Below are 70,115 nucleotides of genomic sequence, written 5' to 3'. Positions count from 1 at the left end.
TCCATCAGCAGCCTCTGCCCCGGGCGATACTTGATGTTATTGAGTCAGAGCATGGCGCACACGGTCGCCTCTGTTCTGCTCTCCAAAAAGCAGCACTTTGTGAGCTGTGTCACTCAGATGTTACAACACAGCCCACGAGCTGTAATGGCCTCGAGATTCCTCTGTACGTGAATCTTTTATTGGTTTACGTTTTTCTTCCATCAACCCGACTGAAAATATATAAACTGTTATGTTCTGACACAGGTTGGTGCGTGGCGCGTGAGAGGCCGTAGAAGCTAAATGGCAAAGATGTGGCATAATTGGAAGTGACTTTAATCTTTCTGCTCAAACAGCAAATTGAATTACTTTCACACGTGAAGTGGACACGAGCTCCACCGAGGCTCAATCGTTCATTTTCAAACCCAATTATTCAGCTCTTAAGCACCTTTACTCAGCACTGAGCTGGGGTCATTTCAGCGTCCCGGCGAACAGATCTGTGAAAAAGCCAAAGAATAAGTGTGATAACAAACACATCCTGTCAGTGTGGAGCATAAAACTGCAATGACTGCAGTGTGTCTCCAGAACAATGACATACTGGGTAAACTGGAATGACTCCTCAGAAGTTCTAGTCGATCTTCCAAATGCATGCTAACAGGCCTGCTCCATCACCATGCTAGCCTGACTCATGTTTGCATTTTCCCAGCTTATTATCAAAAAAGTCTTCCTGGGACCACAGACTGTATACAGAAGATGGTAACTCACTGGTTAGGAGCTTTGACTGTTGCCAGTTTGCTGGGGTTAGGGTTAGGGTTAGCACATAGTGGACCTGACTGAGAAACCAAGGAACAGCGCACGCTCGTACGGCAGCGACCTGTCAATCACAAAATACCCTTTTTAAAGCATCTCCTGTCATTTTTCTTCGTCTAATAGTCCTCATCGTTTACAAAGTGAACATGGTGTTAAACTCAGTCCGGCCTGGAAGCGGAGGTTCTAAATGTCATAAGAAAACTGTTTCCTGAGGTCAAACACTATGTGAGCTGAGGGTCATTTTATACCAGAGCAGTAAAGCTCTGTGTAGCTCATTAAAACGACTGCTGACTGCAACTCAGGCTCAAACACCCCAAATACTGGAATAACTAACTCATTAATATCAAAAGGTCAAAGGTCAAGCTAATTTAAAGAGGCTGGTGTAAATCAAATGGTTCATAGATATTTGGCATGATTTTCTTTGCCGGTCGCGGTGACTCAAAAACAGCAGTCGGTGTAACTCATGTGTTCCTCGATACACGAGGACGCTGCCTTTGGGCTCCTTTCATGATGCTCAGATCTGTCCACGTAACGCTGCTGTAAGCTGCCCTCAAAGCGCTGCCATCGTTCCCCTTTAACGTGGCGTGTGAGGGAAATACAAAGAGATGGAGGCAGGCAGAGTGTCTGTGTCCTGTTTACTGCACCTCGAGTGACAGCCAATACATACAAATACAGAAAGTGATGTTTTCTCAGATTCAGAGACAACACTGTTTGCAAATGTGCATCCACGGGGAGCTTTGTTTTGGATGGCACATGGTAATTAGGCTGCTGGCTAATTTAGGGCCAGAGATAATTATCATCCTTCACTGGAGATTAGAAACAGAGGAAAAAATATTTAGCATTTAGAGAACATTTGCTGAAGACTGCTGATATGATGACGGTGGTATAAAAACTTCCACCGTGCTGGATGAATGATTATTTATCAGTTACAAAGTGCCTCACACACAGCTCTGTCTTCATGAAATGAGATGAGCAGGATGCTACTGTGTAAAGACTCGTGTCAGAATCCTGCAGAAGCTTCGCTGACGTGACTGTCTGAGGAAAAGCAGCAAGTGTGAATGTCTGACCTCTGCATCACAGGAGTACTTCCCCTCTGTTCCACCAGCTTCCTCTCACAGACGATCTGTGCACACTCGTTTTGAACAGCAAATGTCACTAAAAGTCGATCCAAGGATCCATCAGCACTGTAAATGTTGAAATAAATAAATGAATGGATGGGATGTAGCATTAATATCATAAAATATGCACAGGATTAACTGGAAGCACTGCAGCCGTCCCAGCAGCTTCAGGTTAAGAGATGGGGCGTTGTTGTCCCGCTGCGATCGGGAACTTTACTTCTACGAGGAGAAACAAGAGCATCGTAATACGGAAACACTGATCTGTTGCCGAGGGCTGTGGAGCTCCATCGCCTCAGAGTCACTTCAGCATGTTCCACTTCTCTGTTTTAAATTTTTGATGGTAGGCAGGGATGACCTTTGGTTTACATTTGGATCAAAGATTCGGCTTTTAAATTATTCACGTCTTAACCTGTACGTAGCATTTTAATGTTGCTGGGTGGTGCTAAGGTCAAAAAGCCTCATATAGTGTGGAAGCAAAATGGTGATGTCTTTCATAACACATGTAAAAACAAAGTAATTAGTGTAAAATGCACAAACCCTCCAGCTATGGTGTAGTAAAATATTAGCATTAAATTAAATGGAAATTACAACGATATTTAATTTGAGGAGCTGGATTCAGACACGAGCTCAGCATCAAATGTTCTGTTCAGAAACATCATTTCAGTGCCAAACAGGATGAACCACACTCCACCAGAGCAGGACTGTTTCATATTCACTAATAAATCTGTCCTGAATGCCGACTTTATCATTTAATTACATGTAATTTGGTTACATAAGTGTAAAATGTTGCATTTGATTGAATCCGGTCAAATAATTAATGATTTCTGTTACATTTCACTCACATTAGTTTATTGAGGGTGAAGAATCAATTCTGAGTGTTGACTGAACCGGACACGTTTTTCCTGTTAATCCAGCTGTCACGTCTCATATGGAGTTGTTAAAGACTGGCTCACTGCTCGGGGATCATGATTTACGTGATGAATTGCAAACTAGCAGCACTCACAGCCGAAACACTGAAAATCCTGCCGGCTTAGCTCCTCACCTTGTTCCAGGAAGTGCATTTGTATTCTGCGCATGATTAGAGATGCAGCAGACCTGAGTCCTGGCAGCAGTGCATCACTCCGAAGGCTACATGCAAATTTCCTACACTGCAAATTTATGAACCTCATTCACGGAGCGAGCCCGTTTGGTGCAGGAACATGAGTCGTACGCGGCTTCCTGTTTAACAGACGCTGCAAACACACCCTGAAAATCACACAGGAGGCAGAACCTCAGGACGCACGTTCATATTTTGATAATTGCTGTCCAACACCCACCGACAGTCCTCGGTGCCCCCGTCACCGCTGACACCCACCAATCTGTGGAGTTACTTTAGCTCAATTAATACCTGCTGGGCACATTTGATAAAAGTGCACAGAAGCAGAGTTTAAAGGCAAAGTGAAACACAAAAAGTTGTTTTTAATCAATTTCCAATTAAGAAGTCATCCCTATCTGTATGACCACTGGTAATAGAGTCAGAGTGGAGGAAGTGGGGGCTTGGGAGGTGGGACTGATCCTGCAGGGATTATTCATTTCCATATAAATGAGCTGGTAAAAGCATGGCTGTTTCTCAGGATTCATTACTGACCACGAGATGAACACGAGGAGAGGCCACGTTCACTTTTTTTTATTTGCTTTCTTTACAGCTGATTGTGATGCTGATAAAACTGTTTGATTCTTCTCTCAGAGAGGGCATGCAGAGTGCAGATGCTGCTTTCTTGTAACAAGCTGGAGTCGAGCAGTTATTCATTACCCCCAAGCAAACACAAACCTTTAGTGGCAGAGATAACGAGAGTCACCGCGAGTCCAAGGACCCAGTGGCATTTTCTTGTGCTAGCTATCCACTTACATGAGTGTCAAGATACTCTCTCGTTCTGTGTCTCATTCCACAAACAAACAGGACGCTGGTGGTTATTTCCTGAACCAGAAATAGCAAGATTATTATTTCAAATCTCCATCTATTTAATATTTAATAATCAAACACCCATAAAGTGTCATGCAGGACGCTGATATTTTTACTTTGTTTGCTCAGACTGATAAAGCACGGCTGTTTCAAAGACCCCAACACGGCTGCTAAACTAACACAACACAGAGAAACAGCAACAGGCACTTGTCTTAATTATGAAACAGCTCATACTTTATGTAAGCAAAACACCTGCTTTATTCAAAATGGTCAATCAGTGCATCAGAACAGGGTTTGTACAGTTTTAATGAGCTTCAAAGTGAATATTTAGTATGACCGCCTTCATGGTTCAGCACGGTCTGAAGTCTCTGAGCAGCTCTGCGTCAGATCTGTGAGGATCTTCAGGAATAGTTCTCAAAGCTGTTCTCTGGATGTTTCTGCCTTTGGTTGTGTTCTCTGTCAGGATGATCCCACACTGCTTCAGTGATACTGGGCTCTGGGGAGGCCCATCCATGACTCACAGTAGTGCTGGGCGATATGACGATATATATCGTGTGGACGATAGAAAAGTGTATATCGTGCCATTTGTCTTCTATCGTTTCTAACCCAAATTTTATAAATTATTACATAAAATATATAAATAACCCTTTACAACCGGTCGGAGCAGGCACACTCCGTTTTACCTAACTATTTTTAAATCCCTGTAGAACTGGAACCACGTAAGGTAGCGCAATAATTTTTTTTGCATATGAAACCGGAGGAGTTGTACTTACATCTAATGCCATTAGCTTGTCCAAGGTCACGGTTTCCTTCCACATATAGCTTTGCAAAAATTGCATAAGAAGCACTTGCAGCAACAAAAAGGTAATATTTCAGACTTGCAGCAACAAAAACATAATATTCCAGAAACACGCTTTGCCGATGGTCATAACACTTCCTACGTTGGCATATACGTCAGCGCGAACTATCGCATGTCCGCCATTACCTGCCCGAAACCGGAAGTGACGTCATTTTCGCGAAAGGGCCTTATAAGCCTATGTTGGTGTTTTTAAAAGACATGTTTGACTTTATGCTTTTCTGTATCGTTTCTGGGATGCTTAGAACTCAAATTACACTGTTGGAAATAGTTTATTTTGATGCACTATAATATTTATTTTCATTTTTCCTGTAGTATATAAAAATTAGTGTATCTCAAAAATAAAACTATGAAGACACTCAAAATAAATTTCTTGTGGTTGGAAATTATTTTGTGCAACTTTTTTGTATTTAGAGTTTTGAGGGATAAGCCTCTTAAATTTTTCTAACTAGAAATATATGTAAAAAAAAACAAAAACGATTTTCAATTTTTTTGTAGTTTATTGCACTACAATATTTTGCAATTTATGTAGTTACTATGGACTTAATGCATACATATTATTAAAATTTGGGCTATAACGGTTGTATTGATGTATGGAAACTTGAAATGCTCCCACAAATGGCACTACAGCATGTAAAAACATAAAGATAAGCTCTGGCGGACTTGGTTCTATGGTAGGTCTTAAAAGGTTAAATAGCCTGTGGCAAATATATTAGTGTTGTCTTCTCACTATACATGCTCTTAACTTTATGCAAGAGAAAATAAAGTATAAAAAAATGATATTTTTTGCAAAGAAACTCCATCTTGTGGTTTGCGACCTGGTGCTGCTATACGTGCACCCGGATTTGCGACATACTTTACGGTAACTCAAAACAAAGACTGCACCCTCTCCACTTGCTGTTTACAGACTGCGTACTTTCTAGATGACCACAGGTCAGGTGGTATATCGTGATATATATCGTTATCATATCGTGATAAATATTTTTTCCATATCGCCCAGCACTAACTCACAGTGTTCCACCAGTGATGGGAATCGAGAACTGCTAGCCTGCCTGCCTTCCGCTCTTTGCAAGCATTTGCACAAACCAGCATGCTAACGCTAAGCTAGCCAGAGAGCATGCTAACGCTATGCTAGCCAAGGACCCAGAGTGATGTTAAAGCTGAATGAATGCTGACCCCAGACCAGCAGCCAGAGCCTGAACTTCAGCAGGTAACAGCCTGATGAGCAGTCAGGCTGCAGCCTCCGTTTCTACCCGTTCATGTAGAATCACCATGGCGACAACTTTAAAGTCCATCTTTGCTTTGTCTTCATACTTAAATACTAAGAAAGATCACGTGTGTCCTCATCAGGACGGGGATCTGTGTGTAGAGCTGTAGCCTCAGGGTTATATTGTTGAATGGTGATAATGAGACGGTGTGTTTCAGTAACATAACGAGTAGAGTAATGAATGTCTTTATCCTGGAGTAACTAAGTAACGTACTGCATTATTTTAAAGACAAGTGTTTTGTGTAATATGAGTAATAAGTTTTTTACGTTACTGTTCTTGAGTAATGACCCAACAATGATCACAACAAAGAGGAAACACCTCCAACATGCACAGACGTGTGACCCACAGCATGCACGTCTTTTTACATTTGAACTGAAAAGCTCCCCTGTGATGTCACTGTTAAAGGGCAGCCAATGAGAATCGAGAATCGATAATGGAATCCGAATCACTAAATCCTTATTCATTCCCATCCTTATGTTCCACTATGTGTTTTTCCAAGTAGGCTTTCTCTGCTCTGGCCATGTTACCGCATCATGGATCAAACTTCAGAAAGCTGGAGAACTACTGCCCAAGAAACTTAAAACAAGTGTGACTGCTGGAGAGACAAGAAAGGGAAAACATAAGGACACACCCGACCAGAGGTAAGGGTGTGTCAGAGGTAAGTGATGGACAGGGTAAGCGACTCATGTTGTAACTGACGTCAGACGCCGGAGATTTTGGCGGAAAATTAAAGCGAATGGTAGTTTAGAATTGAACAAATTCCTTTAAGCTTCAGTTTTACCAAATACACTTATCAATTGTCTTATAACTAACAACATTTGTCTAAATCATCTCCAACACCCTGGAGAACAACGGGGAGAGTTTAAAGGCTCTCAAAGATTACATCGATCAGTGCTTCGAGGATCTTGTGATGAAGAAGGCTCAGAGTGCAGCTTCCCCGGCCAAATCTGAGACGCCGTCGTCGAAAAGATGTCGCCCGGCAGATTCCCCCGGCACAACATCGCCAGCCGGCAAAGATATTGCAGACATACTGGAGTCAATTGACAAACGATTGTCCAGTTTCGATGCAAGGCTGTCCTTGGTGGAGATTCTTCACCGGGAATTTAAATCCTTGCGAGAATCCATGGAGTTCAGCCAGCAGCAGGTGGAAACGCTCGCTGCTGAAAATGCCACGCTAAGGGAGTCGGTGAAATGTCTCACAGAAAATGTTACTCAGCTAAATAGAGAAAAAAAAAAATAGAAGCAGTCAGTTATTGATCGACAAGCTCGTGGCATGCGTGATAATCTGGTATTTTCTGGTATTCCAGAAGCCGCTGGAGAGGACGCGGAGACTACGGTGAAAAGCTTCATCAAAACCCACCTGAAGCTGCCGGAGGACACGGTGAAGAACATCGTCTTCGATGGGGTGCATCGCCTCGGCTCCATGCGGGCTGCGACCGGGAGACCACGTCCTATCGTGGCCAAATTCGGCCACTTCAAACAAAAGGAACATGTGAAAAGTCGAGGCAGGGAATTAAAAGGAACGGACTTCAGCGTAAACGACCAGTTCCCCAAAGAGATCCTGGAACGACGCAGGGTCCTCTTCCCAATCCGATGGGGCTTCATCCAGAAGGGCTCCCGCGTTGTCATCGCTGTGGACCGGCTCTACGTGGATGGACAGCTTTACCGCGACCCCGACATCACTCCGTGGCTGTATTAACTTCACACCAGATACGAATCCGCTACACTCTTTCCCCATCCACTCACACTAACTTGCATTAACATCTGTTTAACTTACCAACATCAAATCGCATCTTAAGTGTGATATCATAGCAGAATGAACACCATCACTCTCCTTCAATGGTTTGATTGGAATGTTTCCGGGGTTTTTTCTTCTCGTTTTTTTTTCCTCTTTTCCCCCTCTTGTTTTTATGCTGCTCACCCTTGTCCTTGGTTTCTTTCTTTTTTATTTTCTTTCACTGCTTCGATCACCTGCTTCCAGACTCATCCACAAACAACAACCTTTATCACCCACACATGCAGGGCCTTGGGGTGCGGGTGTGTCACCAGGGTGCAGGGGAGGCATCCCCCCCTCTGTCCCCTTCTGGCTGCCGGTGCCTCAATTTTATCCCACAACTTAGACATTCACATTACTCACACTCTCATAACACATACATATAGGACCTTGGGGGTGGGCTCACAACACGGACTCCAAAAGACCATCAGGGTGTACACCTCACCCCTGGCGCCGTTGCCCACCTCTCAATTTTAAATACATGTAGACATTGAGGGCTAGCAGGAGGGGCTATGCGCTTACCTGCTGCTCTGGCAGGTAGCTCCATGCCCTCCTGGGTTTTAAATGCACCTTAGAACACACATGCATCAACACTACACATCAGCGGGCGGAGGGAGGTTTGGAGTCTTCACACACCCCCATTCTCTGCTGCCTGCGGGGGGGGGGGGGGGGGGGGGCTGGGAGGAGGAGTTGGCCGTCCGATTGGGGTCTGGAATGTGGGGCCTCCCTGCTGCTGCGGAGTCGGGGCGGTCGGCTTCTCTCCACTGCAGGGAAAAGGGTAACACTACCTGGGTCTGGGTGCAGTTTCCCCCTCCAGGGGCAAGGGTACCTAGACCCGGGGCTTAGAGTACGCTTGGGGAGTATGATTGTGTGTACAGTCTCTCTCTATGTCTGTCTCCACGTTGGTTGAGTGTGGAGTAATTGCCTATGAGAGCATGAGGGTGGGAATGGATGTTTGTATCTGTGTGTGCCTGTTTGTCTGTGTCTATATGTCAGGTTGGGTATCAGACGCCACCTCTCTGAGGACATCTCAGGCCCTCCAAGGTATGGAGGCCTATCTCCCCCCACCACTCCCCCTGCCAGTGGCGGACGCCCTCAGACATCGATGCGTTGGTGGTTCTTTGTGTCCGGGGATGGGCGTCCAGGTACCCACCGGCTCACTCCTTGGTGGCTGCTTGTCGGGGCCTGGAGCCTGGGGCTCGCTCGGGCCCCTTCGGGGGTGGGGTGCCCTCGGCCTCTCGGCCTGGGGCTCGGTCACTCAGGCACAGCTGGCTGCCGGCGGAGCTCACGGGCACATCACTGCAACCCCCCCTGGCTTCTGCTTCACAGCTGCTGAGTGACCCCTCATCTGGGGCTCTCCTCAGCTCTTTCTGGGATAGTGGCGCAGCTGCCCCTCTGTTGGTCTTCCTTGGTCTTTAGTGCTCTGAGTGCCTCTGGATGTCTGGAGCCTGGATCTCCTCCATACCTGCTTCATGCCCTGGAGGACGGGGCTGTGGCCCCCCACACCCTCTAGCAGATCATTACATGAAGGAACCTTTTAAATACAAGCGCGTTCATGCTCACAGGTGTACACACGGGTGATCACACACACAAACTACACCCTTTTTGGCTCCTACCTCAAAGCACACTGTGCGCTGTCGATCTTACGTGCTGCACAATAATATTCAATATTTAGTATTTACTGTTATATTCACATAGATCATCGTGGTGTTGTTTATTATGTTGCTCTTGTTTTTTCTTCTACTTGTTTTCTCTTTTCTCTTTCTCAACAGGTGATCCAGGTGATTGATAGATGTATTTTTTGTCTGCTTATTTTGTTGGTTTTTGTTTTTTGCCCTTTATCCCCGTCCCTCTTCTCCACTGTTTTTCTTTCCCTCTTTCTTTCTCCCCTTTCTTTTCCCCAGTCAAGTCTGTCCCGTATTTAACAAGTGAAAATAAAATAAAATAAACAATTAAAGGTGAATCAAATAGACCATTACGGCAAGGCTGGGACGGTCCATTTGGTAAAGTAAATCTGTTGGGCATCTTTCTTCGCCTTTAGACAATAATTCTGATGGCAAAAGAGCCAAACGGGACAGGCAAAAAAAATAAAAATAAAAAGGAAAAAGGGCTCAAGACTATTGCACAGTGCACTAATTCTGAGTTATGTTGTCTTTGGTAGATTTGTCAAAAAGAGAAAGTTGGTTTCTCAGTATTTTGTTTAAGTGCTTAAAGACTTAAAGAAAACCTGAACTCGTCTTTGTATATTTGGATCCACAGAGCCGGGAAACAATCGCTGTGAGGGCAGGAGAAGGCGCTCTAAAATACCTCAGGCTTTATTTTCTCTATTTCAGTTGTAAATACAGAAGTAAGACAAATCTGATCTTTGCACTGACACAAACAGGCTGAGGTGAAGTGCCAGCTCTGGACGCCTATGTGCCACACATATACTAACAACTACATCACCTGATGTTTTAAAAATGCTGAAATCCAACAATATATCATTTTCCTTTAATAACACACAGAAATCATTGTCACAGTAAATACCTTTCATTCTAACCTTACCTTAGGGAAAGATGGGCAGCCGCTGCACTCTGGCTCCAGCTGAAATTACAGCGCTGTTTTTAGGAAAGTCACAGACAAACTATGGAAACTACATGTGAAAGGGAAGGAATGCTATGAAGTGGGAATGATGCCTTGAACAGATGCTGAGAGAAAGCAATAAAACTTTCCAAGAGAAGACGCTGCTGTTCCCATAAAAGGACAGTAAATCCTTTATAAGAAGGACGGATCAAACAAATACGGAGCACAACACTGTAATCATTTAGAAAAGTTAGAGACACAGCTGTTTGCTCACTGATACGTGACTTTAGCTCTCTGATATGTGTTTAACAGACGGTGAGGTTTGAATCTGTGCACAAACAGCCCAAACGCAGAAAAGAGGTGGATGTTCAGCACGCGCAGATTTAAAATATATTTAATAATTGAGGAAGACTACAGAGGGGCCATTGTCTCACGGTGTGTCACTAACTCCACACAAATAAGCTTTGTATGATAAATCTGCTGTTAGTGTCATGTACACCACTCATACTACTATCAACAGCAACACTGCTGCATGCACTAACCACAGACATGGACGAACTGCACTGATGTGACTCCAGCTCTAACACACAAACACGGACAAACAACTCTGAACGAGACATCGCTGATCAGAGAGAAACCGAGGTACAGAAAAACTCACTTGTCCTACTTTTATGTTTTATCAACGTCCTTCTGTCTGTGTGTGTGTGTGTGTGTGTGTGTGTGTGTGTGTGTGTGTGTGCGCGCGTGTGTGTGTGTGCGGTCCTGCCTGTTGCATGATGATGGCTGTGTCATCGTTGTCTGCAGCAGTGAGGTAAGGCGTGCTCGGGGGTCTGCTGTGCAGCCATATGGCAGATCAGCCTCTCCGGCACGACTCCAGCCTAACAAAGAGACGCCCCTGTGGTTTCTACAAGGTCCATTCATGGTCCGAGGGTTTGATCACAACTCTCGTTTGTCTGTATGTAACTCAGATTTATTAATGCAGCACTCTAGTTTTCTCTAGTTATATAAGAGCACGTAGGACTGCTTTTATGATGTCATCCTGTGAATTAACAAAACATAATCTGGGAAAAAGTCACGATGCCTCTATCCAACTAATCACAAACGACCACTCCTCTGGCAAACACACCCAACTATGTAAAGGTTCCACAGGTTTGGAGAAAATCATGTCTGTAAGAACGCCACGACCGGGTCAGCCTGACCGGGTGGTGGCGTTGGAATGCTCCAGTGAGCCTAATCCTGATCTCAACCCCACGGAGAGTCGTTTGAGTGACAGAGTGTGACAGCTTAGTCCCACAGGATGACATCCAGAGGTTCTGCCAGTCCATGAGGAGGCATGACTGCCATAACCCCCACATAGCAAAACTGGTATGGCCCACACAATGTGCTTACAGATGGCCCACATACCGCATAGAATGACGGCCCTTTGGTGGCCCAGATCTGGTTTGCCAGAGGTGGGCCACACATGGGCCGGCACAAGGCCAGTTGCAGACACACTGCTGGTCTTGTGCTGGCCCATATGTCAGCCTAATGTGTACATTAATCAAGCCATGTAATAACAACATGTGCCGCAACACAATAGTGCAAAAGTAACATGACAAAACTCTGTTCAGACAGTGAATGATTCTTTTATAGCACTTTTCTATTCTTCCAGATTACTCAAAGTGCTCCATACAACATTCACACACTTTCCTCTAAACTGACTGGTTCCTAACTACATTCAGACTCTTGACATGCAGACTGGATGAGTAAACCTTCACTAGGTTTTGGATAAAGTGTACACTCACAAACCTGTCAAACCTGCATTTGAAAGATTAGCTACCATAGCAATACAGTATTGCAACATGGCATTTGGGTCTTCTAACTAAAATAAGAAAATAGGAACATAAACAGTGGCGTCATTGCCAGACCTGGTCCACATCTGGTTGACATACACCCTGCCATGACACCAGTCAGTCAGAAGTGCCAGCTTGATACCAGATCCGGGCCAGACCTGTTTTCTATGAGCCTGGGCCACATAAACCAAACCACAATCAGGCCAGATATGGCATGCCATCACATAGACAGTACCATCTATGCCAGGCCTGGCCCATATCTGGATGACATACGTCTTATCATGCCAGAAGCCAGCAAGCAGTGCCGGCTTGATGCCAGATCCGGGCCAGACCTGCTTGCTATGTGGGCCCCTGCAGATGAGGAGCACACTAACTACTGGTTGTGTCTTTGTGTAAGCTGCTGTTATGTCACATCAACAACGTGTGCTGCGTATGATTCTCAGCATGGTCAGTCAGTCAACACAGATATTCATTAAAAGGTAAAGAGAAGCATTATGACCGCTGAGTGGATGTTTTAGGTAACAGTAACTTTATTCTTAGAATCTTTCCAAAACACGGAGTTACAAAGTGTTTCCCAGTTTGAATAAAGCCACACACTGATGATAAGTGCACTTGTTCCAACATACGGTTGCACATTCATCCCAACACACAATAAAAGCAGAGCGTTGTATGTTAGTGAGCGCCGGCTAGCTTTGATCTGCACCAATGGGAGACGAGCTATGGACGACTGAGAGACGTATGTGAAAGTGAGTGAGAATTAAAGTTTGATCTAAATAATGACTAACTAGCCTGACTTAATATGAATTTACTGTGATTAACACTGTTATTACTACTGTTATACCTGCTGAACCATTAATCACTGAAATAGTGATTGACTGAGTGAAGCAGGCTGACATAAATAAGCATCCTAAATAATTGAAATCATCATTTAAAAACTGTATTTTGTATTTACTCAAGTTAATTTTCCCTTCTTTTTTTTTCCTGTCCCATTTGGTTTTTTAGCCGTCTTTAGCCGTCAGAATTGTTGTCTGAAGGCCAACAAGGACACTCAATGAATTTATTTTGCCAAATGGATCATCATGGCATTGCCGTATTGGTCCATTTGATCAACCTTTGTTGTTATTATTTATTTTATTTTCTATCCAGTTGTTACAGACGGGACAGACATGATTGGGGGATAGGAAAGGGAGAAAGAAAGATGAAGGAAAAGAAAAACAGAAGGGAAGAGGGACAGTGAGAGAGGGCACTAAAAAGAGAAAAAAAATCTCCTGGATCACCTGTTGAGAGAAAAAGAATAGAAAACAAGCAAAAAAAACAAAGCAACATACTAAACACAACACCATCACGTTAATCTAGCTAAGTGTGAACAGCAGTAAATACTAAATATTGAATGTTGTTGTGCAGCACGCAGGACAGACAGCGCACAATGTGCTTTGAAGTAGCAGCTAAGAAAGGTGTAGTTTATGTCTACGAACAGTGAACACCCGTGTGCACACCTGTGTGGATCAGCGCGCTTGTATACAAAAGGTTTCCCCATGTAATGGTCTGCTAGAGGGTGTGGAGGGCCATAGCCCCGTCCCCCAGGGCATGAAGCAGGCATGGAGGAGATCCAGGCTCCAGACATCCAGAGGCCCCAGAGTGCGAGAGCCCAAGGAGGACCACCGGAGGGGCATCCGTGCCACCCTCCTGGAAAGGGCTGAGGAGATCCCCAGACGAGGGGTCACCCAGTAGCCACGGAGCAGAAGCCAGAGGGGGCTGCACCGGCGTGCCCGCCGGCTCTGCCGGCAGCCAGCTGTGCCAGAGTGAACCGAGCCGCAGGCCCCGAGGCCGGAGGCCCGAGGGCACCCAGCGCCCCGGAAGAGGCCTGACCGAGTGACAGGCACCAGGCCCCGCCAAGTAGCCACCGGGAGTGAGCTGGTGCATACCTGAGCGCCCAGCCCCGGACACCAAGAACCACCAATGCACCAACCCCTGAGGGCATCAGTTACCGGCAGGGAGTGTGGTGAGGGGAGATAGGCCTCCACACTTTGGAGGGCCTGGGTGTTCCCAGAGAGGTGGAGTCTAAGACCTGACCTGACATATAGACACAGACAAACAGGCACACACAGACACAAACATGCTTTCCCACCCTCATGCACACATATACAAACACTCAGCACTCATCCAACGTAAGGATAGACATAAATGGACATGTACACACAATCATACTCCCCAAACATACTCTATACCCCGGGTCCAGGTACCCTCACCCCCAGAGGGGGAAACGGCACCTAGACCCAAGAGATGTTACCCTTCCCCCCGGGGTGGAGGCAAGCAGACCGCCCCAGGCTCCGCAGCAGCAGGGAGGCCAATCGGACGGCCAACACCTCCTCCCAGCCCCCTGCCCCGATGGCTAGTAGAGAACGGTGGTGTGTGAAGACCCCATACCTCCCTCCTCCCGCTCATGTGTAGTGTTGCTGCGTGTTGTTCTAAAGTGCATTTAAAACAAGGGAGGGCATGGTGCTGCTGCCAGAGAGCAGCAGGTGTTAGCACGGCCCCTCCCGAGAACCCTCAATGTCTACATGGATTTAAAATTGAGAGGTGGGCACCGGTGCCAGAGGTAGGGTTGAATACACAGACCGTCCACTGGACGCCGTTAACGTGGTCACCCTCAAGGCCCTATATATATGTGTGTGTTATGAGAGTGTGAGTAATGTGGATGTCTAAGTTGTGGAATAAAATTGAGGCACAGGTGGCCAGAAAGGGACGGGGGGGGGGGGGGGAATGCCTCCCCTGCACCCTGGTGACACACCCGCACCCCAAGGCCCTACCTGTGTGGGTGGGTGTGTTGGAGCGGGAAGAGGGAGGCAGCCGGGGATGGGGAGGAAAAGAAGGGAGTTTGATGCCCCTCCCTAGGGCCAGCTCCCCCGCTGACCCCAGTAGGCACCCCCGTCCTCTGGCACCCTCAAGTTAATTTTGACTAATATTAAAATGTATTTGTCAAAAAAAGAAACAAAGAAATCAGGTAAATGTTTTACACACGTAAAGTCAAACTTTCCAGATTAGATCTGAAATCATTTGATTGAGTTTATTTCTCATTTCCACTTATTAGAAAACCCGTTAATGACTTTGGCACAGACGTCCCAGGTGACTCAGTCATCGGTCAGTCACAAAGCTAACAGACCGACGTCCACTCACAATCCACACCTGTGGCTGATCCAGAATCAGTAGTTACCCTTACAGCCAGGAGTCTGGAGAGTGGGAGGACACAGCAGCCCACAGAGGAGCAGGAAGGACGTGAGCTCAGAAAAACTTCACAGGAAGTGAAAACTGTGGCTGTGAGTCATCATCATCATTCTTTCATCGATTCTGATAATTTCATCATAAACGTGGGGTCAGGTTACCTGGAGAGTCTGAGTGGTGTGACTGCGAGTGTGCATGCTCGTCTGTGACAGATGGGCGACCTGTGGCAGTGGACCCGAAACATGATGATGGAATCACGTATGGAGATGACGATGGCACGACTGACCGAAGGGCCGCGATTTATATATAAAACAGTGTGATGACAGAAACGGCCCGAGTCCGAGAACAGCAGGAAACAGATATTTAATCTCTCATTTTTACACGTGTGATTCATCTCCCGAGCACAGACTTTATGCTTTGACTTGATTTGTGAAGGAAATTACCGATCACACCTTTTCTAACAGGCTGAAACAAATAGAATAGATCTCTGGGTTCATGTGCGCACACACAGAGATGCCTGAGTCACACATTAATGAATAATTGTTTCCTGAGAGGCTTTAAAGTTGAATTTTGCCAGGAGACACAAACGAGGCTTTTGTTTGGTGGCATAGAAACAAGTCCCAGTGTTAGCCAACTGTTGACTCAGTATAGAGATGTACACTCTGGGACTTCTCCCACTGGGCTGAGAGGTGGGAGGGAAAAAGTGTGACGCCGGAGCGGCACCATGAAGAGAAACAACGACACACAGAGAATATTCCTGGAAAGACGCAACTTTTTCTGACTTTCCAGGAACAATTCAGGTCCTTTCACTGTTTCACCCTCTGAGGTTTTCACCATCTATTCTCAGAGGTATACTTTATCTTTTCTTTTTAACCCTGTGACACTAAATATAAGATAAGATAAGATAAGATGACCTTTATTAGTCCCACACGTGGGAAATTTGTTTTGTCACAGCAGGAAGTGGACAGTGCAAAAGTTATGAAGGACAATTAGAATAAAATAAAATAAGAATAAATACAGTACACAACTGTACAGAATAGAATAAAAATAGAATACTATATACAGTAGAATAAAATAGAATAAAATATACAATAGGATAAAAATAGAATACAAATGCTATATACTTAAATATAGCATATATACTATATACTTAAATATTTAACACTTATACGTGTTAAATATATTTAACACATGAGCTTTTCAGACCACTTTTTTTTTTTTGTCTGAAGGTTCAATAAGTACTGGAAATCTTTTAAAAACGGGCAAATTTCCTGGCAATTATTTCATGGTTGAGGTTGAACGGGGAGCTGAACTTAGTTCTTCTGCTCACAGATGATGTTTCAGCTGGAAACAGCTGATGTCTTCAAAGTAGCTGATCACATTTTGCAGCACAGACATGTCCGAGTATCAGAGGTTAGAAAGATGGTGAGTATTTAGCTCCGGTAAAGATGACTGTCTTTGTCAACAGTGTACACGAACCACTGTGCACAGTGTTAGAAAAGCTACATGCCATGAGACACACAAGGATGAACAATGATGAGTATGTGGACCTGCAGGAATGTCACAGTTTGGCTTTTTTCAAGTGCAGTAACAACAGAGGTGCCAGAACAGCTAAAGGTGAACAAAGGCAGAGCGGCTGAATGTAAGAGCGGGTGATCGAGCCGGGCACACAGGATGGTTGGGAGGCAGCGACGGGCAGGCTATGGCTCCAGCAATAATGTTTCAAACAGATACTCAAACCTGTACTTAATATTCTGCATACTGGAAGGTTGATAAGGCCGAGGCAGGTGATGGATCACGTGGAGAAGAACCTCAGTGTGGACAGCTCGTGGAGGATGGCGTGGTCTGCAAAGTTCTACTGGTATTACGCTGCAGCCCTGCTGAGGCTGAGCAAAGGTGTGTCACATGTCACCAAAACATGAGTGCAGAGTTTATTGTAACATGTCTGAAGGTGCAGTTACAACGAGGCCGCTGAAGGCCTTTTAATGAACGCCAAATCAATGGAGTAGTGAAAATCACTCTAAAGCTTATTAGTCAAGAGAGAGGCTGAGTGAATCTCCCAGTTCTTGGAGGAGAAAAGCACGATCAAAGGTCAATAATCCACTTAAAGCAGCTCTCAGGAGCCCTTTGACTCTCAGCACAGGAACAGCGATCCATTGTGACAAACCGAAGCGTGATTCATTACCAACACGCACAGACGAGGCAAGCGCATCGAGGACATCATGAGAAATGTTTGTTGAGCATTACAGGTGAAATCACAATAATCAGTTCAGCCCAGGCTGGAGTCTGCGTAGTGTTAAAGTCGTGTGCAGCGCGGCCTTTCTTCACTGTAAACACGTACACTCTGACCTCATTCATTTAAAAAGCAGATATGTGCTGAGAAAACTCAAAGAAAACTACAATGCAATGCTTCCTGGGAAAAGGCTGAATTCCAACCCTGTTGCTCTACAAGTTTACGCCTCGCATGGTCGTGCGGTCGGCCTGAGTGGAACATTCGGCGGCCTTCAGACCGTACGTTTTATATCCTTGCTATAAGGTCGGCCCACATGTTCACAAACAAATTCATCCTTCAGTTTGAACTGAAGTGTAAGACGGGTGAAATAATATTTCACGATGTTAGAAAGGTGTAGAAAGGCTCATGCTGAGTGTCAGGCCAAGGTGAACACGCCTCCTCGGACGCGTCACTGTCCTCGGCTGGTACGGACGAGTGGAGAGACTATCATCAGTAAAGAAGGTGAAAAATGGTTCTTTGAGGATGGACGTGAAATACTTGAGTAAAAGGTTAACCACCGCTGAGGAGGAGCACGAATTCTTTATGTGACCAGAGCTCAGCTTGGCCAGCTGTGGTCAGCCACTCGACCCCAGCCTGGCACATACCTCCACACAGCTGCTGCTTCTCCTGAGTGCAGCACTTAACTTCACATCCTTATGTTGCCTCATTCATCTGTATGAACATGCTGAGCTGCAAACGCTGGTCCATCTGTTGGTCCGCACTTTGATGCCGAGGGAACTCCTACTGACCTCAACGCTTCACTTGACCTCCTGCAGTGCATTTGGACATTAATTGGAGCAGTTATTTGGAAGCCTTATCTATTTAATCTCAGTAATCACAGCCAGGTGGTGCAGGCGTAGCACAGCATGAAGATCATGGGTGCATTTCCAGACTGTGTGGAGACCCTGTGTGGTGTTTGTTTCCCTGCGGCCCTCCAAAAGACCAGAAATCATCCACAGCTCGTTCGTAGGTGTGACACGGCCATGAATCGGTTCTTGTCTTTGCTGCCCGGCCGTGCCCCACCTCCTCCTCTTGCTCCACATTAGCTGGGATAGACTCCAGCTCTTTAGCTGCTACCACAGCTGCTGGTGGCATCCAGAGACTGATGGCATGGAGAAATTTAAACTTGCAGAAACTCATCATTCCAGCGATCATTTGATTTCTCTCCTGTAGATTAAATATTCTCAGCTTTTGAAAAGCTCAGATTGTGCGATCAAAGGAAACCGAAGACAGAATGAGGGTCGATCATTAGGTCGTTAATCCTCGGCTTTTATTGGATAAGAGTGACGAAGACACCTGCAATCAATCAATCCTTATGTAATCTTCTCGGGCAAACCTCTGAAGCATCACTCATTATAAAGTGCCGTTGTACGTCTCCACTCACACCCACTCACAGACACCGTGGGGGGGGGGGGATGCATTGCTTTACACCACCCTCTCCCAAATTCTGTCCCAGTGAAACGCTGCTTTCTGTCAGGATGTCACACTTTTTTTAAGTAGCCAAATAAGGTCAGATCCATGCATGAATATGAACATGTGCATTTTCCTGCAGGAAAATAACACCAACGATGCCATCAGGGGAGAAATCTTCTTAAACCCTGTTAAATCCCATTAAAGCACAATAATCTCACAGCACCTCTCAGTACGCCACAGTCTACCTGATCTTCAGGGTCTCCTGATTTTTTGCAGCTCTGTGGATTCCCCACCGAGTTCTCTTCACTCTCCCTGTAACCCACACTCAGACTTGCCTTGGCAGATCAATGGAGCAGCATGAGGTTAGGTTTTTAATTGAGCTGTCCTGAAGGGTGGGTTTGGTTTTAATGAGGCCAGGGCCTGTTTTCATCCTGACCTTTGAGGCTGTGCTCCACAGGTGTCCATCCTCTAACTTAAAAGGAATGTATGGGCTTGTAGGGTTACCCCAGAGGTGTCAGACCTCACAAGCGCGTCTGCAGCTTGACATTTTCACCTGAATTAAAATCTCAGCGAGGTTTTTTAACCTGTTACACTGTATACGGTGTTTCTGATACCTGTGTTATCATTTAGCAAGGAGGATGGTTTGCACTCACACACAACCCAAGCCAAAAATGCGATTGTGTGATGCACAATATTAATGAATGACTCAAGAACACGGCTGCTTTGTTCATGTAATCATATTTCTGTCACCACCAGCTTAAAGAACAACACAAACAGGCTCTAAGCACCAGCTCCACAGAGGCAGGAGTCCAGCACAGGACACTGGCTGTGCAAAGGTGTGCTGGGGACTATGCAGCATTCAGCAGCAGGATGAGACTGGGTACACAGCCAAGCAGCTGGGACAGTGTACATGAACATCTGTGCCACATATGGACTAAAACACCTGATGGGAGTGAAAACAAGGCTCAGATGTTAGCCAGTCTAAAGTTTCTTTAATGTGAAATTAAAGCAGATTTAACCAAATAACTCGTCCACTGAACTCTTTAAATCCATCTGAGGCATCAGGTACAAGTGTTATTACAAACCACTGCTGCAAACAAGTGAAGTAAGTCAGCATCATCATAAGAAAACTCTCTTTAAGTCAGCTTGTCCCTACAAAAACCATGATGACATCATCAGCCTGGTCATCGGTGCCAAGTGCAGCCAGTCTGTTTCAGCAGCTCTGCTCCCAGCAGCCAGTCAGCCCACAGTCTGAGAGCCAGCACACTGAACACACACAGACACATCAGACCAGAGGTAAATAAACAAGCCATATACAGTACAATGATCAAACTAATCTATTACTTGTGTTTGTGCTTCCTGAGATTGTGAAAAGTACTCGAGAGCACAGTGACACTGTCATCATTTTCACACAAACACATCTTCTCTGCACATGCTCCACATGCCCATCAGGCCAGCATCAGTGTCAGAGTTCACGGTGAGAGGATTCTGCAGGTGATCCTCGTGCACTGTCCTTAGCGGGAGGGGTGGAGCCTATCCCTATTAAACACACGTATTTGGACTGAAACTCGGAGAGAACCTGTGCAAACATGCAAACGGTGGAGGTGAACGCAGGCAACAGTGCTAACCACAATGCTGCCTAGGGTATCTTTATTCAGACTGCAGCCTACACCCTGCTGTACTCGCTGTGTTTATTCGGCAGGTAACGCATCAATAATTAATGTGACCTGGATATGAGCCGACAGCAGGAAAGATTTGACCACAGTGGCGTCTCCTGAAGCTTACTTTTATTTACTTGCTCGACTCGATTGCTGTGACAATGTCCTGACGGAATGTGCTTCAGTAAACAGGCAGATTTGTCAAACAGCGGTGCTTTGTTTGTAAAATATCAAAGTCATTATGTAAGAAATTATATCAGAAAGAAAGGGTGTGGGTATGCAGTTTGTTCCCATATATCAGGGGTGTCCAACTCCAGGCCTCGAGAGCCGGTGTCCTGCAGGTTTTAGATCTCACCCTGGGTCAACACACCTGAATCACATGATTAGTTATTCCCAGGCCTCTGGAGAACTTCCAGACATGTTGAGGAGGTCATTTAGACATTTAAATCAGCTGTGTTGGATCAAGGACACATCTAAAACCTGCAGGACACCGGCCCTGGAGGCCTGGAGTTGGACACCCCTGCCATATACACACACACACATGTGCGATCTCTGCAAATCATTCTGGGCTACTGGGACTCAGTGCTGCCCCCTGTGGTGAAGACAAAGGGGTTTATATTCTGAACAGCTCGTGACTGAAACGTTTGCACAGAAATCTGGACTAAAATGTAAAACCTACAAACTCTTGTGTGAAATCAATGGTGCTGCGTTTGCATTGATGAAGGATTATGGGTACGCAGACATCTTTTTAAACACTCACTTCACTGTTTTTGTCCATGATGACTTCTGTCCTCTCCACAGTACTGTGAAGTTCAGCATAGGCAGGCTTTCTTTGCATTAGCTGGTTTAACAAAACCTAAAAGCCCATTCAGAGAGAACGGGCTTCTCAGCGCCCTTAAAAGGTATTTTATGCATCATTCGAGTCTTCTTCCCCACAAAATGGATCAAGTGAGCACCGCCTGCTCCAACCAGACAGAGACTGGTGATAGAGCACTATATTTAAAAGAAGGCCAGGAAACTCAGTGATGTCTTTGTGCTCGGTCTGTGCCGGCTGCACAGGTTACACGTGTACAACACTCAGGACCCTGTACGTACAGGAATCTGTGGGAATGGTTCACTTCCACATTATGTTTTCAACATGTTACCATGGCGATCAAAACCCACCACCACTGCAATGAAAACTCAGATTTTAGGCTAAATTTACATTTCTAACCTGGTACACAGAGCACAATTGCCGGGTCAGATGATTTAATTTTCATGAAAGCGGCTGTCTTGCTACATCACCGTGGTAACTGATGCTGAACGCAGCCCGAACAGGAGCAGCTTATGTTCAGAGTCTTGGTTTAAAATCAGCTGGAAGTGCCACGTTCTTCTAATTTACATTATGTTTTAGATGAAAACCAGATCACATGACACAGGAACAGGTTTTACATGGGTAAACTTACAAAGTCATACTTTATTAAAACCACTGAAGCCCAGGTAGAGTGACAGGTGTGCAAACTGCACGTGTCCTCGTCACTGAACGTGCACGTTTCCACTTGGCGATGAAGAAGCTTTATTCTTACCTGCTGCTGAGCCTCTGCTACTCTGCTGAAACTGCAGCTACGACAACACAGAATAAATCAAATAAAACGTTTCCTCTCCTCTGTCGACAAACCAACTCCCACTTCTCGTTTTTAGCCTCTGCAACAGTAACAACCTGGAACATGTAAAACCCAAGATTAATACTGCAGAAGATTGTTAATCGCTTTTCTTTGTGGCACTTTTGCAGTTTGCCGTTCGAGTTTTATGACCTTTACAGATTTTTTAAAAAGTTTTGTCATCTGACACGGTCACTGGCTGGAGTAGGTGACACTCACAGGGATCATTTTGTGTAAAACAGAAACATATGACACGTGAAATGCTCAGAGCTCGAAGCACTGAGCCTAAAGACTTAAAGTTGAGAAACACCACAGTGATGACACTGCCCCTGGTGACAGTACACAGGAACAACATGTCAGAGATGGTCAAAAAGTATGTTTATGGTATAAAGACTCTCCTCCTTCACCACAGTATCTTTTTATTACAGACTGCTCCAAAGAACAAATGTTTCGCTGTTAGCCACATGCTCCGTCTGGCTGAGATCAGTTTTTAAACGTCCCGTCTGTTAACTAAAAAAAAAAAATAATAAAAAATAAATCACAGAATGTAAAGCCAGCTGCTTCGTCCTCACAGGTTCTTCAGTTCTCCATCAGTGTGTGTGCAGCTCCAGCACTCACACCTCTAAGTTTTCCAAGCTCACTGCTGCATACGCTTGTTTGTAGAAATCTATTTTTCCCGTCCACGACACGAAACTGAGCGCTGAAATTTACTGAGTAAAACACCTGACACATTTAAACGGGACATAAGAGAAACAGGCAACAAGATTTAAACTAAAGACAAAACAGTTGGCACTGTGCAGCTAGGCAGCTCCTTCTAGGGTTGTAGGGTGGTGCATTTAAAAATACTTGGGACAGAACACTACACGGGGGGCGGGGGGGGGCAACACTGTCAGAGTACGTCCTCATTAATGGAAGGAAGGACGCTGAAGCAGGCTGAATACTTGTTGAGCAGCATGTTTAAAACGAGCTGTGTGCACAGATGTACCCACTGACACAGCAGCGACACAGCAGAGTGAACCCACGCTGTGACCGACTGGTTCAGAAGAACATGTCCTGGTACAGGTTCTGGCCCATCTCGATGTAGGCCTCCTTCTCCTGTGCAGACATCTGCTCCACCAGCTCTGGCCTCTGGCTCACCTCTCTGTACGAGAAGGGCCGGCCTCCCACCATCACTGTCGGCTCATCGCCCACTTCCTCAAATTCATCGTCGTCCTCATCATCCTCCTCTTCGCCCCGATGCTGCGCGGCCGCGGCAGGAGGAGGACCCGGGGGCGAGTCATCGTCCGACTCGCTGGTGTCGCTGTCTGAGTCACTGGCGTTGGCAGAGGCAGAGGTGAGAGCCCTCGCAGCGGCGCTTGCTCCACCTGGACCGGCGCCTGCACCACTCCTCTTCTCGTGGATTAGCAGTGCGCGCATCACTTCCTCGTTTTCATCTACCTGACCGGTGCCAGGACCGGGTGCTCCATCCTGGGCTCCAGGTACGTCACCACCTGTGAAAACCACATTAAGATTAGATCACATTCTCATTTTTAGCTTAACTCACAACTTCAACACAGCTCTGCTCTTCAACCCTGTTACTTATTCTGCATCCATGGTAAGGTAACCATGGGATCGAGTGGAGATTTATCATCTGATCACATGATGCAACTTCTAACCAATCCAGGACATCTCACTGGAGCGTAGGCTGGATGAGATAGCACCTGCACAGTTTCATGTCTTTGGAAGTTTACTGTTTCTTGGCAGACATTCAGTGCTGCCATGTAGAGCTGGGCGATATGACCCAAAATTCATATCTCGATATTTTTTTTTAAAGCCATAAGGTAAGAACAAAAAGAGAGTTCTTAGTCACAGCTGTGTCCCAGATGTCACACAGGCACTTTTATTAACATACAGCGCAGATGTACATGAAGAAATTACTCAAAAATAAATTATCATCATTTATTAAATAATAATCCTCCATAAAGAAAACAATGCTGTTTTTGTGCATAACAAAAAGCTCACAATTGTGCAGTCAAAATGTAAACTAACAGACGCTGAGCATAATAACAAAGAGACAGATTTCACAGCTGCTCTGTTCCCAAGTTCTACTGCGTGACTGACAGCCTGGAGTTTGAAATCCTCTTTGTAACCGTGTCTCTTACAAGTGCCATTTATGGTTCTTATACACACACAATACGGTAATATTACGTTGAAGCACAGTACGTATTACTCCGCGAGGCTCCAGACTACGGTAGCCGTAATGCTCCGACAATCCATCAAGCGGTGCAGCTCCGTAGCTTACCAAAGTCGTACTAAAACATTTTTTGACAGATTGCTGAGCGCCGTGTTCCACATAAAATCGGTTCGCGGTCAGTAAACACAACCAGAATTCATACATAAGGCGCACTGTCGATTTTTGAGAAAATGAAAGGATTTTAGGTCACGCAGCCCCTGTGGGCTGCATGTCGTTAGCGCGGTTAGCTCATTAGCGCGCTTAGCTCGCTAACACGTTGACGCCGTCCAGCCCCACGCACGGGGCGATCCGCGGTAACTCCTTAACGGAGATTTGCCGTGTCCATCTTGTTGTTGCCTGCAGGTGAAGCGATGGGGGAGGGGGAGTTGTGTTCAGTGAAGGAAAGGCGAGGCCGAGTAACGTTGCGTAGAGACAAAAGTGGACGAAAGAGAGGCAAACTTGCGGCTCCACAAGTATAATTATAACGTAACATCGGTATAAATGATATTGTCACATATTATATCTCGTATGAAAATATATCGATATTTTAAAAAAAACTCGATATATCGCCCAGTCCTACTGCCATGTTTCATCACAGCAAAGCAAAAAAAAAAGGCGTGGCCTGGGACAAACAGCTGCAACATATAAACATGAGATCTCCAAGAACGACCGATAGCCACATTAATCTGTTTTAAAAGAAATATGTTGGCTTCAGAGTGAGTGAGTAAGTTCTTAGAAACATGTTTCATAGGTCTTTATCGATACCTGTTCCAGGGTAGGTACGTGCTCTGTGATTGGTCTAGACAGATGGGAAACTAGATGAACAGAAACATTGGCTGAGGATCAGCGGAGCCTATAAGAGACGCGGGAAATCACGAGTGGTAATTTCTTCTTCTACTTCCTCCCAACTTGCTGAAAGAAGCTCAGACAAGCCTCTGAAATTAGCAGTGCACATTTCCAGCGTGTGCAGTCAGCTGCACTGACACAACTCCCGTCTCTGCCACACATCCAGCATGATAACTTCAAAGTGGGTGGACATTAAACTGCAGTTGCTATGCCAACCACCACCTGGCTATTACGTCATCTTAGCGTTTCAACTGGCACAATGCTAAAAGCCTGGCAGGTCCACAGTGGGCAGTTGCCCCCAGGGAAGCCCTCAGAGCTCTCTAACGAACGATAGCGCACCGTTTCAGTTTTGGCGCGCGAGCTCGAGCCCAGCCTGACTTTATGTAGATGTAGCAGGTGCCACATCCCCGCTGATGTCAAAGCAGGCAGAGCGGGTGACGTCAGCCAGTGAGCGTGGGCTGAAAGAGCTGCTCCATCTTTAGAGCCTGCACCCACAGGTGCACAGCCTCCGACACCAGTGTTCAGTTTTCACCTTCACCAGCTGAAGCGCTGCACGCTTGGTTGACTGAAATCATCAGTACAGCCAAGGTGGTCCACATCTACTGCACATCCCCACCAGCAAGCACAGAAGACTCAGGAACTACAGACGCGCTCGTTCCCTCTCAGCAGCTGAGGACAAAGAAGCTCCACATCTTCTGTTTTTTGATGCATCGTATCAGAATTTGGGTTTTTCTTTACACGTTCAAATTAATAAGTTGTATTTCAGTTGTTTCAGTAAACCAGTTCATGAAACACACGGCGTGTCATCTTTAGTCGTTTACAGCTTGATGCATGCTCAGGATTTAAGCACAGGGTAAAATCTGCAGGCAGATGAACCATGAAACACTCAGAGGGATGCAGAGACACACCTGTGACAAAAACACAACCCACATGTCTAATTTGTAATTTCCATAAGAATGGATTCTATTATGAGTGATCCTGCCTCAGCCACTCACTAATCAAGCCCTGATTATTCCAATTAAGCAATTATGGCTCAGTGGTACTCTGGCCAGGTCTGATTGCTGCATGCCCTTGGGTAAAGATCCAATGTCATTAGAAGAAAACTTGTTGAAGGGCTGCTCTGACAGATGGAGGTAACCTGGCTGACCTGTAATAACCTGTTTCAGCTACAGACTGAGCACCGACTGAGATGAAAAGCACAAAAACGGCGCTCTCTGCAGTCCATGCAGTATCCAAGCTACCCGCTCCTGAAAAACCAAACCCTCTGAAGACGAGAAACATCATTCATGATTAACGATCACATAAACAGCCGCCGAGTCTGGGAGGAAATTCACGCTGAATTAAACTTAAACTAATTCACAGAGTCGGAGATTGCAGTGCTTTAGAGTACTATTAAATTCATTCATCTTCAATAACAAGCTGCACATTCTGGAGACGTTTTTCATCCCACTCTGTGAGTCCATTTTCAAATGTTATTGTATTTAGTGAAGACGTTTAAATTTGATCTTTTTAACAAACTCTACACGAGAGACAAAGATGAGAACGATTATCAGGACATATCAGAGAGTGTCAGTGGGACCATATCAGCTGATTTACATTTATAACAGCCAATCAATGACAGAAACACCCTTCATCCATATGATGCATGCTGCAGTTTGTCCACCAGAGGGCACTCCGCAACCTCCCTACTGAAAAAACACACCACAAACAGTCTAAACCAGGGGTGTCGAACTCCAGGCCTCAAGGGCCGGTGTCCTGCAGGATCTCACCCTGGGTCAGCACACCTGAATCACATGATTAGTTCATTACCAGGCCTCTGGAGAACTACAAGACATGTTGAGGAGGTCATTTAGCCATTAAATCAGCTGGATCTAGGACACATCTAAAACCTGCAGGACACCGGCCCTCGAGGCCTGGAGTTGGACACTCCCGGTCTAAACAGTATCTGTTTATGTTTAGTGTGTCTGAATATAATGACTGAGCTACAAATGAAACACAACCATCACAGAAATGTTACAGACTCGTTGTTGATCAGCCTCAGCTGTAGCTGAGAGCGGCTGCAGTGACAGCGCTGTACTTACGGTTCTTGAGGACGTCCGGCTCCTTGTAAGCGCCCTGTACGGTGCTCTGAGTCAGCCACACCGGCCTCTCCTTTGGCGCCTTGCTATCGCCAGCCTGTTTCTGCTGCTCCTCCTGGTCCATGTTGATGACCACGTTCTGGGTGTACAGATCAGCGTAAGTCGATCCTTTGCTCGACCAGGCTTCACGGTGCGGGCCGCTCGCTGCGTTGGCTCCTGATGCCGCAGCACGTTCTCGGCTGGAGGAAAGAGTCAGCGAATAATATTTACAGCTAAGTTAATATGATTAAGTCTGAAAAATGTGTCCAGTTTACTCGTTTCGGGTTCCTCCTGTGGCTACAGACAACAGAGAGCCACAGTGTTAACCGCCAACTGCGGTGAGCTGTTAGGACGAGTGCTACGCTGCGAGGCTCGGCAGACTGACCTCTGTTTGAGAGCAGGAATCTCAGAAGGCTCAGGCTCCAGCAGTTCATGGGACAAGTTCACGTCCTCAGTTTCACGGAGCAGCACGTAAATGGGCTCGATCTGCTCGTTGAAGCGCGCCACGAGCGTCCTGGCGTCAGGACAGACGGACTCATCCTCTTCTACCTCCGTCTGGCAGAAGGTACAGCGAAATGTACCTGCAGGTGAAAAACAATTATTACAGACCTGCCTACAGGGCGCTGCATGGACCGAAGCCTGTAATACCAGCCAGCAGAGAAGTTTAGGCTTCAACTACTTTACATACCAGCTGAGATATCACAGGAAGTGAACCTGCTGGTTGCCATTGGTGCCATTTATGCTCTGATTTTGGTGATTTATAACCAATCGGGGTCAGGCTTGGTCTTCATGGAGTCTGGGCGTGGTTGTGTCGACACAACAGGAATAAGAGGGCTGACAGAGACTCTTATATTAAACAGTAAACGTCTGCGAGGGCTTGGGGAAACTGTATGCTGTGCACACCACACTTGCTTCCTACCATTAAGAGAAGGGCAAGCTTCGACCATCTGCTTCTCTGGCTGATTTCAGTTTCAGTAACGGGAGCCGTTCCAGCAGCAGCACAGAGCTCACGCCTACTTTATGTTTATGTGTATGAGAGGACAAAACCCCACAGACTCTGAAAACTACTATTACAACTAAAGCACCTCCAGATTAATGCAAATGAAGTGAACAGTTACAGCTGAGGCTGGTCAACAACTGAAAGGCAACAGCGTTTCATTAATGTACAAAATGTTATTTGTGCATTTAAGATTAAAGTGGTAAATACCTCATTAAGATCTTATTTATCCTCGATCTGTGCTAAGCGGCACCAAGCTGAGATTACTGGAAAAAATCATTACAAAGTAAATCACATAAATATGATGAATATGTTTATTCATAATGGTCTGGCACTGGTCTCTGGCTCAGTACTGAAACAACTGGATTTAGCTCAACCTTAGATATTCTGCTTTTTCTGTACAAAGGTGGAAAACATGTTGGCCGCAGGTGAGGAATGAGCACGTCAGGTGGAATGAGTGAAAAAAAGATCATGTGTTACAACATTCACGCGGCGCGCTGTGAAAACTCAGAGCTGCAGGGCTTCGGCTCTCCTTTGTGGGTCAGAATGAGCTGGAAGACCAGCAGTGTCGTGTCCGATCCTCGTGAGGTTATGCTGAGTGTTGCTGGCCCGACAAAACCAGCCCATCAAACTACCAGCAGAGCTGCAGGTACCTGAAGGCTGAACCCTGACCGAGGCGAAGCAGCGGAGACAGGAAGCGCTGCAGAGGAACCGTGAAGCGTGTCATCACAAACATACTGATGGCTTATTTATCCAGAGTGACGAGACTGCACATCTATTCTCTCCCATTTGTGTCTTTTCTTAGAGCTCCATCATTTAAACACACCCACATTTTAACATTGTGATTCTACAGTGAATCAACCTGACAACCAACAACATCAACTATTTACAACATGTATTTATCCCAGTAAACCGCATGTAAGTACTGGACAGAATTATTCACTGAAAACAAATAAGAAACCATCTTTAATGATTTGTTGACAACTCCTGTGTGACTCCTAGAAGCAGAGTCGGATGGCTGGCAATCAGCCCTGACCCTGGCAGGCAGTCAGCGTGGTGCCTCAGTCTGTCACAGTTTAAAGCTGACGCAGTTTCTGAATGAAAACAGCTCACAAACAAATAAAAACCTTTGCAGAGAGCGCACAGAGCACAGTAGTTTTCTGGACAATGTTTCTAATGCAAATCAGGATTTTTAATGCACATTTTGGCCCTGCGACAGACTGGCGACCTGTCCGGGGCTACCCCGCGTCTCGCCCTATGACAGCTGGGATAGGCTCCACCTGACAAGGATGGATTTTAGCAAACACACATACAACCCATTTCAGTGATCATCAGTTCTGGGGATGTTGCTTCAAATTCTCTAAAACCAAATTCAAAGAGATGCCATTTTCCCAAAATGCATTGCATCCTGTGTAATACAGTAATGTAAATGGCCTGTATTTATATAGCGCCTTACTAGTCCCTAAGGACCCCAAAGCGCTTTACATATCCAGTCATCCACCCATTCACACACACATTCACACACTGGTGATGGCAAGCTACGTTGTAGCCACAGCTGCCCTGGGGCGCACTGACAGAGGCGAGGCTGCCGGACACTGGCGCCACCGGTCCCTCTGACCACCACCAGTAGGCAACGGGTGAAGTGTCTTGCCCAAGGACACAACGACCGAGACTGTCCAAGCCAGGGCTCGAACTGGCAACCTTCCGATTACTAGGCGAACTCTTAACTCTTGAGCCACGATCGCCCCAATGTGCACTGCTCAGAAAGGAAGGAGCACTTTAAAACATCAGATCTCAGCGGGGAAATAAAATCCTGCTGGATATCTGCACCGAGCTCGAACAGCAAAGTGAGAGTGGCTCCACTGTGACTGCAGGGAGACAGCAAATGTTTGGTAAGGGCGCGTATTGGCATCATCATGGCCACTGTAAGTCATTGATTACCAACTACTTAAATTTGATGTAAAACTGAAAATTCAGGGTTTTTTAAGTGCACAAACTGTTTCATGGTCACCTACGTTTGGTGTGTGTCATTCAGAGCACATCATTATGCAGCACATGTAAGTATGTGTAAGGCTTATGACTCATCCTTATTTAAATAACAGACATTTAAAGTGAACTTTAACATGGCACAATGTTAGCGTACGACTTGTAGCTTATACAAGGCCACGTACACGTCATTAGCTTCATTGACAGAGTCATTGCATGTCCACGTAGCGCTGGTAACAAAGCGCACGCACGCACGCACGCACGCACGCACGCACGCACGCACGCACGCACGCACGCACGCACGCACGCACACACGCACGCACACACACTTGCATTCCTGCCACACAGCTTTAGAAGTAACTTGACATTAAATGAACAATGAACAAAAATCATGCTTCTATCACTATAACGTACACGATCCTCTGTTTGTTCACACTATACTTCCATTATGAGGAATTGTGCGTCCTGTCATTAAATGTATCCTGGTATGTGCTGTTACTGCCATCTAGAGGTGAACTGAGGAGCACACAACATAATGGAAGTGCAAACAAAAAACAAAACATTAGGTCACAAAAAGTGATCCTTGCATCAATGAAATACTGAAGTCTTCATTTAACTTTGACACACTCATTTCTATACATCCAATGTGAATCACTGCCAGATGTGGGCGCCTGCCTCGCCTTTCCAGACCTACATATTATATCTCCAAACATATTCCAGATAAACTGAGAGCCAGATTTACCAAGTTAGGATAATCACAGAGGGGCTAAGTGAGCAAACACGTCCACAGGGGGAGAAAGTTCTGCATCTATTGATTTAAGAAAAGAGAGTGTCCTCCTCCCTCCCACTGACACTGCACGTCGAGTTCAGTTACTTTATGCTTGGTTTTAAAATCAAACTACTGAGGAGCAGAAATATGTGGGGCCTTGCTCCAAACCAAAGGGTTCAAGACTCAGTGAAGCCCTACGGGAAAGAGCCAACGCTTAGGCACCACGCTCACCGATTTGAGCCGTCCACCTGCACCAAATACTCAGAAAATGACAAGTTTCTCTGTGCACACAGCATGCTATTTAAATATATATGAACTCTCTCCACCCTCGGTAAAGAAGCTTCTAATTAATTATTCATCCCATAAAAGCTGGACTAAATTCCTGTAAAACTGCCAAAATGCTTTCAAAAATCCAAGCGTGTTGAATATTACAGTATACCAGCACTGGTCTGCACGTTTACCTGTCATAGGGTCAAAGAGTTGGTTGGCCTCGAGGTCGGTGAAGGTGGAGAAGCAGCAGGGACACCGGAAGGAAGCACGGTTGGTGGAGTCTCGCTCATCTGTTTCAATGCGTCGTCGCATGTGATCCAGTTTATACTTGACCACATTGACCAGTACCCTAAAAAGATGTAAGAAAGAAATAAGACGACTGAGTCTAAAGTGTCCATCATCTGCGCGCGCACACACACACACACAAAGCAGAGATTTAAACCTGTAATTAATGAAGTAGTAGTTGTGTCTCGTTGTCTTGCCATCGGGCGCCGTCTCCACTCTCATGCGGCACTTCACAAACTTGTCTGCTTTTAGGGTATTGAGTACTGAGCGCAGCTGTTTGCGGTCATACTTGAGCAGCTCCAGCATGTCCTCCTCACGCACACATGGGTTACGGATCAGCACATCCAGCGCCAAAGCATGCTCCAGACCATAAAAACCCCTCACGACCTGCTTGGCCAGCCGCTTCAGAGCTGCGGGGACCTCGGTCAGTACCTCTGGTTCAATCATCTTTGGGTCTGGAGAGAAAGAGCTGCAGGGCAGAGTGCGACAGCAGGGGAGAACATCAGGAAGGCAGGGATGAGGAGCAGGGCCAGAAGAGTTATTCAAGTATAAAACTTTAAATTTAAGAGGGAAGTGTAAGGTATACTAGACCACATTAACCCAGTAGGAGAAAAATCCCGGCCCCGTTATAGATATGTCAAATCATCAATCACAGCTTAGCGTAGCTTAGCTTAGCTTAGGTTAGTGGATCCATACAAAGACTAAAACATAATTGTTTGTCATTATTGTACATTTTAATGTAATATACTACAATAGAAAGCCGGCGTGTTAATCGTTTTACCAGTCATCTTTTTATTCCACACTTTATCTTTAATAAAAGCTCGATAAAGTTACTTTTATTTAAATTAAGCGCTAACACTGAGTTCGCCTGCAGAAACCCGGTAGGCGTTAACGCGACCCTTACCGGTTATTGTTTATGTGCCAACAGTCATCTCAGAGTCACACACACCGACGTTAACTCACAAAAACACCGCTAAAACTCACTGAACACAAACGCACCTCACAGTCCTTTAGCTGCTGGGTTAGCCAACATGCTTCACTTCTTATTTTGAGACGATGACCCCGGAAATGAAAAATAAACCCGGGCCAACTGAAATGTTGGCCCGGCTGCACTAAACTGCACTGAACTGCACTAACTAGCCCATAGAAGCAAAGAAGCTTGAGTGACGGGCATACTGGCGAATAGCCTGGCTTTGTTTTCATGGGGCGTGGTTTTAAGAACACTGTTTACTTCCTGATCGCGCCTGTCAAAAAATGGCCTCTCTTGACAGGGTAAAAGTGTTGGTTTTGGGAGATTCCGGTGAGTTATGAACTATTTTCACAAGCAAAACCTTTACTACTGTCATCTGCTCTTATTTATAAGGACATTTGCTTATTCTGAACGGAACTCGCTCACTTATAAAACTCTTAATCTTTAAGTAGGAGACCGACGCTGTGGTCAGTTTGCTGCTGTGGTAGTTAAAGCTACGGATAAACATCACGTAACACACCTGTCATGTCTAACCTCACGGGTAATTTTCACAATAAAGGTACATCCGTCATTTTTACATCGGTCACTTTGCGGCAGGTGGATGTAAGAAGAGTGTTTGGGTATGAAACGATTCCACATCAAGAGTTTAAATTTCACAGAAACACGTTTTGCCGAATCAGAGAGCGACACCCTACAGATCATTACAGATACTTACTGATGTTGTTCCGGAGATGTGCTCTGCTGGAAGTCGAGTCTGTCGTAAACTGACTCGATGTTTCGGTGGAGTTCAGTTGTCTTCCAGTCAGCAGCAGCTGTAGAGTCTATTCATAATTTAAATCCATTGATATCGATCAGCCACACAAAAATGTTTAACCCTGCAGTCACTGCTGTGCTTTGCATCAGCTCCTTTTATCCAGTATCATTTTGTGCTCTTTGCAGGGGTTGGCAAGTCTTCCTTGGTCCATCTGCTATGTCAGAATCAAGTTTTGGGAAATCCATCGTGGACTGTTGGCTGCTCTGTAGATGTGCGGGTAAGCAGGTCCAGCATCTTCTACTTTACATAGTCCTAATTTTGGTAAGACTTCCTGCTGGCCTTTTATTTTAAACTCTTATAAAACACGACAGAACACACTAACGAGAGGGAGACAGGTGTAACAGTGAAGCTGAAAGGAACAGGTGGATGGGTTTAAATACCAGGGGATCCAGGGTGTCAGGGGTGATCTGTGACAGAAGGATAGCAGCAAGAGTGAGAGGTTAGACGACATTTTAATGAATACACGCAGCGTGGAGCCAACACTGTACAAATTCAGTGTTGAACTGTCTTACAATAGTCAGAACAAAGACTTTATAGGGGTGAAATAGTACAGCCCCTCTTCTGTTGCCAGGCAGATCCAGTACAGCATACGTCAATCCAAAACCACAAACGTTCAGTTAACTTTTGACACAGTTTAAAAGAACATTGTCTTCGGCTCGAACCCAGGTGCTTCCCCTCAGCTCGCCTTCGGTGTCGCTTGTCTCTGGGACATCTGGTGTACTTTCTGGAACAGACTAACACGTACGCACCCAAACTTTGCAGTTACAGCAAAACACATCTTAACTTCTTACCTACTAAATGAGTCTACTACTGTGTGTGTATGTGCTGTGTACATGTCTGGGTGTGCAGGTGTTGCCCTCGCTCTGCACCTTATTTGACCTCTCTAACTATATGTGCCTGTATGTGTGTGTATGTGTGTAATAATCTTGACTTATATGTAAAATATATAAAACAAACGTTTCAATCTAATACAAGTACTTAAAGCTTAATCAAAGCTTAATCAAAGATATAAATGCATAATAAAATAACGTGCTCTTAGCTTGCACTTAGACTCTGCTTTCAGTTTCACTTTTGCAAAGCATGGCGTTTCCTGTCAGCCTGCAACTCAGTCTCTCACCCACTGAAGTCTGGACTTCAGTGTAAGAATATAAAAACATTCAAAAGCCTTTAAAATTATAGATTCACCTCAACAGTTTAAAGTGGTTCTTACTGGACCTGTAATAAAAGCTTAATTGGGTGCCAATATGTTTAAACATCTAAATGCAATATCAATATTAATAATTAATGGAATAGTAATAATGATCATAAAAAATAGCAGCAAATAATAGCAGCATAATATTTTACTACTTCTGACAGCAGGTAATGAGTCCTGCTATGATGTATAGTTTGGTGACTGACAAAAAGATAGGAGGTAGAGGTGAAGGTGTTCAGGTGTTCGGTGGGAGTGACCAGGATGGACAGGTTTAGAAATGAGTCCATCAGAGGGACGAGGCTGGGATGGTTTAGGCATGTGCAGAGAGGTAAGAGTGAGATGGAGCCAGATGAGCTACTGTGGCGCCCCCTAGAGGGAGCAGTTGAAAGAAGACGAAGAATTGATATTGAAATAATTATTCTACTCCAGGTTCAAGACTATAAGGAGGGAACCCCAGAGGAGAAAACCTTCTACATTGAACTCTGGGATGTTGGAGGATCCGTTGGCAGCGCCAGCAGCGTCAAAAGCACGAGAGCAGTCTTCTACAACTCGGTTAACGGTAAACACTTATAGACAGATCTGAAAGCATTGATTTCATCAGTGACGTGTTATTGAGACATGCTCTGTCATGTTTGGGTTCTTTTAGGAATTATATTGGTCCACGATCTGACCAATAAGAAGTCCTCTCAGAATCTGTACCGTTGGTCACTGGAAGCTTTGAATAAGGATTCCTCTCCAACTGGAGTCATCGTCTCAAACGGGTGAGCAGATCTGTGTGTTTGACATCGCCCGTCTTCATTAAGAATAATTAACAGAAAACATGGCTAATGTGGAAGCTTTGATATTTGACTGCAGTGACTATGACAGAGAGCAGTTTGCAGAGAATCCGGTGCCTTTGCTGTTGATCGGGACCAAGTTTGACCAAATTCCAGAAAACAAGCGCAGTGAAGTTCTCACTCGGACGGCTTTCTTGTCTGAAGACTTCAATGCAGAAGAAATCAATCTCGTAAGTCGACTTTTTCTGCTCTACGAGCTCTCAGCTTCAGCTCCTTTAAACCAATGAATCAGTTTCATTCATTGGTTTATCTCTCACATAAAGCACAATGTCTTCTCATGTTTAACACTCATAAAAAAGAAAACTAGACTAATGATGAAAATAAAGCGGCGATTCTCACACTTAAACACCACGTACGTTTTTCAGTCAGTAATATGCAAAAAAAATTCTAGTTCACAACAATAAAAACAACACACATGTATCATAAACATCACAGCATCAGTAAGCTCCTCTCTGTCCTGTGTCTGGTCCTCCAGCCTAAAATAAAACATGTAGAAGCTGCTGTGGTCAGTTTCACTGCGAGAGCTGAACACTTTTGGTGTTGTGTTGTTTTCCCAGGACTGCACCAACCCCAGATACCTGGCTGCAGGCACCTCAAACGCTGTGAAACTCAGCAGGTTCTTTGACAAGGTGAGAGCTGTGACCTGTGTCACTGCGGTCTGTCAGGCAGGTCGTGACTCAGGCTACGTCCACACTAGCCCGGATAGATTTGAGAACGTTTCGGCTCTTTGAAACGTCGCGGCAAAATGTCGAGGAAAAGCAGCGAGTTTTTTAAATGGACTAACGATGAGGTGGAGTTGTTGCTGCGAGTAACACAAAAGTACAAAGTTGCAAAAACGAGTGAGAATTAAAGAATTTGAAGAAAAGCTCTCTGGAGCATGTACAGACTGATATTCATCTTTAATACGGCTGTCAAACAAAACAACTGCTGTATAATGCCCTCCACTATCTTTGTTTAATTGGTCACATGACTGCATCACATCACTAACATGCGTCATCAGTTTAGAAAGTCTCCGTTTTTGCTGTCCACACTGTGACGCGAAAGCACCGTTTCCAAATGTATTCGTTTTTGAGAGCGTTTTCAAAACGCTGCGTTTTCCATCAGCAAAAACGCCGTCTCAGTGTGGACGGGAGGCCAAAACGGAGAGACAAGGTTGCGTTTTCAAACGAAAATGCATTAGTGTGGACGTGGCGTCACACGCGTGTGTCCACCTCCGTCTTTGTGCTGTAGTTACACGTGTGGATTTATCGAGAGCACAGAAGCTGTCAAATAGGGACAAACATCATTTGGGTTTCACGTTTATTTTGAATCATAGACCTGGAGGATAAATGTCTCACATTAATGGGAGTTTTTTCTCTTGACGTGTACGTGTGTTCTAACACATATTAAACCTTTCAACAGGTAATAGAGAAAAGATATTTCACCAGAGATCCCAGTCAGGTCAGTTTGTTTTCTCTTTATTTCTGTCCAGTCAGAGTCGTAACAGTTTTGGTAAAAGGTTGAAGGTGAACTGGTTCCCACTTTCTCTGCAGATGACTGGCTTCACAGACAGGAAACGGTTCAACTTCAAAAGTTTGCACTATGACTGAGACCTGTGATCAGACCCCGCCCACTCAGACACGCGCTGGAAGTGAATCTAGAAAAGTTTATAAAAGCTGAGGACAGAATGAAGAGGCATGCTTTGAGCTTTTTATTACACCATCATAAATGAGAGCACACATTTTTAGAACATATGCTTTACTGCTCCTCTGACTCATGCACCATTCCTCTGCTCCTCCATTGTTTGCTTGATCCACGGGATGAAGGAACTGACTTTAGTAAAGACATGCGGGTACTTTGGATTATTACAGTCCTCTGCCCAGGTGAAGGCTGTTATACCTTGAGGCTTTTTGTTGCAGATAAGTGGTCCACCAGAGTCTCCCTACAAAGAAAGACTTGATTGAGCGATCTGTGTAAAGGTTGCACATTTTTGTCATGAATAAAAAACTAAACCTGTATTTGAGTTATTAGCTGCTGGGTTGCTTTTGTTATTTCATTACCTGGCAAACACCTCCATCCCGTCTGGTAAACTTGGTGCATATCATGTGACCAGAGTTAAAGTGTTTTTGCCAAATGTGTTTGCACTCAGTGCTGAACTGCATCTTCTCTGTGGCTTCTTTTAGGACATTTGAACGAGATCCATTAGCTTTGGTTAGTCCCCAGCCGGCCACAGCACATTTAATGTTGGCGGGTGTTTCCCCGTTCTTCTTAGGCAGTCCCATGGTCCTCACGTACTTATTCAGCGTGGCGTTCTTTTTCAACTGTCAAAGAGAATCAGTGAAAGTTGCTCCTGCATCAGTTCAACACATGAACCCAGTGCACAGGGAATCAGGTCACTTTAAACATTTCCTTTGACGTGAAGTTTGACAGTTTTACCTTCAGTAACATGATGTCATTGTTTAACTTCCCAGTGAATCCTGGATGAGGGTAATACTCGTCCACTTCGATGTGTTGCTGAGTTCTCTCTTTCTTGGTGATGTCGTGTGCTCCGAGCACCACGGTGCAAGAACCCCAGGTCTCATTTCTGAACAACAAGAAGCACAATGTTCAAAAAGGGAAAGAAGTAAAACTGAATCGATTTTAAAAGACTGATACATTTGAAGATGGTGTGAATCATCATATCAACACAAATGAAGGTCCATACAGTCTTATCAGTGTGTTACAGCGCTCCAACGCCATTAGAAAAATGACTCGCAGGAAAACTGTGGTGGCCCATCACCCTACACAAACACCTGTGCTTCCACTCATTTATATGTAACTTTATGTATGTTATCAGTGTAACAGTTCAGCTGTGATACAGTTTTATCACAGTGACTGCTGATAGAACAGGAGTCAGCAGCTGAAATAACATCCTTTGACTTTTTCAATAACAGTTACGTGCTTGTCCTGTCTTGATTTTCATGACCATATAAAAAGCGTACTTGCAGTGAGCTGCAGTCAGAACAAAGTCCCTCTGAATAAGGATCCCTCCACATGAATGTACTCCCCGATACTGGACTGACACCATGTACGGTCTGGAGTGGGGCTTTGCCTCCCTGCCACCGACTATGCCGCTCTCAGCAGCCCCTTACAGGAGAACAAAGGTCAAATCAAAACAGCGATCACAGAAAATTGGTTCAAATTCTTCATTTTGACCTTTAAAGAAGTGGGATACTGTATTTCAGCACACGTCTAAAGTATCCTGTCAGTCTTCTTACCTGTGAGGGAGATTTGCAGAAAGACGTAAAGGATGCAGCAGATCATGGTGGGACAGACGCTCCAGGCTTGCAGTGACCCACCCACTCCACACGTCTCTTTTTATAACCAGCCTCCCACAACAGAAACTTTGTGGTCAGAAGTTTCTGCACAGATATCACACCTTTGTCTGCACTGCTGCATGTAACAGGTGGTGGTGCATCACACACCTCCAATAATTTACCAGCAGAACATTATTTCTGTTTTCAAGATGAATTAGAGTCTGGATCATTCATTTATTATTATTAATTCATATTTTCAATTATGTATATAAATATATCTAAACACAATTCAATAAAAGGACTAAATGTTACGATCCCTGGTGATGCATTGCTTCATATAGAGAAGGTCTTGAGGGATTGCTGCTATGAGGAAACTTTACCAGCGGGACACATCGTTGTGTCACAGGCTGTTTCGGTCTTTTATCACAAGCTGTTCTGCCATTTTTTAGTTTCTCTTTACCTTCCTTGGTTAGGTTTAGGGATTAGGAATCTAGTCTAGATTGTAATATTAAAATTTTAGGACACATTGTCAGTAGTGGAGCTTGGATTCATCGAGTGTTTTGGCCATTATCACTAGACACCCTCATCCGAGGAGGCCCTGCCAGGGTCGATCAGGCCCTGGAGTGTGTCACTGGTTTATGTTATAATGTTATTTCTCTTTTTCTTTCTGCTGTTTAGTTTTCTACAATTTATTTTATCATTTCACCCCAAAACTTATACTTATCTCTTTCATATTTAAAGAGCCTCACTTCTTCAAAGGGATAGAAAAGGTGATAGCAAGAAGTAAGACAAAAGAGACAAGATAGGAGCGTGGCGAGCTGGAAGGGGGGCGCCTGATCTGGCATCCCACACCTCCCCACCAGATCCTGCTGTACGCTCTACCTCCCCTCTGCCTCCCAGAAAAGGGAGGAGCAGAGGGGAGAAGAGTGAAAATTCTAGTGTTAGGCTTTCTACGATTTTGAAACCCCTGTTGAGGCAGGCCCACCACGGGTTGATCAGTCCTGGGCGTGTGTCTCGCGGTTAGCTGACTGCCTTAGCTGCACAAGTCATGTCAGCCCTTTTTAACAAAACACAAATGCTGATGGATACTGACGCTCCTCTTTGTTCGTGAAAGGTTGAGCGATGATGGATTTTCATTTGCACTCAACTTTCTCGGCTAGACACCTGAGGACCTGGTTGTGTCTCCATGTGTATCTGCCCTGAGTAAGGCTCGTCCTACAACCAACCAAGATGTGCTTGAGTGTGGCTGGGACTGTACACAGGGGGCAGGATGGGTCCTTTCCAAACCACAGCTGCTTATTGGGAAGGTAGCACATCGTATGTCACTCGGATGATGAAACTTAGTCTATTAGACTCCATGCCCCAGATTTCTGGGTCTGGGAGTGCAGTGTTGTTAATCTGCCTGAGGTCGTTAGCCTTGTTCTGCCGTGGTTGTTCAAGTTGCCAGGTATCATAGATTCATATTTTCAATTATATATAAATATATATAAACACAATATATTTTATACTGTCTGTGGTTTTATGAGACCCTGAACATTGGTCCTGAGGGTTTGTCTCATTGGCTGCCTGTTGACTGCATGTGCTTTAAAGGAAGCCGTCTGGGTTGGTGGTAAATAACCGAATGGAAAGTGTGTGTTAAGGCCAAATTAACCACAGTGCACACAAAGGTGATCACACGTCTCACTGTGAACCTTACACACACATTTGTGCCACTCTATTCTCTCCAAAGCTCGCTTGTTTTTTCTAAAGAAAAATGTCAGTGATGTGAGATGGACATGAATATACAGAGCATAATGTGTGTGTGTGTGTGTGTGTGTGTGTGTGTGTGTGTGTGTGTGTGTGTGTATGTATATATATATATATATATATATATATATATATATATATATATATATATATATATATAACAGTCATTTCTTTAGTAAACTATATTGTTTTCAATAATTTAGCTTTAAAGCTTTAAATGACTTGAAAATTATATATTTCCACAAAAAAGCCATAAAATTGTGACGAGTATTTGTGGTTTCCGTGGAATTGGAGGCGTTTTCTGCAAACAGTTATTAGTTCGATTCTAAGGAAAAGTTCAGTGATGCGGGTGAACATGCATGCTCCAGGAACATGACACCCACAGACAGACAGACAGAGCCTTTACCCATCAGTGGGAGGAAGATGATGAGCACTTTCAGCAGCGACACTGCTCCTCTTCCTCCGGGCGGTGTCAGTGTGGCGCCATCCACAGGTCAAACCTCAACACTGCACCTGATCCAAATGCACAAGTTTTGGCTGGGGTCAGTGTCACTGCTGGTACCTGGACCCTACAGAGGGTGGTCCGACTCCTCCAAGATGACACATCAACACGTTCCATTCCCAGGCTTACGGCGTCTCTCAGCACAATCTCAGGATCAAGGAGGAGATTCCAGAGCCCGGCAAAACGACCTCCAGCAGGCGACTGGTGTGAATGTCTCTGAACAATCAGAAACAGACTTTGTGGTCACAAATTTTGAAGCCATCCTGATAACCTTATCCCACCAATGATGTGGTGATCCAACTTTTTTCAATGCATTCAAAAAGAGACTGTGGAAAAGAGTAGAATTCTTGTAACCGAGTTTAATGCACAAAACCGCATGAACAGCAGAAACGTACATTTACAGCAAAATAATAGCAGAAAAGCAAAGCGAAGTGAGCCCCGGGGTGAAGAGCATTTAAGCACAAACAGCTCAGACACACAAACAGCCCGGGGCATCTTGACCCTCCTCCTAATGTTGGGTATTTTTCCATTCCTTGCTTTTTTCCCTGTTCCATATTAAAATTAAACTAATAAGTATTTTCTCAACTCTACAAATGTCAACATAAACACCAATTATCAATATAATATGTTTGTCAACACTTTGCCCCAATCAATTGTCAATTTTGCACTTTGTTCTGATTAAATCTCCGTCACTTGTGTTACATAACCTTCTGGCACTGCTCCATAACTCTCTGAGCACTGTTCCCAACATCAATCATTTTAATTGGGTCTTTTTTGACAGTTTTATGACCAGAACTCCGGAAAACTACATATATCAAACATACAGCAAAGAGAAAACAATTCATCTATGGGCTGCTATGACCGTTAAAGCAGGGTTTTTCACAGTTTTGGCAACTGGAGATGGGAAAAAAGTGTCCCAGGTGCACTCTCAGGCAAAGTTTGTTTACTTTATGGGTTAGAGATGGCTGCTTCACCACCAGCCCAGCATGGCCGAGTTTATTTAACCCTTTGTTTGGACTAGTTACCATTGGTCATAATACAGTCAAAGGTTACTTATTGATCCTGATCACTACATTTCAGACAGTATTGATCACATATGCTCATTCGACAAGTGGCACAAACTTCACTAATATACTTGTGAATAATATTTGATCTAAAGATGAGGATCTTGGGATTTTAAACATGCAGCTTAAAAGCTTATCAATGTGATTCCATTTATATAAACACTCCAGTGCAGATATATAGAGAGAGTATACGAGTATATATGATAACATAGTGTATATGTGAGTATATGTCTGGTGCACACAGATATATATGTCATAAACATCCACAACAACTTCCTGAGGGCCCGAGGGCCCAGCGTCCTCTAATAGGCCCTTTGTCTCCAGGATTCTGGATTTAGTGTTGGAAAAACTGCAGACAGTCCTCACTGGAATCACAGAGTCCTTCAATTTGTTCGTCTACCTTCTTCCATCCATCCCTCTTCATCACACCTTTGTTTTTGGTTAGGGTTTGTGTTTTTAAAAATCTATTTTCCATTTTGTTTGTGTCACAGTTTTGTTTTCATTCACTTTAGTGTTGGTGTGTCCCGGCCTGGAAGCGCCTTACCTTCTTTCATTTATCCAACCACACTGTTAGTTTCTCGTTTGTGTGTTATTGTCTGTTTGCTTTCACATGTTTCAGTTCCCAGTTTTGAATTGTTCCGTAACCGAGGTGTGATCCCAGGTTTTCCTGTTCTTTTCCTTTGACCTTCTTTAGCGCTGACAAACTCAAAGGCTTTAACATGTTTAATGGTCGGCTGGTAAAAACTGCCAGAAAAAGAAAAATCTGCAAAATCTGAACAAAACTGTGAAAATGTGGATGAAAAATGTATAAAGAAGAAAATAATATTTAAAACACAACAGATTAAAAATCAATTAATTTAAAAACAAAAAAGAAAAATAAACAAAGCTGAAAGTCATATTGTAGCAAGGCAATGAAAGATTTCATTGCCTTGCTACATATTTGTTCTTGTGACATTACCTCTACCAGCACGTACAGTGTATGAGCTGTTGTGTAGCTCTGTTCTTTATATCAGTCATGAATCCTGTTCTAGTACAGCTGGTGTGTGTCACTCCCCCTGTGGGTCTGCCCTGCCCCCCGGTCATGTTCCAGGGTTGTGCCTTTCATTCATTCATCAGGGAATGAATGAGGTTTACTATACTGCATGCTGTTGTTTTGTGTTTCCCCTCTTTCATTTTCAGTTTACTAAACAGCTCTTATTTTATTTCTACAGCATCAGATGGATCTGGCACGTCTGACCCCAAATCTGCTTTCCCTCAGAGCACCCAGGTCCATGCAGCCTTTAGTCTCAGTGAATATAATTACCTGCTGATTTTGGAGCGATTGTAATCCTGCACTTTATCCATCCAGCTTGAACAGTCCTCAGTGTACTGTTATCGTACAGCAGAAGTGAACTGAAAATAAAAGGACAGTCCCATGTTTCCTTTGAATCAGTGCATATGAACACTTTTAATACTTCTTTGTTATTCTGTGGGAAGATCAATCATTGATTCAGCCTCCAGGTCCCCGCCCCACAGGGCCCACCCTGCAGGGCCCCGGCTCAGCCAGCCTCAGAACCAGGCCCGGCCGTGCACACACACATATAAACGACACAAAGACGCACATGCACGCTCCCCCATCTGAAGTGTGGTGAGCAGAGCAAAGGGGAAAAAGAGTCGTGACAAGAGTCTCTGAAATGTTGAACTTATTTTATTTTAAAAACAATTAGAAAAAAGAGATTCTGAGAGGCCAAAAATGTTTCAAGCTTTATTTTTTAGTCGTTAACAAGAGAACCGAGTTTAATTCACCTCAGTTCAGCTGTGACAAAACTACAGTTAAAGCGCTGAAATGATTTGTTTGTTTTACCAACACAACATTGCTTCAGTTTCACTTCTCTCAGTCATTCAGGAAACTTCTTCTTTTTTATTCAAACATACGGACGTTTCACATTAACCATGTTAAAACTCTAATGCCTGAAAAATCACTCTTGGTGCACATTCCTTTATTTTTTCATTGTTTCCTTGATCCAGGGGATGAAGAAACTGACTTTAGTGAACACGTGGGGGTACCTGAGATCATTACAGTCCTCTGATGAGGTGAAGGCTGTTACACCTTGAAGCTTCTTCTTGCAGATAAGTGGTCCACCAGAGTCTCCCTACAAAGCAGGCAACAGAAAAACTTCACTCAGTCAGCAACAGTTATTATTCATCACTAAACGTTCAGTAGTTAGTCTGCTTCAGATGTGACATACCTGGCAGACGCCTCCACTCTTTTTGGTAAAGTTGGTGCAAATCATGTGATCAGAATTAAAATATTGTTGCCAAATGTTTTGACAGTTAGAAGTGGACTCTATGTTCTCTGTGGCTTCCTTTAACACATTTGAGGGACAGTCATGAGCTGTAGTCCATCCCCAGCCTGCCACAGCACATTCCATGTTAGCTGATGTTTTTCCTTCAGGCAGGCCGATGGTCTTCACGTTCTTACTGAGTTTGGCTTTCTTTTTTAACTGTGGACACAGTGTGTTTGAGAGAGCAGTTACTTCCTGATTTTAGGTTAAAATAATATCGTCTACCTCACTGCATGATGCAGCCATGACAAATATACTGCCAACAGTGCTTCACAGTGAGACTGAGGTTAGCCTAAATATTCATTTTATTATGAAGCTTTAAACACTCTTAGTTTTACCTTCAGTAACATGATGTCATATTCGTATTGTCCAGTGAATCCTGGATGAGGGTAATACTCGTCCACTTCGATGTGTTGCTGAGTTCTCTCTTTCTTGGTGATGTCGTGTGCTCCGAGCACCACGGTGCAAGAACCCCAGGTCTCATTTCTGAACAACAAGAAGCACAATGTTCAAAAAGGGAAAGAAGTAAAACTGAATCGATTTTAAAGGACTGATACATTTGAAGATGGTGTGAATCATCATATCAACACAAATGAAGGTCCATACAGTCTTATCAGTGTGTTACAGCGCTCCAACACCATTAGAAAAATGACTCGCAGGAAAACTGTGGTGGCCCATCACCCTACACAAACACCTGTGCTTCCACTCATTTATATGTAACTTTATGTATGTTATCAGTGTAACAGTTCAGCTGTGATACAGTTTTATCACAGTGACTGCTGATAGAACAGGAGTCAGCAGCTGAAATAACATCCTTTGACTTTTTCAGTAACAGTTACGTGCTTGTCCTGTCTTGATTTTCATGACTATATAAAAAGCGTACTTGCAGTGAGCTGCAGTCAGAACAAAGTCCCTCTGAATAAGGATCCCTCCACATGAATGTACTCCCCGATACTGGACTGACACCATGTACGGTCTGGAGTGGGGCTTTGCCTCCCTGCCACCGACTATGCCGCTCTCAGCAGCCCCTTACAGGAGAACAAAGGTCAAATCAAAACAGCGATCACAGAAAATTGGTTCAAATTCTTCATTTTGACCTTTAAAGAAGTGGGATACTGTATTTCAGCACACGTCTAAAGTATCCTGTCAGTCTTCTTACCTGTGAGGGAGATTTGCAGAAAGACGTAAAGGATGCAGCAGATCATGGTGGGACAGACGCTCCAGGCTTGCAGTGACCCACCCACTCCACACGTCTCTTTTTATAACCAGCCTCCCACAACAGAAACTTTGTGGTCAGAAGTTTCTGCACAGATATCACACCTTTGTCTGCACTGCTGCATGTAACAGGTGGTGGTGCATCACACACCTCCAATAATTTACCAGCAGAACATTATTTCTGTTTTCAAGATAATACAAAGAGCCTGGAAGAAAGTGCTATTGTGATTTGTTACTATGTAAATATGACTGAACTGAATGAAATTCTACCTGATGCCCCCTGACAGACACATTTTTTACACTTGTGCTACTTGTATCCACGGCTACAGGGGTGGCGCTAAATAACCGGATGGAAAATGTGTATTTAGGTCATATTAACCACAGTGCACACAAAGGTGATCACACCTCTCACCATGAACCTTACACACTCAAAAGCTTGCTCAGATAAAATGTTACAGTTATGAGAAGCTAATGTATACTTTAAAGTTTTTAAATGAAAAAATTACTGAAAAATTTTACTGAGCTTGGTGAGCTAAGAGGTGATTGCTTGATGTCTTTGCAGGTCTATTTCCTATTTTCTTTCCAGGCTTGTGGACTTTAATATGTAAGTGATCAATAATTTGGCCTCATGTTTGTGCGGCTTTGGCAGCATTTTAACATTTTGCTCCTCAGTGCAACGAGGACCAAGATGAGCACTGTCAGAGCTACAAACCAGGTGAGCTCCAAAGGAAAAGTAATAGTGATCAGCAAACCTGATTGGTCAGGATATATTATAACTGGAGTGTTTTTTTCTAACGTTCGCTCGACATTAATGAGTGAGACTGGGCGGTAGCTGGGTAGGGGTGCAGGATCTTTGCCTGGTTTAAGAATCAGGCTGTCATGGTTCTGGGTCATGTGACCCTGCATGTTGAGTTTATGGTGTTTCTGATGTCTTTGTGCTTTGGGTTTAGTTTTTTGTATGTAGTTTTTAGTTTAGTTGTGTTTTTTCCTTCTAAGTTACTCCCAGCCCAGGTTTCCTGTCCTGTGTCGCATCCTTGTGTCTCGTCTCTCTTTCCTGTTTACACTGCCCCTCCTCGTCTTTCCTCCCGTCTGTATTGTGCTGTCATGTATGATCCCTTCCACCCTCCCTAATCACCTTTGTGTCCTTATATTGTCTCAGTTTTCCTCTGTCCTCACTCAGGCGTCGTGTTTGGGCTTCCCTGTGTTCTGTGTGTTCGTTTTACGTAGTGATGTTTTGTGAAACCTCTATTGAAAAATGGTTCATTACTCAAAGCTTTCCAACACAGTCCTCTTTGCTGACCTCTGCTGGATGAAAATATGAAGAGCAGTTTGAATCTACAGCTTATAATGAACTGCTTTGTTATGATTGGCTGCTCTGCAGAGCTTCTGTCTGATGTCGGGCTGATGTGACGCTTTGATCTGTTGTTTTGGGTGAAAACATGACGTTCTGTCTGTTTTGATATAAATAATCTAGATGAATAAACCTTCCTCGTTTAAACATGTCCTGTGGTCTGCTCTCCTTTTGCTTGTGACTTGTTGATGTTTTTTATTAATAAAAATAAAAAACACTATATATAACAATGTACAACACGATCTTACAACAGGCTGTGAGTAATGCTTGTGCTGTGAGGTCCCTGCCTTCACGTGATTATGAAATAAACAGGTATGTTTATATATCATATGCTGTAACTTCTATAACTGTAACTATATGTACTGTGTATTTCTTATGTACATGTTAGAGCTGGGAGCAGAACTCAGATGAACTGGTTTTTATTTACAGGCAGACGTCCTGCGTCAGCGGGAGGCTGCAGTGTTTTATTATAGGCACATCCTATGTGAGGGTTCTGTCTTCTTGTTTAGCAAACTTCCTGCCTTTATGACCCTTTTGGTGAGCAGGAGGTCACACAAACGCACCCCCAAACACAAAAACACACACTCACGTGCACGTGAATACACACACACACACCTAGTGCCTGACACCATAGGGGGGTTTTGCAATGGGTGTTTGTGTAAACTGTGTGAGGGGAAGCTGGTTCTTTGGACTCGTTTGACACCGAGGGCAGAGGTCTGCTGCCGTCCGGCTCCCCTCGCTATAGCAAGTAAAATCGATCGATTGCTGTTCGTCTTGCTTCGTTAACGGGAATAAGTTTCTAAACCAGCAGGGCCTGTGGAAGCGCAGACCCAACAGTGACACTTGTTGTATGAGCACATGTGATCAGTACTGTCTGAAATGTAGTGATTAGGATCAATAAGTAACCTTTGATTGTGTTATGGCCAACAGGTCCAAACACAGGGTTAAATAAACTTGGCCCTGCTGAGATGCACCTGGGAGCCTCTCTGCCCGCCTCCGCTGCCCAGAGTAGCGATAAACCCTTCCTTAACAGATATAGTAGCTACCCCTGGCAGCAAAGCCGACAAAGTTGTCAGGAGGATCAATTGTTTGGTTGGTTTGCTGTGCTTGCTTGTGTCTCTCGCTGTATTATACTGTTTTTTCATATAACGCTGTTTAGTAAACTGTGTTTAACACGGCCTGGTGGTGGACACAGAAAGTCATGTTTCCAGAATATTTATCACTCATACTGCACACATTTCATCTGATTTAGGTTAATAATACACACAGATGTGTGAATGTATGTGTGTGTGATTATATCTGAGATATAAAAAATTAAACGTTCAAACTATTTGAAATGAGCTCAGCAGCTGCAGCAGGAATATTTTTTTAGCATTTTTCAGTAGAACCCGTCTTTACTTTTATTTGTTTTAATTAAAAAGACACATTAAGACGAACACTTCACCACATCATGTAGATGTGCCAGATTCACACACACAGGCTCATTTTCATCTAAATAACACTTTGATTTATTTTAAATAACACTTCTAAAGACAACAGCACGTGGACATTATATAACATAGACATTCAGTTAAACAGGCGCCCAGCATGACGCCATGTTTGATGGTCCAGTAACTGGTCTGATCTTTGGTGGGTTTAATACTCCAGCCTGAGCAGATATAGCTTCAAGTTTTGTTTTAAGCACCAGCTTAGTGTCACCCAGCAGGACCCATGAAACCCAGATTCAGAGGGTGCACACTCTCAACATCACGCACAGGTAAGGTGCAACATACAACACGCTGAAGTGTCTCCATGGCACACTGTTTCACCCCTCCACCACCGAAACGCTGCATCAGTCTACCTCAGGTGGCTGAAACACACAGATGATTGCAGCTGTAAGCACATCAGCTGTTTCCTTCAGTCATGTTTCACATGCATCATGGGAAAACCACACATCTGTGTGTGTCTGCATTTTACATCCTCTACATGCTCTACCTCTTTCACATGTTAGATACTAAAGAGTAAATAGTTCATGCTCACCTTTGCTCACTGCACGGCTGTTAGAAGAACAACAGCAGCTGCTATCAGATATACAGTTAGGGCTGCAGGTGAGCTCCTCGCTGCTGCACCTGCTGAAGACCGAGACACACCAACAGTCAGCCTCATACCAGAGCATCCTAGGGCAAGAGTTCCCCCAACGATCAGCCAGAGTTACAGGACTGAGTAAATGCTTCTCTGAGTCAGAGGGACGCTCAGTGTAAGGTGAACTCTGACTCAGGTTGAACTTTGTACTTTGAAACTTCTTCTGCAGAAACATGTTTCGTGGTTTTGTCGCCTACGTCAGTCTGAAATAAGACATGAATGATCGATACAGATACAAAAAGAATATAATCAAATGGCAAAAAGCGACACTGGTCCTGCAAAGCTTGACTGACTACTGAGGGACTCGTTTATGGTTTTGTAATTAAAATTTGAGTGTTTTACACTGTAAAAAAATTGTAATATAAAAGTATTTTTCTGTGTATTTTACAGTTTTGTACTGTTTTTCTAGAATATCATTAAATTTACATAAATAGACAGATTTCACATTTCAAATGTAAATTAACGTAAAATCACTGTAATGTAATAAAACATAATTTTCTTGTTTTTCAAATATATTTGTCTGTACATATGCATATTTAGATTGTTAAAATACATTCACAAATGTATCATAATTTCACAAATATTTGTCCGTTATTTGAAAGATTGAACTGTTAAATTCAAATGTAATTCTATGGAAATATATATAAAATGATTCTTATAAACTTTTTTTACATCAAATAATTATTATTATTATTGTTATGTAGGGCGATCGTGGCTCAAGAGTTGGCAGTTCGCCTTGTAATCAGAAGGTTGTCGGTTTGAGCCCTGGCTCGGACACTCTCGGTCGTTGTGTCTTTGGGCGAGACACTTCACCTACTGGTGATGGCCAGAGGGGAATTATAAAGTGGAATTGTAAAGCGCTTTGAGGGTCTCAAAAAGCGCTATATGAATGCAATCCATTATTATTTAAACCAACTGTTAACTGTATATTTCTGTACATTTAAGTATTATTATTCATATTGCCGCATTCATTGACCTTGTTTATAGATAATTTCATTGTTTAATCACATTAAAATGTTCCTAATTTAATATTTAAAAGCATTTGAAAAAGACAAAATCCCATGTAAGATTAGGGCAACAAACTGTATTGTCATTACTGAAAATAACGGTATTTTCAGGAGAAAGTTATTTTCTGTTACTTTCTGGTATTATTTTGGCGCCCCAGCTGCAGGAATATTACTGTTTTTCTAGGATTTATTTTTTTATGGTGTAGCTGTTTTTAGTTTTGTAAGAATGGAACACAGAGCAGGTTATGTAGGGAGGACTGCAGGGACACAGGACGACTCGCATGCATGATAAACCAGCACAGATGTTTCTCTGCAGACGTCTGAGGATTGATTTCATTCCTCTCAGCTGAACAGCAGCTCGAGAGCTCTGAAACTTCCACGATTACTCAGCGTGTTCAGGTCTGACTGCCTGATGACTCACAGCTGGACATCGCTGTAGTCTTTGCACCCTGTGATCGTCAGTTTGCTGTGAATGAGCTCCTCATGTCCTGTTTGCACAAACTACAATAGTGATGGTCTAAGATTGGAGGAAAATAAAGTAAAACTTTCTTGTTTTTGAAATAAAAACAGTTACTCAGCATATTTCCTGTCAGCTCTCATAATTCATACACTCATCAGCGCTAATATTATAAATATATATAAATTATTATAAATATAAATCAGTAGTAGTAATAACAGTAATAACACGATGATACGCTCAGAGAAACTTTTTTATCTTCAGGCATTTTTGGTTCCATCACCTGAGATTTTAAGGTCAAAGTAACACATCTTAAAAATGTGTCTCACATATATTTTAAAAACACTTCATTATAAGTGACGTATATTCACTAACTGACTCTTTGACTTTTAGTTGGTGTCACTTTCATCATTATTTGAGCGCTCCCCTTTGCGCTGTTGTAGTTTACCTTCTCTCAGCTGACTGGACGATGTGGAGCGTACCTGTGTTGAAGTTGTGGGTGACCTTCACAGTCCTGTTCAGGGTGGGGTTGTGGCTGAGACAGCTCACGGCCTCGTGACGACCTGCAGGGATGCGCAGGGTGCTGCGGGAGCTGTACAGGTGATCGTGGACGTTCTGCTTCGTTTCAGTGTTGACGTTCCTGGACTCTACTGACTGATGGGAGCTGTTAAGGAGGAGGACCCACTGTATGTCAGGGGCAGGAAATCCTCCTTGCAGACTGCACACTGCAGACATAGTCTCTGTATTAACATCCAGCCTGGGCTCCCGGTAAGGCACTGAGGGGAGAGGAGAACAAAGGTCACCTCCACTTATCACGAAACAGACATTTTGGAAGAGAACGCTTTTTTGATTTTGCAGTGGGCGTTAAACGGGAAAAGGAAAAGCATTCCAGTATCTGTGACCTAAATATGAAGCTACATCCAGTTAGCATACATGCTGGAAACAGCTGTCCTGGGTTTGCTAACAACATGAGCGTGCTAGCCATGACAGCATGTTAGCTAAGCTGAGCTAAGCTAATTTGTGTTATTTTTGTTTGTTTTTGTATTTTGCAGTAATTTGTTTGTAATATGTTGGATTACAAAGCAAACAAAAAGAGTTTTTCCTATTTTAAGACATTTTTTAATCTCATATTGGGAAATGCTTTTGTCGCATCAGGTAAAATAATAATTATAATAAAATTTAATGCAAATATGTCAGCAACTTTTGATCCTCTGAGAATAGGACAGTGTGTAAAACCAGAATATCAATGATGTGGACTCTCAACACCTCATCAGCCTTTCATGGCTGAGAGGGTAAAGACATTAAATAAAACTATTAGTGTTGTTACTGTACTATTGTTGAGTCTTTACCTTACGATATAAAAGCCTTGTTGTTGTGATTTGGCGCTGAATAAATAGAATTAAATTGAATCGCTGACAGCAAAACCTCAAAAACGAAACTCCACATTCTACATAAATCACAATCACTGCAGATTTTGTCTAAATGTAATCTGTGCTGACTGTAGCTGCTTATGTTTGACCTCTGATGATGTCATCTGTTGCTAGGCAGCTCTGTGAATTAAAAGTTATTCAGCATGCTCAGGTCTGACCGTGCCAGAGTCTGCAGTTCATGCAGCCCAGTGTTTGCTGCAGCATGAGCTCAACATGGCCAGCGTCGAAAAGCTAAACTGTGGATGATTAAATATAATCTGTGCTGATGATGTCACGTGTTACTAGCCAGCCCGGTGTGTGCCGGTCTAACTTGCCTTTCCTATTTTTGTGAAGAAAACAGAAACCTTTCTCACCAGCTACATGTAAAGTCATTTCACAGATTTGTGTGTGTTCCAGGTGGTATCGCCTCGTCCCGCTGTCGTCCAGCACTGCTGCAAATGATGAGTACGTTCTTCCATTATCATCAAGAGTCAGGTTGTTGAGTACGATGGTGATATTCCCTCTGACTATGTCCTGAGGGAAGTCTGTGACTCTGTGTTGATAGAGCTCATTTACATGCTCTGCCACCTTTCTTCCGTTATTATAGGAGTACAAAACCACATTTCTATCGTCTTGCCAATAAAATCGGAGACTCTTCCAGTCCGTGATAGCTCTATCCTGTATGCTACATTCGAGGACTGCCGAGTCAGAGATGGTGGTGTTAACATCACGCACGAGAGTCGCATCGCCCGCTGAGATTAAAAAGAAGAAAGAAAACTGTTAAAGATGAATGATTCCTCAAATGCTGAGACACTCCAACACTAAACACTCACATCTGTAGACTAAGTTTAGCTCCAGATAGGCCAAATGCTAAAGACGCTAGATAGCTTCGGTGTATTACCACCACCAACACACACACACACACACACACACATTTAAACTGGAGTAACTTACCAACCACGAGACTGGAAAATAATCCAAATACAGAAATCACTTTGGGGAGCATTTTATCAGAGACCAGCGAGCAAAATCGATGTTAGTGAACACCAACACGACAAACGAGGCTAAAGTCATGTGCAGATCAAGAAATACTTTCTGTTCTGACTCTGGTATTCCCCCGTGGCATCAGCGCTGACTCATCGTTTCAAAATAAATCGCAACAAAGCTCTAATGATACAGATTTAAAGCCCTGCTACAGACACAAGCTAATATCTGCACTATCGGTGCCCTGTGACCGCGTGCAGCCCATGTGCTTTAGCTGTTTTTGTAGAGGAAGTGGGACATGCAAAATAGCTGCTGAATAAGAAATGACGTCTGTTTGGAGGACATGGAGACTTCCCACTGTCTGAGCCCTTCCTACCCATCAAAGGGTCATCGAGTACCAGATTCAGAGAGTACTTTCTGCTCTGCACTTTAAACAGCTTCCTCTCTCTGCTGAGGACGTTTAGCTGACTTTGTTGATTTTAAAAACCATCTGCAGCTAGTTACAGATGTGAATTCAGTTTGATACAATAGGAAAGCAGGACCATGACTCACGTATGTTTGCAGGTCCAATGAGGATACCTGATTCTGTTCATCTGGACGTAGCGTTTTGTGGGAGAAATGTTTCGTCATCATCCAGGTGACTTCTTCAGTCTCAGCTGCAGGTTTCCCCAATCTTATAAACAGTGGTTGCTGATCAATATTCATGAGAATTTGCATAATTAAGATTAAGGAACTGACCTCCCAGCCTATTGTTCCTTCAGTGGGCTGGTTTCAGTCATTATGCAAATGTACTGTTTATAAAATTGAAACCTGCAGTCAGCTGAGACTGAAGAAGTCACCTGGATGATGATGAAACGTTTCTCCGTCCAGAATCAACTTTTGGAGATTTACTTACCTGGATGATTGAACATGCATCAAGATAAAGAAGGCTCCGTTTGATGCCCAGCAGTTAGTGTAAACCCAACTACAGACAAAAGGAGGAGACTCGTTACAGCTTCCTGTTGCTGTGGTTGAAGAGGGTTGTCTCTCTCTTACCTTTGGCTCCTCTGATCAGGCTGGCTGCTCTGCCTTCAGTAACCTCGCTGGTCCCATACAGACGGTTGGATTTGTACCTTTGGGTTTCATTTTTCTTCATTAGTCTTCAAAGCGATCAACAATCCTATGAGTCGTATATGTGTTGTCTTCTATCACTGACTGTACACCTACCACCTACCAATTTATTAGGTACACCTTGCTGCCAGCAGGTTGGAGCCACTTTTTTTTCTTCAGAACTTCATTCTTCGTGTCACAGATTCAACGAGGTGCTGGAAACATTCCTGCAAGACTCTGGTCCAGACGACATCACTACAGTGTCTGCAGAATACTGCTGATACAAGGATGCAGGATGGATCCATACTTTCATGTTATTTATACCAAATTCTCACCCAACAATCTGACTGTTGGGTGAGTCAGATTGTTGTTCTTTCTTTGCCGAGAGGACTTCAGGAGACAGTCTAGCAGTTCACACTATTTTATTATCAGGCAGATTTGGCTTGCACAGCTTCTCTATGTCAGGCAGTCTGCACATGGAAAAGTGCAGTACATGATTTAAAGAATATATTAGACTCATAAAAACAGGAAATAACCGTGATTGGCTACTGTCGTGGTTTAGACTCCCTGATTTGTTCTCCTCGGGGTCCTTCTGCACGGCAACACTCATTAGCCTCCAATCAGGGATCTTGTCCTGTGTAAGAAAACCTCTCCTTACCTTACAGTTGTAACCGGGGATGTTTTATTTTCATGCCGATGGCAGCTTTAACCGACACAATGAAGTCTCTACGTCTTGTTGACTAGAGCACCCTGTTATCATCCACCCGAGGCCGAGCAGCCTGTCCTGTCTCAAACTGTGTTCTGTAAACATGCAGTAATTTAACTTCTACACTCCACTCTGGCTGTGCCTCTTGGTTAACCCTTCACACTGTGGGGTTGTATCAACTCTATTATGAGCATAAATTGCAATCAATGTTAAAAAGAAAAAAAACAACATATTTCTTACACTGTTGCAGCAGAAATTGAGACTCATCAGACCAGGAAACATTTTTTCTGTCTTCTGTGGTCCAGCTTTGGTGAGTCTGTGTGAACTATAGCCTCAGTTTCCTGTTGTAGCACCTGAGGAGCACCCAGTGTGGGTTTCTGCTGCTGCAGCCCATCTCCTTTGAGGTTTGATGTGTCGTGCATTCAGAGGTGCTCTTCTGCATACCTTTGCTGTAAGAAGGTATGCAAAAGTTACTGCTTCCTTCCTATCAACTCAAGTCTGTCTGTCCCTTCATCTGTGACATATACAAGGCATTTCTCCCAGAGAATTGCTGCTTACTGGATATTTTCTCTTTTTCAGAGCTTCTCTGTAAACCTAGAGACAGATGTGCGGGAAAATCCCAACAGATCAGGAGTTTCTGTTCCAAACAGTATTTCAAACAACCATCCCACTTTCAGACTGCATGGATCAGAGAGGTGCATGGTGGGTCAGCTGGTTTTTCTGAGATGATGATGATGATGATGATGATGATGATGAGATGATGAGATCTCCTTCTTGGTGGCTTTAGGCCATATTTATAGTTTTCCCCCCATCTTTAGCCAGCTCTGCCAGGTTGAGTGAAACCCGCCATCTCTTGGTGTTTCAGCCTCTCTGCGGTCTATTGCTTGGGCTGCATTCCACCTCCATCCTGTACAAACCTGTACGCTGGCATTTCGAATGCCTCGGTCTGCTGACGTGGTGGCTTCAGGACTAATGTCATGGTGATGTCACACAGCTTCAGTGGCTATATGAGGCGATGATATGAGATAAATTGGTAACACCGAACCTTGACTTTGCCTGGCAAGAAGCACAGATCGATCACACCAGCAGCTCCTCCAGCCTTCTCCTTGGACTCAGCTCTCCTCCATGATTTTCTCACGTGACGTTGTTCTTTTACCAACTGTAGGTGTTCTCTCTTTCTCGCCATCTGATCTGTATGGAACTCTTCTATTTCATTTCAACTGCAAACTTGGGATCATTAGCACTGGCTGTGATAACTCCTTGTCTGACCTGCTGTTACAATGCAAGCTCACTGGTACTGGATGCTGCCACGCAACTTCACTCACTATGTGTTAACAGACCTCTCTGCACTGAATCACACTTAATCTCTGGCTCTCTTCCACAGCATGTCTTTGTCCTGTCTTCCATCTCTCACCCTGAGGTAGACCCTACAATAACACACATTCCCATGTAGTACATTTTTCTTATTATATTAACATAGCACAAGGTTCAGTTAGCTTTGCAAAAAGATAGCTGATAGATCCTTCAAAGAGCTACAAGTTACTTTCTTACTCTGAGTACATTTCATAGCCTGTACTTTTTAAGTTTTACTTAAAGAATTTAAATCTATATTTTTACCAGTAGTTTTTAACACAATTATTTGTACTTATGACTGAAACTAAGCTGACCATTCAGAGTCTGAGAGTTTAAAGCAGCTCTGCCACATTTGTACCATCAGATCGAGTCTTTGTGCTGTTCAGCTTCTTGAATTCGTCAGATATGTTTCAGTTCACATTTGAACTTTCACACAGTCACAAACCACATTCCTGGTTTTCTTTGCTTTTTTCTGTGTTACATGAAACATTGCAGAACAAATATCCACAGTTTCAGGTTCATTTCCTGTCTGATCAGATAGTGGCAACAAAGAAGGAGGTCTGACGGCAATCTGTCAAAACATGTGGCACTCAGACAGAAAAAAAGTTTCACAGAGAGTTTCATCCAAGATAAAATGATTTATTCGGGTCCTGTAGCTGCCAAGTGTCACACAGACGATCTCTGATGGGAAAAAGAAATCTGTGAGTCCAAGCAACCTGCACTCGGACAGTAACGTGAACATAACCCTCAATAACATGTGACCAGAAGCCACAGCGAGAGTCAGAGTGGCGTCTGAAAGAGGAAACGGCACCACAGTCTGCTATCTGCTATCAGAGCTGCTATCACTGTTTATGAGAACATTACTGGAGCTTGTAGTTGGAGTGACTTACAGCCAAATGGTGCTTTATCAGGATGCGGTGCTCGAGCATCCACTGATGGACTGAACATCCTGCAGACACTGATCGAGTCTCACCAAAGCTTTTTGTTCTCCCTGCGGGGCGCGATGGACTTTCTGCTCCTGCTCTTTCTCTGTAAGTGTGATCGTCGCTTCTCTCATTTTGGTTTGTGCCAGTGTATTTTAATAAACCTTTTAAAGTTATTATTATTTTCCAAATAACAGTTGCAAAGAGCTTGGAAGAGAAAGAATATAAGTCATCATTGCTTAAAATGGCCTTTTTTAAATTAACATTTTGTGTTATAGTTCGTTATCTATAATTCAGTGTAGTAGCTGTAACTGACGGACTATAATCTTAAGTCATGGTTGTAAACCCAGGCACATGACTGTGGGAAAAATCATAAACAGATTTAATCAGAAACCCTGCAGTGAAATCAGACAGCAGATATGTAACAGGTATCTGCTCAATGCGATTCCTACATGTTCCTGTAGCACCCGACCCAGCTAGCTAGTAATCAGATAGCATAAAAGTGTTGTAGTACTTTGGGCGGCTTGCTGTACCAACCTGTAGTACTGATGAAATACGAATTTGTGGTTACGCCTCACTGAAACAGCGAGTCAGGCTATTCACAAACACCTGACGTGTAATACAAACTCACACACAACAACACTCAAACACCAAAATAAGGGACTTTAGTTAAAAGAAAGAGAAATGAGGTTTCAGAATAAACAAAATAAATGTATTAAATAAATGTCCGTGTCAGTTCCTTTGCAAACACTTTGAATAATCACAATCACTTAAGGAAAGACTATCTCAGAATCTCAAACAGCAGAATATTCTCACACTGTTGTACTGCAACCACAAAGCAGCAAAGGATGAGAGGCTACAGCGACCAAACTCCCACAGAGGAAGTCAACATCTGGGCTGGTCTGTGCTCCACCCAGGAAAGAAACTCCCAGGGATAAGCTCCTGGTCCTGTACTCCAGGGAGCACGCTCAGTCCATTCACTCAATGACGCTTTTAAACTCATTTCAGCTTTTCATGACTTACAACATCAGCACACGTTACCATAGTGACACACAGCTAAAGGTGGTACCTGTGCTAACACTGCTAGCCACTAACATGCTGTTATTAGTAATACAATAATACACTGACTCTGACAGAAACAGTTTGAAACAAATGCATTTGCTCGTTTGGATTGAATGAATCTTTTTGTCTTTCGTCGCAGTTCTCCTTGCATCTCTGCTGCTGCCAGCCTGGTGCCAAACCATCAATGGAAGCATTGGAGAGACGCTCCTTTGGCCGTGCATGCACAAACTTACTAAGAAGTTTATCCGTGAGCAAACTTACATCTACTGGCAGGGGATGGACGGCAGCAGTAATCCCACTGTGGCCCACGTCTATGTGAAGGGAGAAGAAGACTTTCTTTATCAAAGCTCATCCTTTCAGAACAGGACTGCAATCTTCCTTTCTCAATTAGAGGATGGAAATTTCTCTCTCCTGATCAGAAACCTGATGCTGGACCACGATCGGACCTTCATTGAAGTTGTTTTTATTTCAGATGATTCAAAGGAGAATATCTGTCAGAAGACCCTGCATGTGGCAGGTCTGTATACTTCTCTGAAAAACTGATTAACATTCCTGTTTTACTCCTCAGCACAACCAGCTAAAGTAAAATATTAGATACTCTTGTTCAGGGTAGGTTTGGACCTCTGTAGAAAAATCTGTGTGAGAGTTTCTAAAACTAACAACATAAAAAAATAACTAAGAGCTAAAAACTAAAGTGTAATCTGATCTCTAGACTCACTGGTATCACTTACTCACCATCAATTTGGACTCAAACACAGGTGTAAAATTCCAGGTGGAGGCAGGTGGGGTGAACAGTGCACGCTGCATCATGTTACATTATGTTGAAATCATAAATTGACCCACAAATAATCGAAAAGGTACAAAATTGACCAGAAATGAAGAGAATGATGCGTCTTATACTCTGTGTTTCCTGTGAAAGGACCCGACTGGGTGTGGATGCTTGGATGTTTTTGTGAACTACAGACGTCTGTGGGTCCTCAGCCTGTGATGACCCACAGAAGCCGTTAACTCCTGTGGTCATCACAGGCTGATAAATTACTCACGTGCTCAAACACATTTGTACAGTCCAAAAAATCCTGCTAAACTACCTGTGACTTGTTTCTAGCGGTCTTCCAGGAACCAAACATCGAGCTAAGCCAGGCCTCAGCAACCTGCAGCACGGCGGGGGGCTATCCTGAACCTGAAGTGACGTGGCTCTCCACAGACGGCCAGGGGAATGAAACCATCCTGGAGCCACTGGAAGTAAAGATTGATAATAACACCAGGAATGGAACATTCAGCGTCTTCAGCAAAGCCGACATCAGTGGATTAAAAACTGTAACGTGCAGAATTTGTAATCCCACCTCGGGCGAATGTCAGACAACAACTAAAGACATCTCACCTGCCGGGACTTTGTTTACAGGTACCTCACTGTTAAAGTCACAGGGACCACGAAACACCAGCTCAGGTCACAGAGTGTAACCGTCTGCCAAACTTTATTTATTCTTATTGTACATTTTTATTAGATATAATAATCTTTACATTCATGTTAGATCTGTTCTAATACCAGCTTGTGTAATGATGTAAACCAGGGGTGTCCAACTCTAGGCCTCGAGGCCCGGTGTCCTGCATGTTTTAGACGTGTCCAACACACCTGATTTAAATGGCTAAATGACCTCCTCAACATGTCGTGATGTTCTCCAGAGGCCTGGTGATGAACTACTCATGTGATTCAGGTGTGTTGACCCAGGGTGAGATCTAAAACCTGCAGGACACCGGCCCTCGAGGCCTGGAGTTGGACACCCCTGATGTAGACTCACTAACAATAACACCGATATTCTCCTGTAGGGCATCAGGATAATCTGATCAAATGTTTCTAGAAGGCTCAGTCATCTTTGTTTCTTCTGCTGTGTCCTCAGAGCAGAACAAGCCTCTGCCACACTGACAGACATGTGATCAGTAAAACTAACACCACACTCTTTTTACTGTGTTTTTTTAAAGGTGGCATAGCTGTCATCGTCATCGTTACCGTCATCGTGGGGATTATCAGCATCGCTCTTTGTGTGATCTGTCAATGTGAGTGATGATTAATATGTGATATAAATGCTTCTGTGCTGAGTCAGTATTGTCTGAGTTACAGCCGAGTACAAAGACAGAAAACAGGAGTCAGATCTGCAGGTTTCACTACGTTCTTAAAAAGCTTTTAGCTTCTGCGTTTTAGGTGAACGTTTGCAGTCTGTCCGTGACGCTGTCCGTACGTACTGCTTCAATTCAATTCAATTCAATTCAATTTTATTTATATAGCGCCAAATCACAACAAAGGTCGCCTCAAGGCGCTTTATATTGTACAGTAGATAGCACAATATTAAATACAGAGAAAAACCCAACAATCATATGACCCCCTATGAGCAAGCACTTTGGCGACAGTGGGAAGGAAAAACTCCCTTTTAACAGGAAGAAACCTCCAGCAGAACCAGGCTCAGGGAGGGGCGGGGCCATCTGCTGCCACCGGTTGGGGTGAAAGAAGGAAGACAGGATAAAGACATGCTGTGGAAGAGAGACAGAGATTAATAACAGATATGATTCGATGCAGAGAGGTCTATTAACACATAGTGAGTGAGAAGGTGACTGGAAAGGAAAAACTCGATGCATCATGGGAATCCCCGGCAGCCTACGTCTATTGCAGCATAACTAAGGGAGGATTCAGGGTCACCTGGTCCAGCCCTAACTATATGCTTTAGCAAAAAGGAAAGTTTTAAGCCTAATCTTGAAAGTAGAGATAGTGTCTGTCTCCCGAATCCAAACTGGAAGCTGGTTCCACAGAAGAGGGGCCTGAAAACTGAAGGCTCTCCCTCCCATTCTACTTTTAAATACCCTAGGGACAACAAGTAGGCCTGCGGAGCGAGAGCGAAGTGCTCTAATAGGGTGATATGGTACTACAAGGTCATTAAGATAAGATGGGGCCTGATTATTTAAGACCTTGTAAGTGAGGAGCAGGATTTTGAATTCAATTCTGGATTTAACAGGAAGCCAATGAAGGGAAGCCAAAACAGGAGAAATCTGCTCTCTCTTTCTAGTCCCTGTCAGGACTCTTGCTGCAGCATTTTGGATTAACTGAAGACTTTTCAGCGAGTTTTTAGGACTTCCTGATAATAATGAATTACAGTAGTCCAGCCTGGAAGTAATAAATGCATGAACTAGTTTTTCAGCATCACTCTGAGACAGGATATTTCTAAATTTAGAGATGTTGCGCAAATGGAAGAAAGCAGTCTTACATATTTGTTTAATATGTGCCTTGAAGGACATGTCCTGGTCAAAAATGACTCCAAGGTTCCTCACAGCATTACTGGAGGCCAAGGTAATGCCATCCAGAGTAAGAATCTGGTTAGATACCATATTTCTAAGATTTTCAGGGCCGAGTACAATAACCTCAGTTTTATCTGAATTAAGAAGCAGAAAGTTAGCGGCCATCCAGGTCTTTATGTCTTTAAGACATTCCTGCAGTTTAACTAATTGGTGTGTGTTACCTGGCTTCATGGATAGATAGAGCTGGGTGTCATCTGCATAGCAGTGAAAATGTATGCTATGTCTTCTAATGATGCTGCCTAGGGGAAGCATGTATAATGTAAATAGAATTGGTCCTAGCACTGAACCCTGAGGAACACCATAATAGACCTTAGTGTGTGAAGAGGACTCTTCATTTACTTGAACAAATTGGAGTCTATTAGATAGATATGATACAAACCACTGCAGTGCAGTACCTGTAATACCTACAGCATGTTCCAATCGCTCTAATAGGATATTATGATCAACAGTATCGAACGCTGCACTAAGGTCTAGCAGGACAAGCACAGAGATGAGTCCACTGTCAGAGGCCATAAGAAGATCATTTGTAACCTTCACTAAAGCTGTTTCTGTGCTGTGATGAGCTCTGAAACCTGACTGAAACTCTTCAAATAAGCCATTCCTCTGCAGATGATCTGTTAGCTGTTTGACAACTACTCTTTCAAGGATGTTTGATATGAAAGGAAGGTTGGAGATTGGCCTATAATTAGCTAAGACAGCTGGGTCTAGAGATGCTTTTTAAGTAAGGGTTTAACTACAGCCACCTTGAAGGCCTGTGGTACATAGCTGATTATTAGAGATAGGTTGATTATATTTAAGATTGAAGCATTAATTAATGGCAGGACTTCTTTAAGCAATGTTGTAGGAATGGGGTCTAAAAGACACGTTGATGGTTTGGAGGAATTAATTATTGAAGTTAACTCAGAAAGATCGATTGGAGAAAAAGAGTCTAACTTAACATCAATGGTACTGAAAGTAGCTGTAGATAATATTACATCTATGGGATGATTATTAGTAATTTTTTCTCTAATGATAAAAATTTTATTTCTGAAGAAGTTCATGAAGTCATTACTAGTTAACGTTAAAGGGATGGTTGGCTCAGTAGAGCTCTGACTTTTTGTCAGCCTGGCTACAGTGCTGAAGAGAAACCTGGGGTTGTTCTTATTTTCTTCAATCAGTGATGAATAGTAAGATGTTCTGGCTTTGCGGAGGGCTTTCTTATAAAGCAGCAAACTATTTCTCCAGGCTAAATGATGATCCTCTAAATTTGTGACACGCCATTTCCTCTCCAGCTTACGAGTTATCTGCTTTAGGCTACGTGTTTGAGAATTATACCACGGAGTCAGGGACTTCGGATTTGAGGCCTTAGTTTTCACAGGAGCTACAGTATCCAGAGTCGTACGTAGTGAGGAGGTAAAATTATTAACAAGATAATCGACCTCTGTTGGAGTAGTGTTCAGATAGCTGCCCTGCTCTATGTTGGTACAGGGCATTGAAGATGATAACAGTGGGTGGATTATATTCTTAAACTTAGTTACAGCACTTTCAGAAAGACATCTACTTTGATAAAGTCTACTCTCCACTGCTGTGTAATCAATTATTGTAAATGTAAATGTTATCAGGAAATGATCAGACAGCAGAGGGTTTTCAGGAAACACTGTTAAATGTTCAGCTTCTATGCCATATGTTAAAACAAGATCTAGAGTGTGATTAAAGTGGTGGGTGGGTTCTTTTACATTTTGAGAGAAGCCAATTGAGTCTAATAACAGATTAAATGCCATGTTGAGGCTGTCATTTTTAGCATCTACATGGATGTTAAAATCACCCACAATAATTATTTTATCAGAGCTGAGCACTAAATCAGATAAAAAGTCTGAGAAATCAGAGAGAAACTCTGTGTAAGGCCCAGGTGGACGATAGATGATAACAAGTAAGACTGGTTTCTGAGTTTTACAGCTGGGGTGGACAAGGCTAAGCATCAGGCTTTCAAATGAATTAAAAGTCTGTCTGGGTCTTTGGTTGATTAATAGGCTGGTGTGAAAAATTGCTGCCACACCGCCCCCTCGGCCTGTGCTTCGAGGTTTCTGGTAGTTAGAATGACTCGCGTGCAGCGGGGCTAGGGGAGGGTCTGTGCTGATGGACGTGGGTTACTGACCTGGTAGCCTGGCTGCCCCTGGGTGGGTCCAGGACAGCCGTGAGGTTCTGGGGGCGCTCCGTCTCTGGGCTGGGGCCCTGGCCGGGCCTCGGGGGCTCGGGTCCTGGTTGGTGTGTTGCTGGGGTTGTGGGCGGGTGGGTATATGGGGGCCCAGTCCTGGCGCAGGGCGCCGCCGGTGCATCGAGCCACCTGGGGGACTCTTCAGCTGGTGGGGGAGGTTGTCACATCTTGCAGGAGCTTTCCTCTCCTCAGGAATTCTCTCTGCAGGAGGGGGAGATATAGGAGAGGTGGAGGAAGATCTCAGCCTGGGTGTCTATTGTCTTGTGTAGTCTGGAAGATGAGTGGATGATGGGGTGGGTGCAGTTTTCTCTGTGGTGGGGTCGGGTGGGCTGTCCCGGGCTCTGTGGGGCCGGGCGGCGCTGCTGCACTGGGCCCTGGTCCGGATGGGCCTGGGCCCCCTTTCCCTGGCGGGTTGCAGAGCATGGGGGTGCCTACTGGGGTCAGCGGGGGAGCTGGCCCCAAGGAGGGGTCACTTGCCCCTCCCTTTCTTCCCTCCCCATCTCCAGCTGCCTCCCTCTTCCCGCTCCACCACAATCACCCACACATGCAGGGCCTTGGGGTAGGGGTGTGTCACCAGGGTGCAGAGGAGGCATCCCCCCCTCTGTCCCCTTCTGGCTGCCTCTGCCTCAATTTTATCTCACAACTTAGACATTCACATTACTCACACTCTCATAACACATACATATAGGATCTTGGGGGTGGGCTCACCACACGGACTCCAAATTACCATCAGGGTGTACACCTCACCCCTGGCGTCGTTGCCCACCTCTCAATTTTAAATACACGTAGACATTGAGGGCTATCAGGAGGGGCTATGCGCTTACCTGCTGCTCTCTGGCAGGTAGCTCCATGCCCTCCTGGGTTTTAATTGCACCTTAGAACACATATACATCAACACTACATATGAGCGGGTAGAGGGAGGTTTGGAGTCTTCTCACACCCCCGTTCTCTGCGGCCTGCTGGAGCGGGGGGGCTAGGAGGAGGAGTTGGCCGTCCGACTGGGGTCTGGTGTGTGGGGCCTCCCTGCTGCTGCGGAGTCGGGGCAGTCTGCTTCTCCCCACTGCAGGGAAAAGGGTAACACCACCTGGGTCTGGGTGCAGTTTCCCCCTCCAGGGGCAAGGGTACCTAGACCCGGTTCTTAGAGTACGCTTGGGGAGTGTGATTGTGTGTACAGCGTCTCTTTATGTCTGTCTCCACGTTGGTTGAGTGTGGAGTAATTGCCTATGAGAGCATGAGGGTGGGAATGGATGTTTGTATTTGAGTGTGCCTGTATGTCTGTGTCTATATGTCAGGTTGGGTATCAGACGCCACCTCTCTGGGGACATCTCAGGCCCTCCAAGGTTTGGAGGCCTATCTCCCCCCACCACTTCCCCTGCCGGTGGCAGACGCCCTCAGACATCGATGCGTTGGTGGTTCTTTGTGTCCGGGGGTGGGCGTCCAGGTACACACCGGCTCACTCCTTGGTGGCTGCTTGTCGGGGCCTGGAGCCTGGGGCTCGCTCGGGTCACTTCGGGGGTGGGGTGCCCTCGGCCTCTCGGCCTGGGGCTCGGTCACTCAGGCACAGCTGGCTGCCGGCGGAGCTCACGGGCACGTCACTGCAACCCCCCCTGGCTTCTGCTCCGCGGCTGCTGAGTGACCCCTCATCTGGGACTCTCCTCAGCTCTTTCTGGGATAGTGGCGCGGCTGCCCCTCTGTTGGTCTTCCTTGGTCTCTTGTGTTCTGGGGGCCTCTGGATGTCTGGAGTTTTGATCTCCTCCATACCTGCTTCATGCCCTGGAGGATGGGACTGTGGCCCCCCACACCCTCTAGCAGATCATTACATTAAGGAACCTTTTAAATACAAGCGCGCTCATGCTCACAGGTGTACACACAGGTGATCACACACACAAACTACACCCTTTTTGGCTCCTACCTCAAAGCACACTGTGCGCTGTCGATCTTACGTGCTGCACAATAATGTTTAATATTAAGTATTTAGTGTTATATTCCCATATATCATTGTGATGTTGTTCATTCTATTACTCTCGTTTTCTTCTGCTTGTTTTCTTTTTTCTTTCCCAACAGGTGATCCAGGTGATCGATATATGTATTTTTTGTCTGCTTATTTTGTTGGTTTTTGTTTTTTGCCCTTTATCCCCGTCCCTCTTCTTCGCTGTTTTTTTTTTTTGTTTTGTTTTGTTTTTTCCCCCCTCTTTCTTTCTCCCTTTTCTTTTCCCCTGTCCCGTATCTAGCAAGTAAAAAAAATAAAATAAAATAAAATAAAATAAACAATAAAAGGTCAATCAAATGGACCATTACGGCAAGGCTGGGATGGTCCATTTGGTAAAGTAAATCCGTTGGGCATCTTTCTTCGCCTTTAGACAATAATTCTGATGGCAAAAGAACCAAACGGGACAGGTTTAAAAAAAAAAAAAAAAAAAAAAAAGAATGACTCGGGGGTGTTGATTCATTTAAACTAACATAATCATCCTGCTGCAACCAGGTTTCTGTAAGGCAGAGTAAATTGATTTGTTGATCAATTATTAAGTCATGTACTAACAGAGACTTGGAGGAGAGAGACCTAATATTTAATAATCCACATTTCACTGTTTTACTCTTTGGTTCAGATGTGGATTCTGTATTGTTCTTTCTTTTTGATTTTTTATGTTTAAGTTTTTTATTGCTGGTTTTTGGTTTGTTTTTTGTCTTTTTGGGAGCTGACACAGTCTCAATGGAGATGGGTTTTTGGGGGGGTAGCAGGGGGAGAGAGGCTGCAGAGAGGCGTGTAAGACTGCAACTCTGCTTCCTGGTCCCAACTCTGGATAGTCAGATTTTGGGGGGTTTAATAAATTGGTCCATATTTCTAGAAATGAGAGCTGCTCCATCCAAAGTGGGATGGATGCCGTCTCTCCTAACAAGACCAGGTTTCCTCCAGAAGGTTTGCCAATTATCTATGAAGCCCACATCGTTTCTGGGACACCACTCAGACAGCCAGCAATTTAAGGAGTACATGCGGCTAAACATGTCACTCCTGGTCTGATTGGGGAGGGGACCAGAGAAAACTACAGAGTCCGACATTGTTTTGGCAAAGTTACACACCGATTCAATATTGATTTTAGTGACCTCCGATTGGCGTAACCGGGTGTCATTACTGCCGACGTGAATTATGATTTTACTGTATTTACGTTTACCCTTAGCCAGCAGTTTTAAATTTCCTTCAATGTCGCCTGCTCTGGCCCCTGGAAGACAATTGACTATGGTTGCCGGTGTCTCTAGCTTCACATGTCTGAGAACATAATCACCAATTACCAGAGTTTGACCCCCGGCGGGTGTGTCGCCGAGTGGGGAAAAACGGTTAGACACATGAACAGGTTGGTGGTGTACCTGGGGCTTCTGTTTAAGACTATGCTTCCTCCTCACCGTCACCCAACCGCCCTCGTTCCCCAGCTGCTTGGGGTCTGCCGGGGGAGAGCTAGCGGGGCCTACGCTATCGTCGGCTGCACCAGCTACAGGGGCCTGGCTAGCTACGGGTGAATGAAGGGTGCGAAGCCGAGTCTCCAATTCAGTAATCCTGGCCTCCAGAGCTGCAAATATGCTACATTTGTTACAGGTATCATTACTGCTAAAGGAGGCCGAGGAGTAACTAAACATCTGACACAATGAGCAGGAAAGTGCAGGAGGGACAGGTGAAGTAGCCATGGTGCTAACGAGTCGGCTACGAGCTAAGCTAAGCTAGTGAAACAGTAAAGAGACAGTGAGTGAATACTTTGGCTATAAATTAGGTAGTGAGCACACAGAAAGGGTGATTCAGATGAAGCACGTTAAGATTATACTATGAAAAAGGGATGTATCAAAAGATTTCAATTAAATTGCTAAGCAGAAAAGCTACTCAGAAACACCACTGTGTTTGAGCAGGAACAGGAAGTGATACTCTACCACAAAGCGAGCGAAACACCAAGTGACAGCGCCACCCACAGGATGCAGTCAGGCAAGTACAGTTCTCCAAAGAGAACTGTACTTGCCCAGTGATCTGAGCAGCAGATCACTGGGCTTCTGTCTGCAGCGCTGACGGTGTAACAGTCACCCAAGAGCAAGGCACCAGGAATCAGAGGCAGTATTTTAACCCTTTAGCATCCACCAGGGTTTTACTGAACCTTTGCCTGTGTGCAGCAGGTTTTACAAAAAAACCGTCTGATGTCCAAAATGGACGAGGCTTTAGTTGAAAAGTAAGATCCTGTAGTTTCTACAAGTCACATGTGGTTAAAACTAAACCCGGCTCTCGACAGGTTAGCTGTGACCTGCTGGTGGACTGGAGGCAGTGTTGTTTCCTTGGATTCGGCATGCAGAGGGGCAAGTCCAGAAAAGTCTGAGAGTTCATACATGAAGAATCTAAATGCTAATACACAAGCAGCCATTTCAACAGGTTTGCAGGTCCTGAAAAGAAAAAGACGCTTTTTCAAAGCTCTGTGTCCACAGCTTGAGTCAGCACAGTTAAGATTGGTTACTAGCTGTTACTAGCTGGTACTAGCTATTCACAGTGCAGCAACTAAAGCTAATTTGACAGCAGGGAGCAGGGACACAGGCAGAGTACACCAGTTTGATTCAGTTTTATTTGTACTGCATCACAAAAGTAGTTGCCTCAGAGCACCTGCTGGAGTACCTGAGAGATTCTGGGGGAGAGAAGGTGTGGAAGTTAGACGCACCTGTTCAGGTCCAACAGTCTGTCACACAAAGTGTCAGGAAACAGTAAAAGTGTTTGTGAGCCTGAATGTGACACTGGTCGAGAGAACTTTTCTACCTCGTGCTTTCAGACACAATCGTATTCACCCATAAACACAGTTTGTTGGATGTTTAGGAAACTTTTGGTCTTCAGTGTTCAAATCACTTCTTTCCCGTTAATGAAAAACTTTCTTTTGTTTCTCTGACTGAACGAAAACAAGTAAATGGAAGAAGAACCTCCACAGGATGAAGGTGTCCCTGTTTGACTGTGGACGTTAGAGGAACTCACGTTTTTGGACATGAACACCAACGTGAACACGGATGCTGGAGCCTTATTTTTTTTATTTATCGTCTCTTATTGACAGTATGACATCTTAATGAACACCGACAGGAGAAATGTTTCTCAGGTCCAGCTCCACATTGAGCAGGACGCCGAGTCCTTCTGAATCAGCTGACTCTCTTTTTACCATAACTTTAAAGGAGTTATAAGTGAAGCCACGCAACACTTTACTTCATGCTGTAAATTTTTAAAGTGGCAGACTGCAGCCGACTTGTTTTCTGTCAGGAGTCGTCGGGAGAGTGGAGCAGGAAGCATTATCAGGAGGAGGAAGGACCGTCCACCGTGCGCTCGGCTGTTTGTTTGGGACTGAAACAGGAAGTGATCGGGTTTTGGAAGCTGCTGGGACTGACTGATGGTGCAGAGTAATAAAGACTGGACTGCGCAGTGACCAACATCCCATGTTATGACTGTTTCTGCAGGACATGTCCTTTTCTAAAGTCCACCTTTTACCCAGAGTTTATGACTGACATCTTCTTACAGCCAGAAGAAGGTCGGCCCGTCTAATGCTGTGCTTTCCGTATTAGTCATTAGCAATGTTGGGCAAGTTACTTTGAAAAAGTAATTAATTATAGTTACTAGTTACTTCTTCAAAAAAGTAACTGACTTAGTAACTGAGTTACCAGATTCTAAAATTAATTAATTACTTGAAAAATAACTCTTGTGTTACTTAAAAAAAATGTTTAACTCTCTATTGTCCATTTTTAACTACTTTTGATGTTTCCTCTACATTTTACCTTTAAAAACTATTTCCTTTGCCTTGTTTGGTATCATTCTTTTCAGCACAACCTCACGTGCCTGAATTTACAGTCATGTTTTCATTTTGACTGTATTAACACAATTGATCTAAAATCAGACAACAAACATAAAATCAGAGTAGAAAAAGTTATATTTTTTACTGTAGCAACCACAAACATGTTTAATGAATCATATTTCATAACTTTAAAAGCAAATATAAATTGTCAACTTTAAAATCCTATGCACAACTTTTGCAAACAGCAAAGTTATTTGCATCCATTTACCTTTTACCCTTTTTTAAATAACCATTTCAAACTATTTACAGAACAATCAGCTGTTCTTCAATAAGATGCCACACAAATTATTTGTGCCACTCCAAATATTTCTGTCCACTATAAAGGAGAACATCACAGCTGATACCTGCAGGTCTGACAGCAGCAGGTGTATCACTCCTGTTTCTACCTGGAGACAGCAGTCGCCTCATTGTTCACTAAGACAAAACTATCCACAACACTACACACTAACTACACAAGACAACACATTAACTACACACTCCAAACACGCTAAACGTCACAAAT

General features: G+C 44.2%; 5 protein-coding genes across 6 annotated transcripts; 1 reads left to right on the top strand and 4 right to left on the bottom strand.

Moving 5' to 3' along the window:
* Nucleotides 1-20,812: 20,812 nt before the first annotated feature.
* Nucleotides 20,813-32,926, bottom strand: gtf2e1 (general transcription factor IIE, polypeptide 1, alpha). 2 transcript variants are annotated; one of them, XM_063499697.1, is made up of 6 exons: nt 32,825-32,926; nt 31,983-32,294; nt 31,732-31,889; nt 27,904-28,099; nt 27,483-27,718; nt 20,813-23,833 (listed from the first exon to the last, which is right to left on the bottom strand). In XM_063499697.1, exons 2-6 carry the CDS (start codon nt 32,270-32,272, stop codon nt 23,382-23,384), a joined length of 1,332 nt encoding a protein of 443 aa, XP_063355767.1. In that variant the 5' UTR covers nt 32,273-32,294; nt 32,825-32,926; the 3' UTR covers nt 20,813-23,381. The 2 variants fall into 2 exon arrangements, with proteins under 2 accessions (XP_063355767.1, XP_063355766.1); XM_063499696.1 differs by having other exon boundaries at nt 32,730-32,868.
* Nucleotides 32,927-33,036: 110 nt separating this feature from the next.
* rabl3 (RAB, member of RAS oncogene family-like 3) lies at nt 33,037-37,394 on the top strand. Its single transcript, XM_063498180.1, has 8 exons — nt 33,037-33,125; nt 33,735-33,826; nt 35,231-35,360; nt 35,448-35,562; nt 35,657-35,807; nt 36,195-36,266; nt 37,039-37,077; nt 37,170-37,394. The coding sequence occupies exons 1-8, from the start codon at nt 33,080-33,082 to the stop codon at nt 37,224-37,226; spliced, it is 702 nt and encodes a 233-aa protein (XP_063354250.1). The 5' UTR covers nt 33,037-33,079; the 3' UTR covers nt 37,227-37,394.
* On the bottom strand, nt 37,391-39,132 carry LOC134644976 (granzyme B-like). The gene is made up of 5 exons (XM_063498179.1): nt 38,874-39,132; nt 38,598-38,742; nt 38,053-38,200; nt 37,677-37,937; nt 37,391-37,558 (listed from the first exon to the last, which is right to left on the bottom strand). The coding sequence occupies exons 1-5, from the start codon at nt 38,917-38,919 to the stop codon at nt 37,391-37,393; spliced, it is 768 nt and encodes a 255-aa protein (XP_063354249.1). The 5' UTR covers nt 38,920-39,132.
* A 4,899-nt stretch (nt 39,133-44,031) lies between these two features.
* LOC134645496 (granzyme B-like) lies at nt 44,032-46,168 on the bottom strand. The gene is made up of 5 exons (XM_063498950.1): nt 45,708-46,168; nt 45,432-45,576; nt 44,887-45,034; nt 44,453-44,707; nt 44,032-44,356 (listed from the first exon to the last, which is right to left on the bottom strand). The coding sequence occupies exons 1-5, from the start codon at nt 45,751-45,753 to the stop codon at nt 44,204-44,206; spliced, it is 747 nt and encodes a 248-aa protein (XP_063355020.1). The 5' UTR covers nt 45,754-46,168; the 3' UTR covers nt 44,032-44,203.
* A 2,495-nt stretch (nt 46,169-48,663) lies between these two features.
* LOC134646263 (T-lymphocyte activation antigen CD80-like) lies at nt 48,664-53,260 on the bottom strand. Its single transcript, XM_063500102.1, has 5 exons — nt 53,063-53,260; nt 52,483-52,860; nt 51,182-51,475; nt 49,134-49,225; nt 48,664-48,963 (listed from the first exon to the last, which is right to left on the bottom strand). Exons 1-4 carry the CDS (start codon nt 53,112-53,114, stop codon nt 49,140-49,142), a joined length of 810 nt encoding a protein of 269 aa, XP_063356172.1. The 5' UTR covers nt 53,115-53,260; the 3' UTR covers nt 48,664-48,963; nt 49,134-49,139.
* Between the last annotated feature and the right edge of the window lie 16,855 nt (nt 53,261-70,115).

The sequence above is a fragment of the Pelmatolapia mariae genome, linkage group LG16_19 (assembly GCF_036321145.2).
Source record: "Pelmatolapia mariae isolate MD_Pm_ZW linkage group LG16_19, Pm_UMD_F_2, whole genome shotgun sequence".
NCBI classification, from domain to species: Eukaryota; Metazoa; Chordata; class Actinopteri; order Cichliformes; family Cichlidae; genus Pelmatolapia; species Pelmatolapia mariae.
This window is presented reverse-complemented; position numbering and strand designations above follow the sequence as displayed.

Excerpts from the sequence above, each read along its gene's own strand:
- LOC134644976 (XM_063498179.1), bottom strand. The coding sequence starts at position 38,919 with ATGATCTGCTGCATCCTTTACGTCTTTCTGCAAATCTCCCTCACAG. Across the intron at positions 38,201-38,597 it reads CTGACTGCAGCTCACTGCAA|AAATGAGACCTGGGGTTCTT; the intron begins GTACGCTTTTTA and ends CTTGTTGTTCAG. Across the intron at positions 37,938-38,052 it reads ATGACATCATGTTACTGAAG|TTGAAAAAGAACGCCACGCT; the intron begins GTAAAACTGTCA and ends TCTCTTTGACAG.
- LOC134646263 (XM_063500102.1), bottom strand. The coding sequence starts at position 53,114 with ATGCTCCCCAAAGTGATTTCTGTATTTGGATTATTTTCCAGTCTCGTG. Across the intron at positions 52,861-53,062 it reads ATTTTCCAGTCTCGTGGTTG|CGGGCGATGCGACTCTCGTG; the intron begins GTAAGTTACTCC and ends TTTTAATCTCAG. Across the intron at positions 49,226-51,181 it reads CACCCACAACTTCAACACAG|CAGGTGCAGCAGCGAGGAGC; the intron begins GTACGCTCCACA and ends CTCGGTCTTCAG.
- rabl3 (XM_063498180.1), top strand. The coding sequence starts at position 33,080 with ATGGCCTCTCTTGACAGGGTAAAAGTGTTGGTTTTGGGAGATTCCG. Across the intron at positions 33,827-35,230 it reads GCTGCTCTGTAGATGTGCGG|GTTCAAGACTATAAGGAGGG; the intron begins GTAAGCAGGTCC and ends ATTCTACTCCAG. Across the intron at positions 35,808-36,194 it reads ATGCAGAAGAAATCAATCTC|GACTGCACCAACCCCAGATA; the intron begins GTAAGTCGACTT and ends TTGTTTTCCCAG.
- LOC134645496 (XM_063498950.1), bottom strand. The coding sequence starts at position 45,753 with ATGATCTGCTGCATCCTTTACGTCTTTCTGCAAATCTCCCTCACAG. Across the intron at positions 45,577-45,707 it reads TCTGCAAATCTCCCTCACAG|GGGCTGCTGAGAGCGGCATA; the intron begins GTAAGAAGACTG and ends TTCTCCTGTAAG. Across the intron at positions 45,035-45,431 it reads CTGACTGCAGCTCACTGCAA|AAATGAGACCTGGGGTTCTT; the intron begins GTACGCTTTTTA and ends CTTGTTGTTCAG.
- gtf2e1 (XM_063499697.1), bottom strand. The coding sequence starts at position 32,272 with ATGATTGAACCAGAGGTACTGACCGAGGTCCCCGCAGCTCTGAAGCGG. Across the intron at positions 31,890-31,982 it reads TACTACTTCATTAATTACAG|GGTACTGGTCAATGTGGTCA; the intron begins GTTTAAATCTCT and ends ACATCTTTTTAG. Across the intron at positions 28,100-31,731 it reads ACTCTTTGACCCTATGACAG|GTACATTTCGCTGTACCTTC; the intron begins GTAAACGTGCAG and ends TTTCACCTGCAG.